This window comes from Capra hircus, chromosome 26 (assembly GCF_001704415.2).
Source record: "Capra hircus breed San Clemente chromosome 26, ASM170441v1, whole genome shotgun sequence".
NCBI classification, from domain to species: Eukaryota; Metazoa; Chordata; class Mammalia; order Artiodactyla; family Bovidae; genus Capra; species Capra hircus.
This window is the reverse complement of record NC_030833.1, coordinates 40,618,073-40,690,161: the sequence shown is the minus strand read 5'-3', so window position 1 is coordinate 40,690,161 and position 72,089 is coordinate 40,618,073. Positions and strand designations below refer to the sequence as shown.

Genomic DNA, 72,089 nt, shown 5'->3' with positions numbered 1-72,089 from the left:
AAAGGCTCAGTCCTGAGAACGTGATGGCATCTGACACTCTCCCAGAACAGAACTGAGGATACAGTATTTTCCCTGTCCTGATGTACATTGACACTAATCCAGCTGTCCTTATGCCTCCTCCGCTTAATGGAGAAAAAGCAGGATGACCAGAGGCGGAGTAAAGAGAAGAATAAAATGTGTATCCAAAAATGGGCACTGGTGAGGAAAAAACACACACACACACACACACAATTTTATGTTTGGGAACATGGTCCACTGTCTAAAACCCTGGAAAACAGAGAAAAACAAACCCAATTCAAGTGATAGATGCTTTAGCTGTTATTAAGCCAGTTTTAATGGGCTGCACTGGTGTGTGTGCAGGGGGAGGGGTGCAGAGAGAGGGAGATGAGAGCTGAGAATAAAGGGAAGAAAGAAAAAAAAATCGGGTCAGTGAGTTTCCAGGCTCTGCAGCAGGGAGGTTTGGCAGCTCTGGCTCCTAAGGAAGCCAGGCCTTGTGATTCATCACAGACCAGATTCCTGCTGACTTCAAAGAGAGATGTTCAGGAGGCGAAGATGCCAGCATCCAGGAGGAAGGCAAGTCTGGCCAAGTAATTGTCATGACCCCTGAAAACGTATGCTACTCATCTAGAGGTGATACTAAATTCTGGTTTGTGTAGCAGTCATCACCCTAGCAAAGAACGGGAAAGAGAACTTAATGGCCTCAAGCTGAGGCATCTGCTGTCCTCCTGCTTTTCTTTCGTGGATGATGACATTGTTGTTTCTCTTAACATGTCTCAAAGCCTGAACTTTGTTGAAGGACAGCATGGATATAATTCTTTTGATCATTTTATTAAAAATCAGGGCAAAATTAAAACCTCGTTCAATCAGAAAAGATTATAGGTGTTTGGCCTTATAATTTGCTAGCCACCTGGTCCTGACTCCACAATCAAGTGACAGGTGAGTCTGTATAGAAACAGCCAAAGCCATTTCCAGTGTCTGCATCTTCACCACATACCTCCTCAAACAGTAGAAAGTGCCTAGGCGACTTCGAGGGTAGACCCTGGCAAGATGGAATAGTAAAAGTTGTACCTCCTACTTTTAAGAAGCTTCCAATCTAATTAAGGAAATTAACAGACAGAAGCTGCAAAACACAGCTGCAAAGTCTGTGGGCTCTGAGCGTGGCCAGATGGGCCCAAAGACTAATCGTGGGCTTGTTTCCACTTGAAATTTGACTTTTTTATTTTGTTCACTGCTTTCAATTTCCTCACCCTTGTGGTCTGGATGAAAATCAAAGAGCTCAGGTTTAGACAAGTGAACAGTTTGAGGTGATAAGTGGAAAATGAGAAGGAATTAAAATAGTGCAATGGGAAGGTAAACCGAAGTGGGAGAAAGGGGGAGAGATCTGAAAGTCATCTGGAAAGAGGGGATGGTCAAAGCTCAGGGCATCTTGGAGAAAGTGAGGGGAGCAAATGCTGAGGAGAGTAGCAGGAGGTCAAGCACAACCAGAGTGAAGATGGCAGGGCAGGAGGGGGCCCAGAAGAGCAGTAGGTGTCTGGTGAACTGAAGGAGATAAGTGTTTCTCAGGCAAGGTGAGTCAAGGTTGACAATTACAATCATTTTGTAAAATCTGTTAAGGCAGGGACCACACCTGTTCAACTCACTGCTATTCCCAGGACTTAGTACAGCCCATGCCACAAAGCAGATACTCATAGATACTCATCTAATTAAGGAGATTGTTGGGATCCAGACAGACTTAAGTTCAAAGCCTCCATTCAAAGAGTAGTAAAGGATGCCTCTCTCTCAATTTGTTTTCTGATTTAGCAATGTATCTGGTGCTAAATAAAGTCAAGTCCATTTTTAAGGCAAAGGTGAAGCAGGTTGGGGTAGTTCAGTTCCACGTTGATATAGATTTATCCGAAATGTGGTTTTATTTTTTTTATGATGATTTTCACAGATTCCAAATATGAAACTCAATATCATTCACTCTTCAAAAGTGGTGAGAAAGTTCTATGTTCTGAAAGGTCACAATAGGTAAAGAAAGTCAGAAAAGGCTAGAGTTTTAAATTCTGCCTTCTATGAGAAGTGGGATTTGGAAGGTCAAAGTGGAGGAAGAGGGTCCTTCCAGATAGGCAGTTGGGATGAGAGGCTGGGGACAGGACATGAGGAGGTTGACTGCCAGGAAGTCAGCGTTAGCAAAGGGCAAAGGCAATGCATCATCAAAGAGGGAGTGGGGTTAGTTGACGAAGGGATAACAGGAGACCTGAGACCTGTGTTCTAACCTAGATCTACCATATACTGGCGTGTGTAACTCAGGCAAATAACCTAAATTCACCAAGCCAACGGTTCTTAATTTGTAAACTGAGGACAAGCTTACATAATGAGATCATGTTAGGATCACATGAGATTGTGCAAAAAGCACTTCCTAGTGGGCTTCCTGGTGGCTCAACTGGTAAAGAATCCACCTGCAATGCAGGAGACCTGAGTTTGATCCCTGGATTGGGAAGATCCCCTGGAGAAAAGAGAGGCTACCCACTCCAGTATTCTGGCCTGGAGAATTCCATGGATTGTGTAGTCCATGGGGTCGCAGAGTCAGACACAACTGAGCAACTTCCACTTTCACAGTGCAGTTAAACTCTTGGCTAAAGCTTAGTAATGTGTCAGTCATTGGGCTGAGAGAGGAAATACTTTTTCTGAAGAAATTGGCCAATGCTTTACCCTTCGTCATTGTGGTTTATGAATTTTCGCTATATTCACAACATGAAAAGTAGATAGGAAATTCTGTTTTGAACGAGGGCTAGAATAGTATCTAAAGAAAAGAAATAAAAGTGAAGAGATGCAATCCTAGGGCGTGGGAAAGCCCCAAGGGAGGGTAAGGGAAGGACATTTTCCAATTCCCATCTAATGTCGCCACTGTTAGTAAGACCACAAAGGAGACGGATCGGGGTGGCAGACATGAGGTCACAGGAAGAGGGGACTAGGAGAAAGGAAAGGTGAGGTGGGGAAAAGACTAAGGAAAAGTTAGGCCAGGTATTTCAGACCCTTCCAGAAAGAGCTCCAGAGCCAGAGAAGACACATCCTAGTCTATGCTCTGGTATATGACAAGGTTTCAGACTGGTGCTATATCAAAAGAAAGCAAGACACAAACTCTCATTCACTAAAAAAGGTAGGAGATGTCAAGATACTGGGCAAAGACAGAGCACAGACTTTAGAGTCAGACAAACCTGAGTTCAGTGGACATGAACTTGAGCAAACTCCAGGAGATGGTGGAGGACAAGGAAGCTTAGCATGCTGCAATCCGGGGGATCACAGAGCCAGCCATGATTTAGCAATTGAACAACAACAGACTTGAGTTCCTTACTTACCTCAGGAACTTGACCAAGGTACCTGTTTATGTGAATAAGAAGTTAGTCTTTCCTCATAGATGCACGTAGGAGAATGAAATGAGATAATATATGTAAAAGGGTCTAATACATAGTGAATGCTCAATTAACTAATCTGTGCTGGTTCAGGAAGAAGGCAGCACATGGTTAAATGCAAGAAACAATTGTTTGGTTCACATCCCAGCCCTACAATTTATTTGTTGTGTGACTAGAGTAAGATTTTTAACCACTTGGGTCCTCACCTTATTGCATCTATATAATGGGTATAAGAAGATCTATCTCTCAGGATTTTTATGGGTATTAAATGACATGATATTCATAGCCCTTAGCATAGTACCTGTCTCATATTAAGTGCTCTAAATAAATGTGTTAGATATTATCATTGAAAGATAATCAAAAGCGGTACATGCACTAAATTTAACATGAAAAAAATTTCTACATGAGAGATCCACTGTGGGTTATTTATTTATTTATTTATTTTGGAGAAGGGGAAAGTAAGACATAAAAGGCAGAGTATGTGCACAGAACTGTAAGATACATGTCCCCACGACAGAAATAAAGAAGGCAGAGATTCACTGAGGGGGGAATTCATGGACATTTATGGTCACGTTATTCTGATTGGCTGAGGGGATCAGCAGGCTTCTGGCCAGTTTTCTTTCCGTTCACGGAAATAAAAGTTCAGTGTGTTTGAAAATGAACTAAGTTTATTCCCCCTTATTTTTCTTGATAGGAAGGATTTATTTATGTAGTCAGAGAAGGCTTGTTTCTGCTAAGTGAAAATTTGGCCTAGGGAGTATAATAATAAGCTAAATGGAAACTGGATAAAAATATGTTTATTATGACATTATTTAATTTGTTGATATCCCTACATTCCCTTCCTAATACCATGAAAGAAATTCTCAAATAACAATACAGTTGGTCAAACTGTTAAAGTGGGGTCAGTTTGTCTGTATCTGTATGAGCTCGATCAACGGCTAGTTTCTCTGAGCTGGTTACCTTGACAACCCAAGGCTCCTCTCCAGATGTGCCATCCGCATCAGGGTTGTGCATATGAGAACTGCAGAGTCTCATGCTTCTCTTCAGACCTACTGCATCAAACCCTGAATTTTAACAGAATCACCAGGTGATTTATCTCTATATTAAGATTTGGAAAGCACTGAGAATGTGGAGTTATGGCCACATAATCTTAATTATTACAGTCATCACTTCAGTTAACATGGACAAGAGCTATGATAATCAGGAGTGAGTGGATATAAACAGCAACATTTCATACTTGATAGATTTGCTCGGTGCAATAAAGAGTTCCCTTAGCTCGTGAAATCTTAGGAAATAAACCTGAAATTTAAGAAACTAAAATGATGAAAGTATGACAGTAATCAACCGGAAACCACGTGCTCAACAGAATCACATAAACTTCCTTAGAGTAGATTCAGCCTGGACTTTAGAGCTTTGCCTCAGCCACTTTATAACCAGGTGACTTTGGGTAAGTTGCTGCAACAAGTTTCTTATATCTGAAACAAGATGCTAACAGAACCTATTTCATGAACCTACAGGATCTACATTAAGTTACGAGGCTTAAAGAGTTAGTATGAATGCAAAGAACACACAAATGACTGTGCCAAGATTAGTTATTATTAAGCATTAGACATTTTAATATTGTTAGATATTATTATGAATAATGCCTTAGGTTTGTTGGATTTCACAGCTCCCTTCACTTTAAACAATTCTTCCCAACTTATTTCCATGGTTTAAATAAACATAAATTTGAAGAAAAATCTTAAAAGAGTACTGATAAGCCCCTTGGATGACTTGGAATTTCCAAGACTTCACAGCCAGGTGAGTAGAAGATGCCTGCTTTGAGTCTTTGCTCATTCCCAGCCTCTCCAAACCCCAGCAGACTCATAACCACTACAACACGGGAAAGACTCTTCTAAAGAACCATCCTTCCCAGAGGGTGGTGTGTGTATAGGAGGACAGGATGCATAGAAATTTAAAACTATTTTAAATAGTTTATCTATGACATTCTCCCTTTTGAGGCATGTCTCATTATGGGTTTGAACAACTTGATCATAATCAATGAAGCACACACAAAGCAAGTTACTAAGATCTTTGTTTTTTGTCAATACCCATTTGATAGACTTGAACCAGCAAATGAACTATGGACACGGCATGAACTGGGTATATAATTTGCATTTGGTTCTTAATGAAACCTTTGGGCCAGCCTAAGTAGTCAAGTCACATATGAAGAGATCTGATCAGAGCCAACAACAGATGATCACGGGATCAAAAAATCTGAGACAATGACTTCTTTTTAATTCTTTTCCAGAAAGTTTAAAATATACCTTCCTTTGTGGAGAAGCCAAGGCGAGGGGCTGCAGGCCATGCTTATGCTCTCCAACCTAGTGAAGAAGGAAAAGCGGCGCAGGTAAGTAAAGGGACACTGATAGTGATAACTTTGGGACCAGCCCATGTATGTTGTCACCCATTAAAAGGTGCTGGCAGTCCAAGAGGTTTTGAGAGCACATTTGCACACTGCAAAAAAAAAAATTAAGTTGCAAAATACAAGACTGGCTTCCAAGCAAAGCATTATGCTGAAAGTGCTTAGGTTTACCAGATGAGAAAATTGAGGCTGAAAGAGGTGAAATATTATGCAAAGCTTCCCACAGCTAGTGAAGGAACTGAACTAGGATTTAAATCCATGAGCCTATTCTCCCCACTCTTCTGTATTAGCTGACGAAGGCCATCTTCAGCAGAAAACCATCTACGTCCCTCTCTTCGTGTGGTCTGTGCTCTAGATTAGCCTGCTGTTCTCCTATCCTCTCTTTTCTAATACCTTACTCTGCATTCTATCTCTAGCTTTACGAGACTCTCTGTAACCCTCCTTTATCTCTCACCCGTCATCTCCCTTGAGCTGTCACTTAGCCTGTTCTAATGAGAAAGGCTTGGGCCTTGGCCCAGGGTTTCCCCCAATCTCATCCCTTTAGCACTAGGTGGGGCTTAAGAGGCAATGACTGCCCCTAACTCCATGCTGCTCTGACATCTCTTGACGTTGATATTACCCAGGTTTGCTGGTCTTTTTTCTGGTGGTCATTTTGGAGGCAGAGAGGAGGGCTAAAGCAGAAAGACTTCCATGCCTTATGTCAACGTTTTCAGTACCCTTACCACTGGTGGTTTGGGAAACATTTTTAGTGGTATGAAGGCAACTATTTTGTTTCAATGGTTATTTTTACAGATACCTTCTATCTTTGGTAATGAATGCTGATTTTCCATTTATGGTTACAATGTAATGTGCTTTTCTTTTTTCTATTTCTATAACATCTTTTTAAACTTATTTTTTAATTGGAGTATAACTGCTTTACAATGTTGTGTTCGTTTCTGCTATACAACAACATGAATCAGCTATATGTACACATAAATCCCCTCCTTCTTGAGTATTCCTCCCACCCCACCCCCATCCCACCCCTCTTGGAGCACCCAACTAAGCTCCCTATGCTACACAGCAACTTCCCAGTAGCTGTCTATTTTACACATGGTAGCATATATATGTCAGTCCCGATCTCCTAATTCATCACACACACATCCACACCCTCGCTGCGTCCAGAAATCCATTCTCTCCATAGTCTTTGTACAGAGAGAAGTAAGTCAGAAAGAGAAAAACGAATACCATGTATTGACATGTATATATGGCAGGTAGAAAAATTGGTACTGATGAGTCTATCTGCAGGGCAGGAATACAATATAATACGTTATTTTTAAAATAAATTACTTAAGAATAATGCAGGTTGACTTTATATTATATATATGTTCGTTGTATATTATATAACTGATATATAACTAAGTTAGATATTATATGCTGCTGCTAAGTCGCTTCAGTCGTGTCCAACTCTGTGCGACCCCACAGACAGCAGGCCACCAGGCTCTGCTGACCCTGGTTATATATTGTATAGAAAGTGAAAGTGAAAGTGAAGTCGTGTCCGACTCTTTGCGACACCGTGGACTGTAGCCCACCAGGCTCCTCCGTCCATGGGATTCTGCAGGCAAGAATACTGGAGTGGGTTGCCATTTCCTTCTCCAGGGGATCTTCCCAACCCAGGGATCGAACCCAGGTCTCCTGCATTGTGGGCAGACGCTTTAACCTCTGAGCCACTAGGGAAGCATATATTATATATATATTAGTTAAATGAAAGTACAAGTGGACCACAGAAATAGCAAAAGGTAGACTGAGGCTTAAGAAATATTGCCTCAAGATAAGCCTTAAATCTCATCTGCCCCAGATTAGCTCTTCTTGAAAAGTGGCCCCTATCTTTTCATGTGTGGTTTGGAACACCGTGGATGGGCCCATTTCTGGTGTGTGGATTCATAGAACATCTGTGCTTTCAGGGCACTCAGGGAAGGAGTGTCCAGCTGGATTACAAAACCAGGACCTACAGAAGAACCGTTTTCTTCAACTACTTGCTGCTCAGAGTGCACTCCGCATCTTAACCACGACAGTCTTTAGGGACTTCCCTGTTGGGTCAGTGGTTAAGAATCCATCTGCCAATGCAGGAGATGAAAGTTAAATCCCTGGGTCGGGAAGATCCCCTGGAGAAAGAAATGGCATCCCACTCCAGTATTCTCGCCTAGGAAATCCCATGGACAGAGGAAACTGGTGGGCTACAGTCCACGGGGTCACAGAGTCAGACACAACTGAGCAACCGAGCATGCACATAAGGAACCTACACGCTTTAGGGGTCCTGAGCCTGCAGGCCGCAAGTACTCAGCACTCTCTGGAATCCCTGTGCCGCGACTGGAGAAGCCTGCGCGCTGCAACAAAGATCCTGTGGGCCGGCCGCAACTGGAGACCTGGCTCTACCGAATCAGTCAATAAACATTAAACAAATGAATGCGCTTTAATCCATTGTCTTTTACAAGTTCTTGCTCAAGAGGTAGGCTGATATATCAGGTTTCAAGGCAGAAGACATTGGGAGATTGAGGAACTTGCTCCATATCCCAGTGGCCAAGCTTTCCAGCCTGTGTCTGCCAGGCTCCAGGTATTTCCCTTGGGCTGTACCTCCAGGTCACAATCACAGTCATACAGGACATAGCACAGGAAAGCCGTTGTAAGCTACTCAAGTTGTCTTTCTTTCCACCTGAACTGTGACCCCAATTAGCAACCTGTCCTGTGAACACACCTCATTTAGGAAGAGTGATGATAAAGTAGTATTTATTGAATGTGCTAGGTGCTTTGTATACATCGTGTCTTTAATCCTGGAAGAATGTTCTCATATAGATGAAAATGTCTAGATTCTCTCTCTCTTTCTTCCATTTCCCAAGAACCCAAATATATTTTTATTCATGAGTCTAAACCTTGTTCAAGTTGCTTCATCATTTGGCTGATGTGGTATCTGGCACCCTCTAGTGACAGAAAGATTCTTTGGTAGAAGTGATGTTCCTAGATCTTCAGCCATCTCTACAGGCTTGTTTAAGACCACCATCCTTACTGAAACTCTAACAGTCTATTCATAACAACTAATTTTGATAACGGAGAATTTCTTATGCTGATTATAAGCTCTGATGACCTACTTGTTAAGGCTCTTTTTAGCTGTAAGACTGTGGCTTAAGCAAACATTGAGACTGTATTGAGCTGGGTAACTGTGGGTAGCCTAACTTCCGATTTCAGCACTAAGTTGATTCCAGACTCAGGCGACACTATCAGGCTTGGCCCTTCGGTGTGGTTTCTTCTCATCATGGGCTGACTCTGCCTTCAGCTCTGGCAGGAGCAACTTCATCAGTTCTCTACCGCAAATATTTCCACTTCAAATACAGTGGAAAAAAGAAAAAGAAGAGCTTGCGCCCCACTGTTTCCTGGAAAGCTCAAGACAGAAAGTGATGAGCTGGTTGCATTAACCACGTGGGGTTCCTTGTCCTCCTCTCCCCTTCTTTACATACACACACAGACTCTGGGATTGGTGTCTCTGCAGCTGTAGTGATTAATCTTATGTGTCACCTTGACTAGGCCACAGGATCCAAAGACTTGGTGTTTCTAGGTGTATTTCTTAGATGGGATTGATATTTAAATCAGGAGACTTTGAGTAAAGCAGTTGCCCTCCATAGGATGGGTGAGCCTCATCCCACCAGTTGAAGGCCCTAAGAAAAGGACTGACCTCTCTTGAAAGACAGGGAATTTTGCCAGCAGATGGCCTTTGCAATTCTTCCTTGGGTCTCCAGCTTGCTAGCCTTCCTGGCACATTTTGGACTTGTCAGCCTACATAATCACATAAAACAATCCCTTACAATACATCTCTCTCTCTCTCTCTCTCTCTCTCTCTCTCTCTCTGTTTATATATAGGTCTAAATAGATATCAGTTCAGTTAAGTTCAGTTGCTCAGTCATGTCCGACTCTTTGCGACCCCATGAATCGCAGCACGCCAGGCCTCCCTGTCCATCACCAACTCCCGGAGTTCACTCAGACTCATGTCCATCGAGTCCGTGATGCCATCTAGCCATCTCATCCTCTGTCGTTCCCTTCTTCTCCTGCCCCCAATCCCTCCCAGCATCCAAGTCTTTTCCAATGAGTCAACTCTTCGCATGAGGTGGCCAAAGTACTGGAGTTTCATCTTCAGCATCATTCCTTCCAAAGAAATCCTGGGGCTGATCTCCTTCAGAATGGACTGGTTGGATCTCCTTGCACTCCAAGGGACTCTCAAGAGTCTTCTCCAACACCACAGTTCAAAAGCATCAATTCTCCGGTGCTCAGCTTTCTTCACAGTCCAACTCTCACAGCCATACATGACCACTGGAAAAACCATAGCCTTGACTAGACGGACCTTAGTCGGCAAAGTAATGTCTCTGCTTTTGAATATGCTATCTAGGTTGGTCATAACTTTTCTTCCAAGGAGTAAGCGTCTTTTAATTTCATGGCTGCGGTCACCATCAGCAGTGATTCTGGAGCCCAAAAAAATAGCTATATATAAATCTTGGTATCTATGGCTAATCTGTATGTATCCTGTTGGCTTTGTTTTTCTAGAGAATCCTAACTAATGCAACCACGTCAATAGCCAATAAGACAGAAGAGGGGCAAAGGCAACTTGGAAGATGTTACCAGGAAGAAGGGGAGAAGGTGTAGCAAAAACAGTCACGAATGTGCACTATAGATGGGGATCATTAAAATCAATTTGCTGCTATTTAGTAAGAGAAATTTTGTTGACAAAAATTTTTAAACATTAGGGGATAAGAAAAAATCTCGGTGGTAAAAGGGTATTGGGGGTTTTCTTCCTCCCAGCTTTTTAAAATAAGTAGATATGTGTTTAAATGTTATTCAGAATGAAATGTTCCATGGCAAGGATTTCTTTAGAGTAGAAGCAGCAGGCTTTAACTTACATGGTGCAGTTTGAGTAAATTCAGGATGGTTGTCCAAAGTGTCTCCCACATCTGGTAGAGTGCCTGAAACTCTATTATTAAAATTGTATTTCTTTGCCCTTGAAGGCCTGTAAAAACGTGTTCTTAAAATTAACTGTTAAAGATGGCTGAACTGTTTCTTCCAGAACACCAGCATTCATAAGGTGTTATTCAGTAGGTGTTCTTCAAAGAACTCCATAAAGACAAAGAAGAGTAGGGAACAGTATAGATCACAGTCCCATCTTAGTCAGAATGCGTATTAGCATACTGAGGGCTCAGAGAAATCTTAGATTAGGAGACCTGTTCAAATAAACCCAGAATTTTCTAAAATCATTTGATCATGTAACACATTTCTTCCCACAAAGTACCTATTACTATTTCATTAAACTTCAGGGTTAGGTGTGTGTGCGGAGTGAGGGAGGTTTGAGGGGAGTTAGAAAGAGCAGTCCCATCACCTCATGGGAAATAGATGGGGAAACAGTGGAAACAGTGTCAGACTTTATATTTTTGGGCTCCAAAATCACTGCAGATGGTGACTGCAGCCAGGAAATTAAAAGATGCTTACTCCTTGGAAGAAAAGTTATGACCAACCTAGATAGCATATTCAAAAGCAGAGACATTACTTTGCCAACTAAGGTCCGTCTAGTCAAGGCTATGGTTTTTCCTGTGGTCATGTATGGATGTAAGAGTTGGACTGTGAAGAAGGCTGAGCGCCGAAGAATTGATGCTTTTGCACTGTGGTGTTGGAGAAGACTTGAGGGTCCCTTGGACTGCAAGGAGATCCAACCAGTCCATTCTGAAGGAGATCGGCCCTGGGATTTCTTTGGAAGGAGTGATGCTAAAGCTGAAACTCCAGTACTTTGGCCACCTCATGCGAAGAGTTGACTCATTGGAAAAGACTCTGATGCTGGGAGGGATTGGGGGCAGGAGGAGAAGGGGACGACAGAGGATGAGATGGCTGGATGGCATCACTGACTCGATGGACGTGAGTCTGAGTGAACTCCGGGAGTTGGTGATGGACAGGGAGGCCTGGCGTGCTGCGATTCATGGGGTCGAAAGAGTCGGACACATCTGAGCGACTAAACTGAACTGAACTGAACTGAGAAAGAGCAGGGACTTAGGAGCAAGAATATCGAAGTTTAACTCCTGAATCTACTATTTACTAACTAATCAAACTGTCAGTGTTGCTTAAACTTTTTCAGCTACAATTTTTTATAAATAAATATAATAATTAGCTACCTCACTGGGCTAAAATGGCAAATATTAGGTAGAAGGGCCCGACTCTTTGCGACCCCATGGACAGTAGCCTGCACCAAGCTCCTCCATCCATGGGATTTTCTAGGCAAGAGTACTGGAGTGGCTTGCCGTTTTTTTCTCCAGGGAATCTTCCTGACCCAGGGATCAAACCCAGGGCTCCCACATTGTAGACAGATGCTTTACAGTCTGAGCCACCAGGGAAATCCAAGAGATGCTGATTTTGTCAGCTGTCTTGCTCTCCTCCCTTGTTATGATTTTTTTTTTAATTTCAATAAACTTCTAATTTCAGAATAGTTTTTTTAGACTTACAGAAAAGTTGCAAAGATAATACAGAGATTCCATACGCCAGCCCGTCTACACCCCTCTCCCCAACCTCCCCGCCATTAACTTCTCTTTGTGTCCGTTTTAGGTTGGGAACTGTAGGAGCAGGACTGGCCAGCTAGGATCTTCTTCATAGCACTAATAATCTGCTGGGCAGTGAAGCAGGGGACAGGTAAGTCCACAGCTGTAAGAAAGGGCCACGAGGGCAGAGCAGCAAACAGGGAGAGTGAAAGCAGTTAGGAGAAAAGCATTTAGCTGCTAACCTTGCGTTGGGAGCCAGGAAGATCTCCCAAACGAAAATGTCTTGAAAACGTCTTCAGAGAAGGATCCGCATGGATGAGGAATGAGGCAGGCAAAGGGAGGGAAAGGAGAGTGTTCCTAATGGGATACAGCCAACAGGGAAGATGGGCAACAGAGCGCAGGTGCAGAGCTTCGCGGAGGATGCGGTTCCCCGCTCACCAACTACTTTCAGATTCACGCTCATGAAGGATGTCATTATACAAACCTCCTGTAAACCTGTTGCAAACCGGACGGATCAACTTTTCCAAAACAATAATGACTTCGAGCTGTTAACCAAAGCACTAAAGTATACTTTTTTTTTTAATAAAGAAAATTGCCCAGGAAATAATGAGTAATAAAGGAGGGGAAGTAATTGTAAGCTTTTAATCATATAGCTGGAGCTGTGTGATTCGTCTTAGGAGTTAGCTTTGTACTCCTCGTGAGAATAAAATAGAGGGTCCTCCCTCTTCGGAATCCCCGCAGCACTGCCACTACAGGCACTAGTCCGGGGTTCCTGCGAGCCTCTAACGTGGCCACCGCGGCACACGGAGCTGAGCCAAGGCTGGGTCTGCTCTGGGAATCGCAGCAGTCAGCCGAGGCTCCTGCTCCGAGCCAGACGCGTGCGCTCTGCACCTTGGTCCTCCCTGAACCCGAGCATGCCAGCAGACTGCGGAAACGCTCCCAACGGGAAATGCCCGTTTGTGCAACAAACGCTGGCTCTTTCCCCGCTCCCCGTTCAACACCCCTTCCACCACCCCACCCCTTCCACCACCCACCCCCAACTCCAGGCGCAGGGTTGCAGAATCAAAGGCGCCCTCCCCCACCCGGGCGTTCCCCAGCTAAGCTTCCTCCTCCAGCCCCCACCCCCTGGCTCCGGCGACGTTACTTTTGGTCTTTTCAAATGAGCTACCAACAGGTGTTCAGACACGCTGCCGGAGAAAGAGGAAAGCGTCCGGAGAGTAACTGTGCGTGAGCGCCCGGGGCGGGCCCGGGAGGGGAGCACTCTCCCAGGCCGGCTGGAGCTCGGGGAGGGGCCAATCGGGGCTCACTACTCGCCGGGTGCGTAACTCGCCTTGGTGCCAGTTGGAAAGGCTCCTTCACTTCGGAGATTGCTCCACAGCCATGTCCGGGATCTGGGTTCACTTGTCACTGGTGAGTCGCCTCTGCCTCGGCGAGGGCCTCTCCCGGCTCGGCCCCTGGGCTGGCGCTCTGGGGGCGGCCGGGGGACGAGCGCGTGGGCGGCGGACTTGGCCGGCCTTTGCCCGGCTAGCTCCGCTTGCCTGCTAGGACTTCTCTTGAGGCGAGGTCTTAGGAAACCCGGCTACTCGTTTTTCTTGGGGCTCGATGCGAAGCTGCGAGCCTTCGAGGCAGGAGGAACATCTCTGGGTGCCCCCTGGGAACGCGGTTTGCGGCGCCGAGGGGGTGGGCGCGGGGGCTGGCCGGCGCCGAGGATGTTCGGGGGTCGCTGCAAGGAGAGCCCCGTCTGGGGCCGGAAAGGGTCTTCTGGACAAGTCCTTGCTTGTCTCGCTAAGGCTGTGCTGTGAACGTGTGCGCCTCGGGGCGGTGAGAACTTGCAGTCTCGAAATGGATAATACAAGTTTTTCCAACACTTCCGAACTTTAGGGAATAAATCAGCCTCGAGGCGGTGGTTACACCAGAGGCTTTGGGAGCGCACCGTTTCTTTCTTGAAAACGTTTTCTTGGGGCTGAATGCGCCTTAAAGAGACTTGTTTACCTTTTTACTGCTACACAGAAAAAGAAACTGTTTTGTTTCCCTTCCGGGAATCCCTCTCCTTGAGAGTGAGTCACTATCTCAGGTTTGCCCCCCGCCCATTTTTTTCCCTCTTTCTCTCTTCCGTTTTTTGTTTTTTTTTTTTTTTTTTTTTTAATCTTTCATGGCTCGCGGGACTCGGGGGCGGGAGGTAACCCTGGCCCCGCTGCTCAGGCGGTGGTACCTGCTGCCACCGCGCACGCGCTGAGCAGCCTGAACTTGGCTTAGAAGCGTAAGCCGCATCCACCTCTTTTGGAGAGTCCCTACCTCAGATATCCCGGCTTGGTGATGGCTGATCGAAGACCTTGGCCTCAAGGGGTTCATTTGAGTTCCGAACTCTCTGAAAACCAGTGGATTCTTATTTGCTGGGCCTCATCGACGTGCCAGGCAGTGTGATAGGAATGTTTATGAGTATGATCTCCGTCAATTCTCGCAGAGCTGCGCAGTATCTCCATCTTACAGATGGCAAAATGGGGTTCAGACAGCTTACGTAAGTCGAATCCAAACAGTAAGAGGCAGGACTGAATTTAAATCCAATTTAGATCCCATTCCAAAGCCTGGGGGGTGGGGGTGGGGGTGTCGACCACACCTATGTCCAGATGACACCAAGAGTGGAAAAGAAAAAAAAAAAATCGATGTCTGGAACTGTCTTGTGGTTGGAAAAAAAAATTCCCCCTGGTCCTTTTGGAAGTAATGTACGATATTTGGGCTCCTTTAGAAATTTTCTTTGAGAAAATTTGAGATTCAGAGTTGGGAAACCATTTATACAACCTCAAATCACATTCTTCCTTATCATGAACCACTGCCTTATTGCAGTCTTGGTTGCTTTGACAACCTCTTAGTTCTAGGAACAACAATTCTAACTAGTATAGCAAAATTATCAAAGCCCAGAGCTACACTTTACTTTTATAATACTATAGCGTCTCTACCAGGGGTGCCTGTTTAAAACACCAAGGAAACTGCTTTTCTGAAAGTATGCACATGTATTCATACACACACATGTGCAAATACAGATTTACATTTATTTGTATATGCATATTATATATCTATTATAATATATGATATATATTAAACATTCATTTATTATTGTTATATGATATAGAACCTCAGAAGTGAATGTTTATTGAATAAAATGTGTTAATATAGATATGTAGAAAGAAAAAAAATCTGATATAACTGCATCACAGACAGTCCTGTTTACGTTTTGTAGTATATCCTCTATTTCCCTTTTCTAATATGACTCTTCAGTTTAGTTACACAGAATCCTGCCCTGCCCCCATCAGGGGCCCAGCATCACACCTCTATTCTTAAAGAAGTTTCCACACCATTATGTCACCTTGTGTGTCTCCAGAAAATGCTTGCTTTTATGATCTAGCACTTAGTGGGGCTTACTTACTAGTCGCAAATGAATTAAACCAGGGCGTGAGTGCTAACTACATGGAACACAAGCAAATTTGGTTCAGTCGTGTCAGTGGACTGGAAAGGGATGGGAGGGAGCGGCCATGCTTGCTTTTTTCCTCTTTCTTCTCTAGTCCTCTCATCTCTAGTGTGATCTATCATCAGCAAATATCCCATCCTTTACCTCTTTCCTTCTTTCTTCCCTCTTGAAGTTAGTTTTCTCTCTCTTAGTTTCTGGGTGTCGTTTGGATACAGAAGGAAAGGCAGTTACTTTAGAAATTTGTGTGAGAAATAGCTGTGAGCACTGCTGCTGCCTCTTTTAATAGCACATAGCTCTGATAGCTTTTGCTTTATGCTATTTAGGTCTATGGTTAGGCAATTACTAGATAGCCGTTTTCCTGTCCTTTATTTCTTGGAGTTTTCGAAATTATGGGCAAGGGAAAGGAGAGGGCAGCTGAAAAAGAAACCGGTGTATTTAAAGTAATCATACAGGAGAGCTTTGAGGAGAAATAAAGGACGGTTGTTTAATTTGTAATTTAATAATTTGTCCATAAACCAGGCTAAGAAGCAAGAAATAGGTTGTAGTGTGTTTCTATTTATTGTTGTTTTTAGCAGATTTTCCTTATCTCATGGTGGACTTGAAAATTCTTTTGAATAAAATATTATGAAATGTAATTTAAAACATTAACAACCAGCATGTAAAAACACACATTGATAAAAGATGGCAAGATTGGGGGGCAAAAATGAAATTGATATGTGAAGATCCTCAGGGCCTTCACCGCTAGCTTCAATTAGATGAATGAAAACTCTTCTATTGTCTATCTCCATAATACAATTACCACCCTTAGTGGCAAAACTAGAGTTTAATTTAGAGAAAGCAATTTTTCTTCCTGCACTGAGTTTATAGAAGGAGAAAAGTGAGATAGAGGCAAAGAGGACTCAAGATTTTGATGTTGTCTCTAAGTAAGTGTCTTTTGAATACTAAACAAGTAATTTACTTCTAAATAGTTCCTAAGAGTGGAAGTGTCAGCATTTCAAAGGAACCTCTCTGAAGGCTGCTAGCACTATACCACAACTGCTAAGGAGTAATCACTTTCTAAGAGATGATCAAAAACCTGAAAAAGGAAATCCCCCACTTGAAAACCCCTAATGAGTTAAGTACATTTTGGTAAATTATCTTGGGTTCCAAAAGTCCCTTAAATGAGCACATGTTTTGTAAGAGGTACTAAAGACTTATTGACTTATGATGAAAAGTAATAATATAAAGGTAATAACATGTATAGCTTGTTACCAAAAAATTATTTGCAGAATCATTATAAGTACCTTAATGGACAGTAGTGTATTCTTTTTGCTATGTCTGTGTATCTATTTACAAAAGTGGGAAAACTGCATTTAATACTTAATAAGTCCTTTCATTTCCCAGAAGACCTTTGCTTTTAAATGAAACGGATAAAATGAGTAAATAAATAAACAAAAATGAAATCAAGTAGTGTATCTTTGCTTTGTATGTAATTGGATCCCTAACACCAATTGAGTATCTTCCATTCAGTCTTAAACAGGAACAAATAATTCAAATGTACTTGCCTACTTTTATTTTCTTTGATGTGAGAGTATGAGTAGTAAGACTCGAATTAGAAAGTTGATTATTGTAAGACTGTTAACTTCACCTTCCTTAGAAGGAAATGGGCTGGTTCTCCTCTTTGATCACAGTTCCCTTCTTGATTTGGAATGAGCTTTGTGCAGCTGAGCCATCCGCATCTATGGACCAGTTAGAAACAGCAGCCATTGCTCTGTTGGACACCTGGCTAGAGACCCACTAAGTGGGGGGTGATAGTAACTTTTGTATGAAATTATGCATTTTGATTAAGGCTAGTCTTATAAATTAGCAGTCTGACTACAAACTCTTTCAGCAGATGTACTCAGCCCAGCAAAGCAAGCAAACCTACTATATGTAGGTATTGTGAAGCTGTGAACTGGGATAAACTTGGGAAATTGGGATAAACTTGGGAAATTAAGATAAACTTTTTTTGAAGTCATTAATGTCAGGCTATCCTATAGTCGAGTGACGCTGCATTGTAGATTTAGTCACTTCCGTGTACTGGGACATCATAAAAATATAACCTGTGAGAAGCGTCAGTACTTATGATTTCTGAGATCAGAGATCTTGGCAAAAAGAGAGAGAGAGAGAGAGAGAGACAGAGAATATGAACTCAGAACATGTGGCATAAGGTTCCCAACCCTTGCTGAGGTTTGAGCTTTGGTTTTTAGCCATCTTCACAAAAGGATCCTTGTCCCTAATGGACTGTTTTTTTCATATGAATGTCTGTCTTAGGCGTGATTTCAAAAATTGGGCTTACATTGCCCCAGACTATGTTTTTGTTTTTTATTATTTATTTATTTGGCTGCACTGGGTCTTAGCTGCAGCATGCAAGGTCTTTATTTGGAGCATGTGGGATCTAGTTCCCTGACCAAGGATCGAACCGAGGATCCAACCCAGGCCCCTTGCGTTGGGAGCGTGGAGTCTTAGCCACTGGACCACAAGGGAAGTCACCACCCCTGACTGTATTATGTCTATGTTGCACTGTCTTGACACATACAGAATATATGTAGGCAGGTACGTATTTTTCATATTAGTTGCCCCATTTAAATGTTGGAGGATTTTGGTTTCTCTTGAAAATGAAAGGTCTGGAGCCACATGCCCCCTGGTCCCCACCCTCCTGGACCAGAAGGCTGCCCCTTGGGTCCAGGTGTGCCTCCATTTTGACAGCCCTGCTTACACTGTGTTGTCTGTTCCACCTGGATGCTTTACTCCTGTGACCCCTCTGGGCATTTGAGAATTCTTGAGCTCTAGTTTAGGACTCGGTAATCCTCCCATTTCCTCCACCAAAGATGACTTCTCTTCCTTTAATATTCCTCTTATTCCTTTTATTTAGGCTTATTTTTAGAAGGGTAATTATGTCTCCATGAAAAGTCAAATTCTGATTGGCAAGTGCAGAGCGCAGAGGCTGTTGGTCTGTAATACTCTGCTCACATGTAAATGTGCTCATCTGCTAACCTCAGATTTCGCTTCCTCCAGCCCTGAAGACCTTCCAGGTCTTCAGCTGGGAGGAGCAGCAAAGTAACCAGGGTTATTAGATACTAAATGACAAGGGTGAGCATACTCACGAGGAGGCCCCATTCTCCGAGATGCTGATTCTGTAGGTCTGTGTTGGGACCGAAGCATTTCTTATTTTTAATGTATCACTGTGTATGTGTGTGCTCAGTTTTGTCCAACTCTTTGTGACCCCATGGACTGTAGCCCACCCAGCTCCTCTGTCCTTGGGATTTCCCAGGCAAGAATACTGGAGTGGTTTGCCTTATCCTTCTACAGGGGATCTTCCTGACCCAGGGATCGAACACGCATCTCTGTGTCTCCTGCAGTTCAGGCGGATTCTTTACCCGCTGAGCTGTTGGGGAAACCATCACTACATGATTCTAATGTTTTTCAGAGTTTTGAGGACAGTTTTTCTAACTCTAGCACAAAACCCCAACTCTAATCCCAAATGGAATTCTCTAGGTTTCCTCATTTTATTTATGACTTGATTCAGTCATTAGTCTAACCAATCAGTTAGTCTCAGTTCGGTTCAGTTCAGTTCAGTCGCTCAGTCGTGTCCGACTCTTTGCGAGCCTATGAACTGCAGCACGCCAGGCCTCCCTGTCCATCACCATCTCCCGGAGTTCACTCAGACTCACGTCCATCAAGTCTGTGATGCCATCCAGCCATCACATCCTGGGTCATCCCCTTCTCCTCCTGCCCCCAATCCCTCCCAGCATCAGAGTCTTTTCCAATGAGTCAACTCTTCTCATGAGGTGGCCAAAATACTGGAGTTTCAGCTTTAGCATCATTCCTTCCAAAGAAATCCTGGGGCTGATCTCCTTCAGAATGGACTGGTTGGATCTCCTTGCAGTCCAAGGGACTCTCAAGAGTCTTCTCCACAGTTCAAATGCATCAATTCTTCAGTGCTCAGCCTTCTTCACAGTCCAACTCTCACATCCATACTTGACCACTGGAAAAACCATAGCCTTGACTAGACTGACCTTAGTCAGCAAAGTAATGTCTCTGCTTTTGAATATGCTATCTAGGTTGGTCAGAACTTTCCTTCCAAGGAGTAAGCGTCTTTTAATTTCATGGCTGCAGTCACCATCTGCAGTGATTTTGGAGCCCAAAAAAATAAAGTCTGACACTGTTTCCACTGTTTCCCTATCTATTTGCCATGAAGTGATGGGACCAGATGCCATGATCTTCATTTTCTGAATGTTGAGCTTTAGGTCAACTTTTTCGCTCTCCTCTTTCACTTTCATCAAGAAGCTTTTGAATTCCTCTTCACTTTCTGCCATAAGGGTGGTGTCATCTGCATATCTGAGGTTATTGATATTTCTCCCAGCAATCTTGATTCCAGCTTGTGCTTCTTCCAGTCCAGCGTTTCTCATGATGTACTCTGCATAGAAGTTAAATAAGCAGGGTGACAATATACAGCCTTGATGTACTCCTTTTCCTATTTGGAACCAGTCTGTTGTTCCATGTCCAGTTCCAACTGTTGCTTCCTGACCTGCATACAGATTTCTCAAGAGGCAGGTGAGGTGCCCTGATATTCCCATCTCTTTCAGAATTTTCCACAGTTTCTTGTGATCCACACAGTCAAAGACTTTGGCATAGTCAATAAAGCAGAAATAGATGTTTTTCTGGAACTCTCTTGCTTTTTCCATGATCCAGCAGATGTTGGCAACTTGATCTCTGGTTCCTCTGCCTTTTCTAAAACCAGCTTGAACGTCAAGGAGTTTATGGTTCACATATTGCTGAAGCCTGGCTTGGAGAATTTTGAGCATTATTTTACTAGCATGTGAGATGAGTGCAATTGTGCGGTAGTTTGAACATTCTTTGGCATTGCCTTTCTTTGGGATTGGAATGAAAACTGACCTTTTCCAGTCCTGTGGCCACTGCTGAGTTTTCCAAATTTGCTGGCATATTGAGTGCAGCACTTTCACAGCATCATCTTTCAGGATTTGAAACAGCTCAATTGGAATTCCATCACCTCCACTAGCTTTGTTCATAGTGATGCTTTCTAAGGCCCACTTGACTTCACATTTCAAGATGTCTGGTTCTAGATTAGTGATCACATCATCATGATTATCTGCGTCGTGAAGATCTTTTTTGTATAGTTCTTCCATGTATTCTTGCCACCTCTTCTTAATATCTTCTGCTTCTCTTAGGTCCATACCATTTCTGTCCTTTATCGAGCCCATCTTTGCATGAAATGTTCCCTTGGTATCTCTAATTTTCTTGAAGAGATCTCTAGTCTTTCCCATTCTGTTGTTTTCCTCTCTTTCTTTGCATTGATCGCTGAAGAAGGCTTTCTTATCTCTTCTTGCTATTCTTTGGAACTCTGCATTTAGATGCCTGTATCTTTCCTTTTCTCCTTTGCTTTTCACTTCTCTTCTTTTCACAGCTATCTGTAAGGCCTCCCCAGACAGCCATTTTGCTCTTTTGCATTTCTTTTCCATGGGGATGGTCTTGATCCCTGTCTCCTGCACAATGTCACAAACTTCATTCCATAGTTCATCAGGCACTCTATCTATCAGATCTAGGCCCTTAAATCTATTTCTCACTTCCACTTACTCTACTGACTACCATCTCTCTCCTGGTCTTCCCAGAAACCAGCTTTAAGAAAGAATGAAGACCTTACTGGAATAAGATTAGCTTGTGTGTGTTTTTATTTACACACAAAAAATAAGAGTGAATGAAATCTTCGCTTATCTCTTTAATACTGAAAAGTTTCTGTGTTTAGAACATTTAGAATACTTGTTTTTATTTCACTTTCTCAATAATGCACCTACTACAAAATACCATCACTATTACTATTATCTCACTTTCTATACAAATATATTAGAGATGCATTGAACAGTCAGACATGTTGGACTATTAATGGTGTTTTAGAAGTTCTTTTTCCTAAAGTGGTGATCAGTAACTAAAAGTCTGAAAAGGGAATGACCAGTATTCCTCTGGTGTTACAGTTATGTCCTGGACAGTAGGGGCCAGTGAGATTTCAACTTCCTAGCGGAGGTCTGTAAGACTGGGAAGTTCAGGTTCCTCCTGGCCCCGGAGGATTCCAGTTCTCAAGACCGTTTTCGGCCTCTCGTCTGTTTAGCACAGTGATGGTTGAAGATGGGAAATCCTAATGCCTAGCTGCAAGGGATGCCCAAATGTTGTGCACCATGGACCTCCCTCAAATCCAGACTCTGAGGGAATCAAGAGACAGTGGTGTGGGCCGATAGGTACTCATTTCCTGTGGCTGCGGTAACTGGGTGGCTTAAACAACAGAAATGTATTTTCTCTCAGTTCTGGAGGCTAGACGTCTGAGATCAAGATGTCGCCAAGTTCGGCTCCTTCTGAAGACCGCGAGGTGACGATCTGTCCCGTGCTCCTCTCCTTGGCTTGTGAATGCCATTCCCCCTGTCTCCTCTTATCCTCTTCCCCTTGTCCCTGTCTGCGCCCAAATTTCCTCCTCTAAGAGGGACACCAGTCGTATTGGATTAGGGTGCACCCAATGACCTCATTTTAATTTCCTCTCTAAAGACTTGTCTCTAAATATGCTGACATTCTGGGTTACTGGGGTTAAGTCTTCAACAGAAGAATTTGGAGGTGAGGGAGAGACCACTCGGCCCATAAGAGTCTGACTCTCTTGATCCAGCTGTATGACATGGTCCAGGCACCCGACCGCCAGTTTGGGGCATAGCTTCTTCTAACAGATGAAGGGCTTGGGTTCTAAAACTCTTCCCAATGATTACTGGAGAGCTTGTAGTCTGTCTGAAGTATGTGCTCAGTATCAAAAATTCTCACTGACCATTCTAAGCATCTGTCTTCTTATTCTTGTCATTTGAAGGACTGCCATTTTTCACCTTCAGACACCTTTTTTTTTCTCCTCTACTTTTAAAAATTCTTTTCCTGTTGTTTTGAACTTCACTGAGAACAGAAAAAAAGGTGATTTTTTTTTTTTTAAACTTCCTTTTCAAACCCTGGCTCATCTCTTAGGGCTAATTGCCACACTGATTCTTTGAAGTAACCCTAACGGGATTCTCAGTTTCTTGTAGTAGTTTGCTTAATTCAGTCACTGTGAGGCTACTCTATTCGTAATTGCCATGTTAGATCTTGAGTGTTTACAATTCCTGGGAAAGCATGGTGAGCTTGTCAAAGGGGAGTGATACGCTTCAAGGGTGGTCATCGATTTCTGGATCTTGCCCTCCCTGCTTTGTTTCCTCTATGTAGTAACGGAGTTGGCTATGAAAAGTGATCCATCATATGATGCAATTAATTAATATCCATCATATGATGCAATTAATTAATATAAAGTCAACTGTCATCTGATACAAGGGACAGACTCTCATGTCAGCCTGTTTTTGAGAGTTTCAAAGGGAGCAAATGCAAAGATCAATGGTAGGCTAGGAGGACTCCTGGTTCCTAGCTATTCACTGCAAATCCCTGCCCCTACAAGGGACTCACAGTGCCTTTGATGGCTGTGCTCAGAAACTCAGCACCCAGATGGGAGGAAGGGAAACCCAAACTCCTATTCAAGATGCAGATCAGGGCTAGGAAGTTTCCTCTTCCCTGCCAGCCAGAATCCCAGCCTGGATAGCCCTGCCGCAGTTTTCCCAAGCTAGAGGGCTTGGGATGGACTTCTGGTTTTCAGAAAGTTCCTGCTAACTTCCTCTACCCTCAACACACATTTGCTTTGAAGGTTCATCGTAAAATTAACACTCAGGCATCTTTCCCACAATTGTCTGGAAACAGACTGCATTGTTTGCACGCATAAATGGAGAAAGCAATTAGGAAACTGATTTATAAACCAGAACCAGAGTCCAGATTTGCGCCAGAGGTGCCGAGTCTTCCCTTAGCCCATCCTAACGGGGGTTATCCAATGAGTCATTTCACATACTCTGTTCAGCTTCCTCAGCTATAAAATAAGAAAGTAATAATTCCTCATGTCTAGGTTTATTGTGGCGACCATGAGGTGATATATATAAATGAACTTTGTAAAACGCCAGGCAAATGTCAAGGAAGAATAGGTAAATAACTCTAGGGTTTGGTTTCCTGACAACACTTTCATGAATGATTCAGAGGGACTCTACCCATTCGACCTAATGACATCTTGGTCATAATAGTCTCCTCACTTAGGATGCTAGATCTGAATTGCCACTTCATTGTCAGAACTCTCAAGATTCTGAATTTAAGAGACTGTAATATTTTTACGTGCCATTTCTCAAAATGAATTTCACCAGGTTTTTGACTTTATGCTGTTAAAGCATCTACTGGGCATGCTAAATAACAAATCTTACCTTTCTTCATCATTTCATAAGAAATTTTCTGATTGCAGAAAATATTAAAACCTTGTAAATAAGGAAAGACTCAAGAAGATCCACTTTTTAAATCTATGTGGAAGTTGAGCAGGTGGTTACATGGTCCCTTTCTGCTGCGATGTTTCAGGATTCTACAAGATTGCAGCATCTGTGGTCGTGACTGGCTGGCTGATCCCACTGTACTGTGTCTTTAATAGCCAACATGTTAATTACCTGTGTGGTTCAGCAGACATTGATCTTCATCTCTGTTAATAGCTAACTGTTAATAATATTTTTGCTGAGGACCTCAGGTATGTCCCCATTTGGACTAAGCCAGGTTCCTCTGGGTGTGACTTGCCTGGAAAGCCCTTTTCAGCTAATCATCTACTTGCAACAAGTCAGTTTTCTTATTCAGTGGCCTTCACAGACAGCTCTTCCTGAAAGAGCACTGCCTCACACCTCAAATTCTCCATGCCCCCTAAGATTGCCTTATTCCTTTAAATTGTCCTCATTCCTCCTGGTTATGTTGCCTGTTTCTCTGTTTCTTCATCATTTCCCTCCATGTGATGCCTAATATTATTTGTCTACATGACTGGACCATGGCACCCAGATATTTGTTCAAACAGTACTCTGGATATTTCTGTGAAGGTTTTGCTTGCTTTGTACGAGCTGAACATTTAAAGTGCTAAACTTTGAGTAAATTAGATACCTTCTGTAATGTGTGTGGGTCTCATTCAATCAGTTGAAGGCCTTAGTAGGACGAAGACTGAGACCCCCTAAGGAAGAAAGAATTCTGCCAGACTGCCTTTGAACTTCAGCTGCTACTCTCCTCTGACTCTCCAACATACTGACCTACCCCATCAGCAGAATCTGGACTTGCCAAGCCTTTACAGTTGTGTGAGCCAATCCCTGAAAATCAGTCAGTCTCTCTTTCTTCATACACATACACACACACTCACTCACTCACACTCAGTACTGGGCCTGTTTTTCTTGAGAAGTCTGACTAATAACTTCATTTACATATAAATGCTATAAGAACTGAGTCTTTATCTGTACACTGCTCTGTTCCCAGAGTCGGTCTGGCGCAAAGCAGGCACTCAACTGGAGAAGGAAATGGCAGCCCACTCCAGTATTTTTGCCTGGGAAATCCCATGGACAGAGGATCCTGGTAGGCTACAGTCCATGGGGTCACAAACAATTGGACATGGCTGAGTGACTAAACAGCAACAGAGGTACTCAGCAAAGTATTTGCTCATTTAAATAATTAATGTATCAGCTAAGATTATTCCCAGCAAAATCTAAAACTGAGGTCCTTTTGACTTTTTAATCTTTGTTATGATGGTTAATTTTATTCCTTTTTTCCCCATTTGGTTATCATTTTCCTTAGAATATCTGCTTTTCAAATCTTTAACTAATTTTCTGGCCTTTTCAGCTTTTTTGAAAAACAATTTTTGAGCATTCTGATCATTTAGTTCTTTGTGGGTTTCCTGCCTTGTCACAATTAAAAAACCCCAGTTTCTGCCAGGAAAGTTTAGGTTAAATCTTTGCATACTGCAAACTTGAGCTAATATAAAAACTTTAAAAAATGCAAGCTGTGTGGAAACTGCTTACATCGTATCATGTAACAGTTAGAATATGCTCTTTAGACCCATCTTTCTTTTTTCAATACTTGACATAATTCTTTGATGCTGAAGTAAGTAGGAAATGTTTCCAGAAATTGAGCTCTCTAAAGCTGGTGTGATCAAATATGAGGTGAGTTCGGTGCCGGTGTCTGCTTCATGGCCAATGATATTTATGTCTTTCACTGTTTACTCCAAGATTCACATTTCTCAAATTCTGAATGTATTTTGGACAGTGATTTTTGATATCCAGTCAAAAACTTCAACACTAAAACGAAATGTATTAGCAAGTACATTTCTTTCAGACAGTTCCAGAAAGTTGAGTATATGCGCAGTGTTTTTAGAAATAACACTAATATAACAATTCATAAATATAAAATGTGCTGCTCCTCTGAGCACTCGATCATTTAAACCAGGAATTGTGGACCTGCTCATAATATTGTCACATGATTACTGAATGAAATTAGCATACCAAGGAAGATGGGCCCTATAACTGTAGGGTACACACACACACACACACACACACACACACACACACTGCTGTGTATCAACCTTGAGCACCTTTGAGTTGTCAGTTTTGACTAGTCCAATTTTGACTCAAATCTCTTTGAGTTTAAATGTGCGGCATTTTGTTCAGTTTCTGGTGAGATGAGAAACCAGAATTGAAAGAGGAGAGCAAGTAGTATCTCTCTGTTAATTCCCTCTTTCCAGGCCTTGAGGTGGCTGACAACAGAAAGAAATTGCTCCTACTCAGTTTGGTTGCTTCGATTCAGTTTCCCATTATCTGTTGTAGAAGGGGCTTACTGATTTCTTCTAGCAGAGACTTGTACCTTTGTGCAAGAATTTCCATCTGCTGGCAATGTCTGGAATGTTATATGGTTAGTATATTTAATTCCTGACTGTCACATTGAGCAAAGTTTGTGATAGAATAAGGATCCTAAAACATGGGTGATTTTCATTTGAAAGCCCTTCCCATCTTAACAGTGAATGCTTTGGTGTGATTTCAATCACATTATTTCCTAAAGTGTCCAGTTCAGTTACTGTTCATTAGCTATTGATTCTATGATTTAGAAGAGGGACTAATATTAACAGATTGATCTTCTGTAGAGAAGGTAAGAATTGATTGGGGAACTGTCATCTTGAAAAGAGAAATTGATACTGACAAATATCTTTAGTTCAGAGCTGCTTTAGAAAAAGACCATAGATTCAAATGTGTTTTAAAAAGTAAAAGTCAGGCAAATATAATGTTAAAAAATTCCCAAATGATAAATATATTACAAATGACACACCCCTGTGCAAGCCTGCTTTTGGAAACTTAAAATTCATCTTCGATTATAATCAGTGTTACGCATCTCTGTATTCACAGGACCTGGCACAGAGTAGGTGCTAAAGAAATGTCTGTTGGGTTGAAAAGGCAGTGGTTTGATAGTGAAGCCAGCACACTGAGGCATAATTCCTCTGATCTGTTTACCAGCTCCAGTTATTCTTTAAATAGAATCTTGACATAGAAAAAGTAAGCTACATTTTATGGTGAATTGGGTGTAGCAGGAAAAACACTGTAATATGAGGAAGGTGACTTGGACAAGACCTAGCTCTCTGCTTTTTGCTCATGAGTGACCCTGGATAAGTCAGGTATTTTCTTGATATTTTGGTGTGACTTTTTCTCCTGGAGTCTGGGTGTTAGTAATGGATTTTTGTTTTTTTATTTATTTTTAAAATGCTTTTCTTCCGTTCTTTCTTTGACTGGGCTGGGTCTTAGTTGCAGCATGTGAGTCTTTGTTGCAGCACACAGACTCTCTCTCTAGTCTTAGCTCGTGGGCTCCAGAGCTTGTGGGCTTCAGTAGTTGTACACGGGCTTAGTTGCTCCATGGGATCTTAGTTTCTCCAACCAGGGATCAAATCCGTGTCTTCTGCATTGCAAGGTGGATTCTTAAGCACTGGACTACCAGGGAAGTCCCTGGAAATGCATTTTTAAATCAGCCATCTCAGAAGGAAAAGATGGCAACCTCCTTCATCCGTCCTTCCTTGGAGGTCCCATGGTATCTTGTGACTTAGAGGGGAATGCAGGCTTTGGTGACAAAGGGGGAAGGGCTAAAAGGGAAGATTTGGGGACTCCTGTGACAGTGATGTATACACAAAGAATATTTAGTTCCCTTAACCCAGAAGATGTCATGAAGTAGAAAAAATAATGTATGCCATGAAAAATGTGATAAATGACCTTGAGGGAAAAAACCCTCAGAACTAGTAGTTTAAAAAATTTTGATGCTTAGCAATGAATTTACGTATTCCACACAGAATGAAAGATTATTTAAATTTGTGTTTAGAAAGACAAACAATAAATGTTTAGAAAACCTGAGAAAGGATCAAACAGACATTAACCCCAAATGTTTCTATACATTTTAGGAGCTTATTTTTCTGAGGAACTCAAGCCTACAACTGACTAAGATAAGTTTGACAGTGTCCCTTATGGATTTTGTCTCCCAAACAAAGGAACCAATATTGAAAGAAGTTCATTTTTCCTGAATAAAAGTGAAGAACATCCTGTTGGATTTATTGTGAAAGCCACCAGGCTCTTCTGTCCATGATTCTCCAGGCAAGAATACTGGAGTGGGTTGCCATTTCCTTCTCCAGCAGATCTTCCCCACCCGGGGATTGAACTTGAGTCTTCTGCACTGTTGGGCAGATTATTTACTGTCTGAGCCACCTGTTAGTGCTGGTTAACCAGGAAGGATTTCATCAGCACTGAAGATTCTGTCACTATATATAAAAAAGGAAGAAACAGAACATGCTGTAAGCTAAGTACCGGGTTTGGCAGAAATTACCACTTTTTATCCTCACAGCGCTTCAAAGCAGAAAGTACTGTTCTCACTTACAGATCAGGACCTTGAGGATCACCGAGGTTATCTAACTTGCCTAAAGTCAGTGTCGACAGCAGAGCTAGGATTCAAACCACAGTTGTTTAGAAGTTTCATGTTTTTTCCCAGTCTGCTGTGTTGTCCCTTGAGCTACCATCCGTGATGCTGTGTCTCAGGTGGTTTGGAGAACCCGAGGTTTGGACTGTTATGCGGTTGACCTGCTCCTTTTTTGGAGATGGGTCAGTGGAAGGATGGAGCCTACGTCGATCTGCGTGCAGCAAATAAAACACAGCCGTTTGGCGTGAGGTAACACCTTTTCTCCAAGTTGCTTAGTTCAGAAGTCAGTAAAATTCTGTGCATGCTTTTCTTTTACAGATATTTATCTCTGTTTCTGGACCACTGTCTAAAGGTGAAAATGCCCACATGGCTGGTGTCAACTCTGAAGGGCTGAGATTGAATAAGAATATTACTGAAGCAAGTTCCTGCCAAGAAGGCCTATATCGTGAGCATCTGTTCTGCTGTCAGCCTTGTCCTCCTGGTACGTTACACACACGCAAACAAAAGCAATCCAGTAATCAGAGTGAAAGTCGGGGTGAGGAGTAGCATGTGGTCATAAGGAAGAGAGTGTTTTTATAGCATTCACTCCTGCATTATGGCATGACTGAAAAGAAAAAAAACTATGACATGATTTCCCAAGACTAGCTTAATTTTTCAATGTTTTTACTTTTTAATTGAAGGATAATTGCTTTACAGAATTTTGTTGTTTTCTGCCAAACATCAACACGAATCAGCCATAGGTGTACATATGTCCCCTGCCTCTTGAATCTCCTCCCCATCCCACCCCTCTAGGTTGTCACAGAGCCCCTGTTTGAGTTCCCTGAGACACACAGCGAATTCCTGTTGGCTGTCCATTTCACAAGGGAATGTAAGTTTCCACGTTACTCTCTCCATACATCTCACCTTCTCCCCCACTCCCCCCATGTCGTAAATCTGTTCTCTATGTCTGTTTCTCCATTGCTGTCTTGCTAATAAATTCATCAGTACCATCTTTCTAGATTCCATATATATGCATTAGTATATGTTATTTATCTTTCTCTTTTTGACTTACTTCACTCTGTATAATAGGCTCTAGGTTCATCCACTTCATTAGAACTGACTCAAATGTGTTCCTTTTTATGGCTGAGTAATATTTCATTGTGTATATATACTACAACGTCTTCATTCATTCATCTGTCGATGGACATCTACGTTGCTTCCATGTTCTAGCTGTCGTAAATAGTGCTGCAATGAACACTGGAGTACATGTGTCTTTTTCAACTTTGGTTTCCTCAGGGTATATGCCTAGGAGTGGGACTGCTGGGTCATATGGTGGTTTCATTCCTCCAAGACTAGCTTATTTTATCTTTATCACACTGGTTTGATGTGAGCATGAGTAAATAAAATTTGTAAATGACGTGTACCTCAGAAGTGAGAGGATTTATTTGTTTAGCTCCATTTTTCAATAGCCAAAAGAGACTAATTTGTAGATATTAAAACTTACCACATCAGAACTGGTTAGAATGTATCATAATAATTGTGGAGCTCTAAAAGCAAGAAACTTCTACCCTTAAGAGATAAGTCTCAACACTTCCCTTCAACCAGAAAGTCTCTAAGAAAAATGTTTGTCCTAGCACTGAAGCCTGAAAAATATATTTGCATTTTGCAACCGAATAACTAGATGAGCTAGAAAAGCAACAGATAAAAACCAACCATTTTTTAAAATCAGTATTGAAAACCAATTTCAAAACGGAAATCCTCTGAACACTAGCCAATTAAAAGCTAAGCAAAATGCAATTGTGCAGACTATTATTATCAACACGGAGTAGAGTTGACTACTATGTTATACAGATAAGCATTTCCCAGCTGCATCATGAAGGAAGACAGGAAGATAGAGGAAAACAGCACATGGGCATATATAGTAGATTAATAGAACCATAAAGGATGGTAGTAGGTTTCATGTTTGGCTTTCTAGGCCTCTAGTACTTAAGCTGCTAAACAGATGTGGGTCCTGTTTATGAAAAGATTCTAACAGTCTTACTTGGCCTTCTCTCCAGGTTTTAACAACCCTTATGGAAAATCTGTCATAATCCAACCCATTTATATTTAAGCCTGTTTATATTTAGTCTTCTCCAAATGAGAATAAAGAATGGCTTCCTGGCTTTTTGTAATCTGTTGGTAAAGAATCCGCCTGCAGGGCGGGATACCTGGGTTTGATCCCTGTGTTGGAAAGATCCCCTGGAGAGGAGAAGGCAATGGTACCCTACTCCAGTACTCTTCCCTGGAAAATCCCATGGACAGAGGAGCCTGGTAGACTACAGTCCATGGGGTCGCGAAGAGTTAGACATGACTGAGCGACTTCATGCTCACTCACAAACACCATCTATTTGTCTTATGAATTGAGATCTTTACTCATATTTTTAAACCCTAAAATGCAAATTAAAATAAAGATAATATGGTTTGCATATCAAGTTGTTAAGGACTTTTGTTGGCTTGCTTTTTTTGTTTTGCTTTCTTTTATTTTCATTTTCAAAGTGATCTCAGTCATAGTGAGTTTGCTTATCTCATAAGCAAACTATGTCACTCTTGGAATGTCAATTGTTAAAACATTTTAAGAAAGAAATTCAGATATGTGGGTCAAAAAATTGAAAATCTACTGATACTATAATAGATTTGTAGAAAAATGTCTGAAGAAAATAGTAAAAAATAAAAGAAATATATGCATAACATTTCACTGTGATATCCAATGATGTGAGATTAAGTAAATTTCAAACTATTCGAAGACTGGAATACTATGTATCAATCAAAATCATGTTTTCTGATAAATTCTTGATATAAACCTCAATGTATATAAATTTCCTTAAGAGATTTCTAACTGATCTGCTGGCTGGATTAACTGATTCTCTCTGCTCCATCTCTAAAACATCCTGGATGGTGTCCAATATGTACTAAACATCTTCCCACTTCTATTCCTTTTTGAAAAAAAATTGAAGCTTATCAATATCCAAATTGCTTCCAAAATTTTTTGCGTTGGTAATATATAATTTAACATTACATAAATCAGTAAACAAATACACATAAAAAACATTTAATTTCTATTAAAATTATTTTTTAATTCTTTGAAGAATTTCAGTAAAGTCAAGTTACTAAAAAAATTATTAATGAACTAGGTGGAGGCAAAATACATGGGAAAAATAATGAAACTATGAAAGCCTTTCATACAGATTACTGAAGTCTTTAACTTTGCTTTCCATCAAAAAGAAAGGAAGAAGGAAAAAGAAAAAAAATCGTGAGTGATACATTTTGGATGTGACTTAAGTGAGAAAGAAGCTGGAATTCTAATAACTTGTTTCTATATCACAAGAGTGGCAAATAATTATACAGTTATACTTCATAAACTGAATTATTTATATATTAATTAATATATATAATATATATAATATATATTTATATATATAATTAATATTATATATTAATTATTTTCTGTGATCCCCTATGTGAATTGACATTCTTTTAATCAAAAAAGTCCTTATCACATCACCATATTCAATAAGAAGGATTCTATGGTACGTTGCATATATATATATATGTTTATATATATATATATATATGCACACACACATACATATTCACATAGGTATGTATGCATACATATACTCACATGTATATATGTGTATTTATGTGTGTAGGAATGCACAAAAATAATATCTCAGAGTGGTTGATATCTAGATGCTTTTTACACTTTCCTAAAATTTATACAGTGAGCATATGTAGTAGTATACTCAGAAACAAATATATTTTAAAATATTATTTTCAAGAAAACAACTTCTTTTTTAATATTTTGATAAATTTAGGTTTTATACATTGGAAGAAAGAAAGAACTTGTGCTATTATGTCTCTGTCATGCCATAGGCATTCTGCAAGGTAATTCATTAAAGAGGTCAGTCCATTTAGAAAGCAGTATTATTCTACTGGCAAGCAATTAAAGTTGTACTTTGACTTGGTTTTCTTAAACATACTGCTGCAATGATATAGAACCCTGATGCCCTGTATTTAAATTTGGTTCTGAGTTTCCACGATTTATTTTTTATATTGACATATCATTGCCTTTGTTTACTAAAGTATTGTATATGTTTAAATTTCATGACTTGTTTATGTATTGAGTAGTATTTTGTTTTATCAAAAGGAATGCTGTGAAAAGAAATTATTAAGAAAGTCATGTTCCTAGGAAAGATAGTATACATAATTTTTGCTGTTCATGCGAATAGGGCAGATCAAACTTTAAAGTGCATACCAGCTCTCTTCAGGAAACATCCTGGAAGATATTACTGGACACTTTGCTAACATCCCATTGGCCAAAATTTAATTACATACCCATGCAAAGGATGCTGGGAGATGTAGTCTTGACTCAGGGCAGCCATGTCTCCTAGTAAATATTCTCTTCTTATGAGAGAAGGAAAAATGGATATTAGGTGAATCAGGGATCTCTGCAACATTGACTGATCTTTTACAAAGTTCTAAATTAAGAAAAATGTAAAGACATTGTAATGTGTTAAACTGTGTAGTAATCACCATTTGCAGTTAGGTTTTTGGCACCATAGTGGGCATACCAAGTAAATAGCTCCCCAGTAAAGCGATCCCAGGAAGGCAAACTGACTTCTGAGAGAGAATTATGGGACGTTGTTAAAAAGGAAAGGGAAAGCAAGTGAAGAATCATGCTCTGGTACACACATTCTCTGGTGCAGCAGATAAGCCACTGGGACTGAGATGAAGGCAGATAAATAGGACAGAGCCCCTGATCTGTTTTATCAGAGCCCCTGAAAAGTTTTGTTGTATTAATAGTTTGTAATATGGTAGCTGAAATCTTTACCAAGTAGATATTCAATTGTGTTTCATAGTTTAAGTTCTGGCATCAGACACTGCTTTCAGATCCTCCATCTGACACTTACAGGATGACCACCGTATTCTGGTTTGCCTGAGACTTCCCCAATTTTAGCACTAAGTCTCACATCCTGGGCAAACAGGGATGATTGGTCCTCCTAGCTATTTACAAGCTTCATGTCCTTGGGCAAGATACTTGATTTCTTTGAGTCTGGTTCTTTAACTGTGAAATGGAAGTAGTAATAGTTCTGACCTTTTGTGATTATTGTGAACAATTATGTGTTAATAGTGTGTAGCAGAGTGCTTGGCTCAGTAAGTGTTACTATTATCATTTATTGTTACCACTGTAAGAAGTATAACAGGTTCATATACATTTGAATGGGTGGTTCATTTGAATGGATCTGATGAGTTCATATACATTTTATCTGCATTCTTCTGGATGGAACTACATGCTATATTGGAATAAGTGAAACTGAGAATTTGTGATGGTCTTCTAACATATTTCTCATGAAGGACAATGAGCTACTGTAACTGAGGAATTTTCTTTTAAAATTTAACATAAATCTCAAATGTTCCTTCTCTCACTTTCTCTGTATACTAATCCACTAATCTTTTGTTGTTGCTGCCATGGAATCCAAAATGAGAATATTTTCTGAACAGTCATGTAAAGTAATTGTCTGAAATGTTAGAATAAATTAGAGTAGCATTGTCATATATACATCCTGGTTCTGGGCCCTAGGTTGAAAGAGCTGAAGTCACCTAGTGGAATTTTAAGTGGACAGATAAGCCAGCAACCAGGACAATCCCACCTTTACTTAAAATGGCTCCCCTGTTCTCATCTAGAGCCTGTCTACACCAAGTATGGTTTATAAGCCAGCAAAATCCGCATTAGCCAGGAGTTTGTTAGGAATGCAGAGTGTCAGGCCCTGCCCTAGACCTACTCAATCAGACCAATGCCAAAACCCTCACTTAGAAATTCTGATTTAATTCCTCTGAGATGGGACCTGAGTGAGAGAGTGAGTGAAAGTCGCTCAGTGGTGTACGACTCTTTGCAACCCCATGGACTAGCCCACCAGGCTCTTCTGTCCATGGGATTCTCCAGGCAATAATACTGGAGTGGGTTGCCGTTTTCTCCTCCAGGCGATCTTCCTGAGCCAGGGATTGAACCTGTGTCTCTTACATCTCCTGCATTGGCAGGCGGATTCTTATGTATACATAAAGCTGAATTGCTTTGTTGTACAGAAGAAACTAACACAACGTTGTAAAGCAATTATACCCCAATAATAATTTTTTTAAAAAACTAAGAAAAAGACAAAAAAAAAAGAATGTTATGAAGTTATTAAGAAAGTCATATACCTGAGAAAAACAGAATAAATTATGTTTGCTGTTCATACGAGGGGGGCAGATTAGATTTTGCCTATTCTTTTTATTTAGTTATAACAAGTTTAGTCACTACTTAGGCCTTTCTCTTAAACTTCCCTTTATACTTTCTCTTTCATCTTTCTCTGTTCCCTTGCTGTTCCCTTTATATTTTCTCTTCTTTCTCTGTTCCTTTGCTATAACTTAGCTTCCCCCACAGCAGTTATCACCACTTGCCATCCAGTATTTGTTTGTGCATGGCCTGCTTCTACTTTGAAAATGTGAAGTCTTTGGAGACCAGGGACTTGTCTTTCAAGGGTATCTCCAGCCCCTAGAAAGTGCCTGGCACACAACAGGTATTAATAAACACTTCTTAAGGAAATGAATTTTCCAGAAGACAGTGTTGTATGAAAAAGAAAGTAAAAGTCTCTCAGTCATGTCCGACTCTTTGCAACCCCATGGACTATACAGTCCATGGAATTCTCCAGGCCAGAATACTGGAGTGGATGGCCTTTCCGTTCTCCAGGGGATCTTCCCGACCCAGGAATTGAACCAGGGTCTCCTGCATTGCAGGCAGATTCTTTACCAACTAAGCTATCAGGGAAGGCCATTGTTGTATAATACTTACTAATAGCAATCCAATGATTCATTTTATTTTTAAAGTAAAGGAAAGCAAACATGAATATGATTTACAATTTTGTGTATTAAGACAGCAAGCCTGGTAATAAAGTTCATGCCTACACATCATAACATACTCTGTCACTCAGTGGCAAAGGAATAGAAAGAAAGAGGAGTAAAAAGGAAACTATGAGCACTTACTGGGCAGGCCCCTTGCAGTTCTTTTAGCTGTGCAAATGAAGTGTGATTATCTCCATCACATGCATGAAGAAATTCGGCTCAGAGAGATTAAGCATCTTGTTAAAGATATTATTGATATTATTTTTAAAAATGTAGCCAGAGTCTTTAGAACTTCAGATGTTCTTTTCCTTAAACAATACTATTCTTACCAGGATTTGTGGACTTTGGAAAGTGAAATGAGAAGTCAGAGCAAGAATTGGGTCATCTCAGTGGCCAGTGGCAGTCATCTCTTAATATGAATATATACTTAGCAACCTTCTTCCCTCCTCCCCCAAAGCTGGTAAAGGCATCTCTTCCAGTGCTTTTGGTCATTCTGACCTCTTTTTCATATGTTCCTATTGCTAATCATCCTATAGAAGTAGGCATAGGAACTTCCCTGGTGGGCCGGTGGTTAGAAATCTGCCTGCCAATGCAAGGAACGTGAGTTTGATCCCTGGTCCAGGAAGATTCCGCAAGCTATTGGGCAGCTAAGGCCCTGTGCCACAACTACTGAAGCCGGAGTGCCCTAGAGCCTGTGCACTACCACAGGAGAAGCCACCGCGGTGAGAGGCCTGCACGCCACAGACTGAGAGCAGCACCTCCTCGCTGCAGCCAGGGAGAGCCCGCGTGCAGCAGCGAAGATCCAGCACAGCCAAAAGTCAATCAATCAATCAATCAATGTTTTTTTTAAAATGAAGTAGGCATCAGTTCAGTTCAGTTCAGTTCAGTCACTCAGTCATGTCCAGCTCTTTGCGACCCCATGAATCTCAGCACACCAGGCTTCCCTGTCCATCACCAACTCCCGGAGTTCACTCAAACTTACGTCCATCAAGTCGGTGATGCCATCCAGCCGTCTCATCCTCTGTCATCCTCTTCTCCTCCTGCCCCCAATTCCTCCCAGCATCAGAGTCTTTTCCAATGAGTCAACTCTTCGCATGAGGAAGCCAAAGTACTGGAGTTTCAGCTTTAACATCAGTCCTTCCAGTGAACACCCAGGACTGATCTTTAGGATGGACTGGTTGGATCTCCTTGCAGTCCAAGGGACTCTCAAGAGTCTTCTTCAACACCACACTTCAAAAGCATCAATTCTTCGGCACTCAGCCTTCTTCACAGTCCAACTCTCACATCCATACATGACCACAGGAAAAACCATAGCTTTGACTAGATGGACCTTTGTTGGCAAAGTAATGTCTCTGCGTTTGAATATGCTATCTAGGTTGGTCATAACTTTCTTTCCAAGGAGTAAGCGTCTTAATTTCATGGCTGCAGTCACCATTTGTAGTGATTTTGGAGCCCAAAAAATAAAGTCTGACACTGTTTCCACTGTTTCCCCATCTATTTCCCATGAAGTGATGGGACCAGATGCCATGATCTTCATTTTCTGAATGTTGAGCTTTAAGCCAACTTTTTCACTCTCCACTTTCACTTTCATCAAGAGGCTTTTTAGTTCCTCTTCACTTTCTGCCATAAGGGTGGTGTCATCTGCGTATCTGAAGTTATTGATATTTCTTCCGGCAATCTTGATTCCAGCTTGTGCTTCTTCCAGCCCAGCATTTCTCATGATGAACTCTGCATAGAAGTTAAATAAGCAGAGTGATAATATACAGCCTTGATGTACTCCTTTTCCTATTTGGAACCAGTCTGTTGTTCCATGTCCAATTCCAACTGTTGCTTCCTGACCTGCATATAGGTTTCTCAAGAGGCAGGTCAGGTGGTCTGGTATTCCCATCTCTTTCAGAATTTTCCACAGTTTCTTGTGATCCACACAGTCGAAGGCTTTGGCATAGTCAATAAAGCAGAAATAGATGTTTTTCTGAAACTCTCTTGCTTTTTCCATGATCCAGCAGATGAAGGCAATTTGATCTCTGGCTCTCCGTAACTTTTTTAGCTTTTGCCTTGGGAGAAATTCTGTCTCTTGATAATGATTTTTCAACAGCCTTAACGTCAACCCACTCCAGTACTCTTGCTTAGAAAATCCCATGGATGGAGGAGCTTGGTGCAGGCTACAGCCCACGGGGTCGCAGAGTCGGGCACGACTGAGCCACTTCATCTCCACTACTATATTTATATTTCATTAGCTTAGCCCTTCCACTCCCGTTTCAGCAGTGTTTTATTATCATCCCTGCAGACTTCACTTGCTGTTGCATGACCACCTTGTGTTTAAACGCTTGCTCCATTTTCTCCCCATGGGCAGGCAAACGTAAAAACGGTGAATGCAAACGCGATGGAGATATGCCAGAATGTGTGCTCTGCTCGGAGGGGAACGAGTACACAGACAAGAGCCATCATTCTGATAAATGCATAAGGTGCAGCGTCTGTGATGAAGAACATGGTAAGTGTCTTACAAAAACATTCAAAAGGGACAAATCATGGTATTGCATGTAGCACCATGTATAATACAGTCAGAAACTGGGACCTACGCTGGTGCTATGTCAGCATCCAGGAGGGAGAGGGTGTGGCTGATGGGGATGAAGCAGGATCAGGCACTGAGGGAATGACTGGTCTAGACATTTATGGGTCAAGTCTAGGCAGTTCTTCCCGATGTCAGAGAATGACTAAATGCAAGCATGCTGAACAGGACCCATCAGCTCTAACCAGAATTGAGGGGACTTTTTTTCCTGTCTTGATTTATGCTTGTAAAATGGCTTTTGTTCTTAGCCAAAAAGATCTCAGAAGCCTGCAGAGGCAAGGACAGAGAAAGCCAAGAGGTGGGTGGACTGCTCCCCCTTTCTCTGAGGATCTGGCTTGTCCTGATAATTACTGTTGAGGACCTGAATTTTCATGGATATTCCAGTCTATCTTGAGGGTTTAGATTAAAATAAAGCAGAAGTACTCCCAGTTTTGTTAAGAAGAACATCAAGAACTCTCTGGACATAAAGCTTTTCTTGCCCCTGTGCAGGCTCTAAAGCAATGTTTCTCAACCCTGACTGTATAGTAGAATCAAACAGTAAGCTATGAAAATTGCCAACATTTAGGTCCAATTTCAAGGGCTTCCTAGTGGCTCAGATGATAAAGAATTTGCCTGCAATGCAGGAGACTCCGCTTTGATCCCTGGGCCAAGAATATTCCCTGGAGAAAAGAATGGTTACCCACTACAGTATTGTTGCCTGGAGAATTCCTTGGACAAAGGAGCCTGGCAGGCTACAGTCCATGGGGTCACAAAGAGCTGGACACCACTGAGTGACTTTGACTCACTCTCTCACTCAGGTCCCATCTCAGAGCGATTAAATCAGAATCTCTAACTGAGGGTTTTGGCATTGGTCTGATTGAGTAGGTCTGGGGCAGGGCCTGACACTCTGCATTTCTAACAAGCTCCTGGGTGAGGCTGATGTTGCTGATCTATAAGCCACACTTTGAGTAGCCAGGCTCTAGACGAGAGCAGGGGAGCCGTTTAAGTACAAGTGCGATTGTGTAGGTTGCTGGATTGTCTGTCTGCTTAAAACACTGCTAGATGATTTCAGCTCTTTCAGCCTGGGGTTATCTATTTGGCATTTAAGCACTAGTTATGTTACTAACGGTTTGATGGTTTGGCTGCTGATGTCAGCGCTGGATCTCAAAAACCCATGCTGTTCCTGCCCATCCTTTTCATTGTTCATTCATCACATTGGTGTTCTAGGGCTAGAAGTGGAACACAACTGTACTCGGACCCGGAATACCAAGTGCAGATGCAAATCGAACTTTTTTTGTAACAGTTCTCCATGCGAACACTGTAACCCTTGCACCACGTAAGTTTTACTCTTTCTCTGGTTAAAACAGTAGATAAATCTTGAGAGAAAATGATTTCCTGAAAGGGAAGCAACACTGGCTGAGAGTGAAGAATTTGGGTTTTAATCTTGCTTTGACTCCAAGAAACTAAACAACCATTTTTTTCACCCAAACATCCTGTGTCTAAACATTTATTGAACACTTCCTGCGTGCTTGATTCCGTGCTGGCTGCTCAAGCCATTGATGTATGCAGACACATGCCTGGTCTTGAAGATCTAAGGCTAGAGGCAGAGAGTGTCAAGAAAGATGATGGTTATTATGTCCAGACCATATGGTAAGACTTGTGTTCCAGATTTTGAGTTATATAGGAAGACCTTTCAACTCTGGGGGATGGGTAAAGATATGACACATGGCTTGAGTCTTGAAAAAAGGTGTAAACAGATAGAAAGGACATTTCAGGCAGGGGAACAGCAACTGCAACAGGCAAAAGGAAGCTCTGGAGAACAAAGGACCTGGCTGGAGTTTAGGAAAGACTGAGAAGGAACCAGGTCAGATCATGAAGGACCTGTCTTTCATGCTAAAGTGCTTGATTTCAACCCAAGGATAGGACACCTGATTGTAGGTTTCCCTTTCTTCCGATTAATCGGGTGATTTTGAACAGATCGCTTAACCTCTCTGCACTTTGGTTTCCTCACTCATTTTGTTGTTGTTCAGTCGCTAAGTCGTGTCCGACTGTTTGCGACCCCATGGACTGCAGCATGCCAGGCTTCCCTGTCCTCTACTATCTCCCAGAGCTTGTTCAAACTCATGTCCATTCTAACCATCTCATCCTCTGTCGCCCTTTTCTCCTCCTGCCCTCAATCTTTCCCAGCATCAGGGTCCTTTCCAATGAGTTGGCTGTTTGTATCAGGTAGCCAAACTGTTGAAGCTTCATTTTCAGTATCAGTCCTTCCAATGAATATTCAGGGTTGATTTTCTTTAAGATTGACTGGTTTGATCTCCTTGCTGTCCAAGGGACTCTCAAGAGTCTTATCCAGCACCAGAGCTCAAAAGCATCAATTCTTCAGCACTCATCCTTCTTTATGGTCCAAATCTCACATCCATACATAACTAATGGAAAATCCATAGCTTTGACTATATGGTCCTTTGTCAGCAAAGTATTGTCTCTGCTTCTTAATACATTGTCTAGGTTTGTCATAGCTTTTCTTCCAAGGAGCAGGTGTCTTTTAATTTCATGGCTGCAGTCACCATCCACAGTGATTTTGGGGCCCAAGGAAATAAAGTCTGTTACTTTCCATTTTTTTCCCCATCTATTTGCCATGAAGTAATGGGACTGGATGCCATGATCTTAGTTTTTTGAATGTGGATGCAAATAATACTCACTTGTCTTATCAACATAATTTCTGTGACAATCAGATTGGGTAGTATGTGCTGTAAAAATTTGTCCAAGCTCACCTTGTTAGGGAATGGGCAGAACCAGGTTATAATTCAGACAGTTTGTCAGTATTTGGCTGTCTGAAGAAAATCCTACAGGGACTTCTTGAGTGCCCTAATCACTAGTTGATATAAAAGAGGAGGCCTGTAGGGGCTAGCTATGTAGACTCCATAAGCAACAGCGTGGGCAGTGGGCTATTGTCTGACCATTTAATTGCTCCATGACTGTTTTGAAATTGCTTTGGGCAATTTATGATTTTAAGTTTATTTGCTAATTAAACTTTATTTTTATATCTATTCCATCTTTTTTCTCATATGTTGATATTTTAATGCCTATTTTTTTAACTTCGAGGTATTTTTAACCCATAGTCATTCTTTAGGATATTTTTCATCCAAACATCCAAATTATGTCATGAATTTGCACCTAGTAGATGCTAAAAAACACTAAGATCGTGTCCTCCGATCCCATTAGGCATGTGTGCCTAGTCACTCAGTCATGTCTGACTCTTTTCGACCCTATGGACTGTAGCCCACCAGGCTTCTCTGTCCATGGGATTCTCCAGGCAAGAATACTGGATTGGGTTGCCATTTCCTTCTCCAATCTGGTCCTATCACTTCATGGCAAATAGATGGGGAAAAAATGGAAACAGTGACAGACTTTATTTTCTCGGACTCCAAAAATCACTGTGGATGGTGATTGCAGCCATGAAATTAAAAGACACTTGCTCCTTAGGAAAAAAGCTATGACAAACCTAGACAGTGTATTAAAAAATAGAGACATTACTGATAAAGGACCGTATAGTCAAAGCTATGGTTTTTCCATTAGTTATGTATGGATATGAGAGTTGGACCATAAAGAAGGCTGAGTGCCAAAGAATAGATGCTTTCGAACTGTGGTATTGGAGAAGACTTTTGAGAGCCCCTTAGACAGCAAGGAGATCAAACCAGTCAATCCTAAAGGAAATCAACCCTGAATATTCATTGGAAGGACTGATGCTGTAGCTGAAGCTCTGATACTTCGGCCACCTGATGTGAAGCGCCACCTCATTCCAAAAGACCCTGATGCTGGGAAAGATTGATTGCAGGAGGAGACAGGGATGACAGAGGATTAGATGGTTGGTTGGCATCACCGACTCAATGGACATGAGTTTGAGCAAACTCTGGGAGATGGTGAAGGACAGGGAAGCCTAGCGTGCTGCAGTCTATGGGATCACAAAGAGTCAGACACAACTGAATTGACTGTACAACAACAACAAAATGCTGATCTAGAAATATTTGAGGGAATATGTTTGCCAGAGATGCAAAAATGGATAAAATGTCCCTGGATTTATAGTTTGTTGTTGAAAATGATCAAGGAATCAGTCCATCAGAATATTTGAATTCCTTCTGTATTTTTTTCTAGGTGTGAACATGGAATCATTGAGAAATGCACACCAACTAGCAACGCCAAATGCAAAGGTTATTATTTCTTTTTATGATTATATTCTCCTTTCTCCCAAACTCACTGTAAAATATGAAGAAAAGGCAATCCATTTTGACTCTATGAGTACTTTGTTTCCATCTTTTTTTTAAAAATAATATTAAGAATTATGTACTTTCATATGCCATGTACAATGTTCCTATCTACAGGATCCAGATCTCACGCAAACAGTTTATGGGCCCTCCTGATCCTCCTCCTCATCCTAATATTTCTAATAATATACAAAGGTAAGCTCTTACTTCATTCAAATGGCAGGTTGAAGTGACTTGGGAAGTCATTGTTCACAAGAATTCCCTTCTATCTTCTACTTGTAAGAAAGCTCCTACCAGGTAGCAACTCTGGTATAGAGTTAAATTCCTACTTCTAAACGCACCCCTGAGAGCTGATAAGAATAGATGATATTATCCTTCAGCTACTGTTTTTGAGCAACCATTCTGGGGCACTCATTCGGTATTCCCATCCTCCCCATGAACAAGGGTATTTTCATTTACACAGCAGCCAAGTTGGCCAAGAATTGGAAGTGGTCCTTCACTCTACATTGAGATCATCCCTGCACAAAGAGAAAGCCAAGAGCAAAGGGATTGCAGCAGACACTTGATAAATTCATCCCTCTCTGGGCCTCTTCTCCCTTATCCAGACCCCATGGTTTTTGATTATTTATCCACTTTAAAGACTGTGGCATACCTTTCATGCAAGCGTTACTTAGTAAAATCATCAGGTAAACCAAAATTTGGAATACTTGTAATTACCCTGGGCTTCCCAGGCGGCTCAGTGGTAAAGAATTTGTTTGCCAATGCAGAAGACACGGGTTTGATCCCTGGGTCAGGAAGATTCCCTGGAGAAGGAAATGGCAACCCACTCTGGTATTCTTGCCTGGGAAACCCCAAAGACAGAGGAGCCTGGTGGGCTACAGTCCATGGGGTCACAAAAGAGTCGGACACAACTTAGCAACTAAAGCAACAACAATAATTATTCTAGAAAACTCCCATTAGATCATTCATACAACACATGGCAGAGCCAACTTTTGATAACACTGATGCATCCAATTTTTCCTTTCCGTTGAAACAAATCGCTGTTTCTCCAGGTCAGCTGAAGATAAAAGAGCCTTGAGAGGTTTAGCTGAAAATATAAACTCAACGTTTAAACACTTTAAATCTGCTTTAAATGCCACTTCACAGCAAACTGAAGTCAGCTTTCTGTAATCTATGGCTTCTGTGCCCTGCTGTAGCCATGCTACCCAGCTTCAAGCCAGCAAGACAGAGTGTTGATGGCCACAGAGTAAGTCAAAAGCCAGCTTCAGGCTAGTGTGTGGTACCTGGATGGCTCCATTAAGATGTGGCTTGGCAGGACATTCCTGACGGTCCTTCTGGTGCTGAGGGTGTAGGTTCGACCCCTGGTTGGGGAGCTAAGATCCTACATGCCTTATGGCTTCAGGCTAGTGTGTGGTACCTGGATGGCTCCATTAAGATGTGGCATGGCAGGACATTCCTGACGGTCCTTCTGGTGCTGAGGGTGTAGGTTCGATCCCTGGTTGGGGAGCTAAGATCCTACATGCCTTATGGCTTCAGGCTAGTGTGTGGTACCTGGATGGCTCCATTAAGATGTGGCATAGCAGGACACTCCTGATGGTCCTTCCGGTGCTGAGGGTGTAGGTTCGATCCCTGGTTGGGGAGCTAAGATCCTGCATGCCTTATGGCCAGAAAACCAAACATTAAACAGAAGCAATGCTGCAGCAAATTCAGTGCGTGCGTTAGTTGCTCAGTCGTGTCCAAATCTTTGTGACCCCATGTACTGTAGCCCACCAGGCTCCTCTGTCCATGAGGTTCTCCAGGCAAGAATACTAGAGTAGGTTGCCATTCTCTTCTCCAGGGGATCTTCCTAACCCAGGGATCGAACCCAGTATCCCTCAATGCAGGCAGCTTCTTTACCATCTGAGCCACCAAGGAAGCGTTAACAAACTCAATAAAAGACTTTAAAAATGGTCCACATAGAAAAAAAATTTTTTTTAATTTTAAAGAAAGATGTGGCATGTCTCTGTACCACTTGATTCAATGGGATGGAATTTTCAAAATCAGGACAAATCTGCCTCTTTCGGTGCTTGGTTGCTATAAATTTTAGTGAATGAATTTCTCCTTTATTCTCATGCTTCTCTTAGTATGAAACTGTTCCGTCATGCTTCCTACAAGGCTGAGACCTGAGTCTTATAGATATTTCTTGGATTTTTCAGTGGTGAGAAGTCGACGCAGGAATGAAAAGAATGGTAATTGCGTCTCTGCAGCCTCAAATGATGTAAGTGTTGAAATGTGCACAGCTATCCTAAAAAAATAGCCATTCAGTTTTTTACTTGTTACTTTTAAAAAATTAATTAATTTATTTTAATTGGAGGCTAATTACAATGTTGTGGTGGTTTTTGCAATACATTGACCTGAATCAGCCATGGGTGTACATGTGTCCCCCTACTTGTTACTTTTTAAAAAGCAAACCTTTATGGTGCTTGTGTGTGCATGGATTAGAGGGGCATCAAAAATGAATTAAGACATGGTGCCCAGTTTATAAGAAACTTCTGGACAAATAGCATACAAATAAATTCTTATTAATAAGTTCTCACTTACACAAAAGTAGCTGACAAAAGGATGTGGCCAAGCCTCCATGGTGGTATTATTCATGAACAGAAATGCAGAGAGATATCCTTTACCAGAGCATGGATTCAACATACCCAAGCAAAGAGATTACTCTGAAAGCCCACACTAAAGGCACAACTCAGCTCTCTCCAGTCACTTGTTACCTTATCGGTCACCATATCTTTTTCTAACATAGAATCAAAGCCTGTCACATCGCTAAAAAAAGGAGTTCCCTGGTGGCCTAGTGGCTTTCAATGCCGTAGCCTGGGTTCAGTCCCTGTCAGGGAACTGAGATCCTGCAAGCCATGCTCAAAGGAGAAAAAGAAAAAAAACAGCCAAAGGTACACTGGGGAGAGTAACCAGCTTACCTGATGAATATTGATTTTTCTCATTTGAGGCCAGTGGGATTTAGGGTTCTTTAAATCACTATAGTACAAAATCATTTCAACTTAAACTATGTTCTTGTGTCAAAAATTCAAATCATTACAGTAAAGAAAATGTTAGAATGATGTTTACTATGTTTATTTTCATGTGCCTGTACAAAGAATAATCTCAGCACATTTCACAAATCCCTCAGGTTTCTTGCCTCTGTAAAAAATGAACCAGTATTCCCTTCATGTCTGGTTAGGCTGGGATGTTTCAGAATAAAAATTTGAATGGTTGAAGAATCCTCCTTAGTCATTTAGTCTAATTTTATACATCAAGTAAGTGTACTTCCTTGAATATTAAGGAAGAATTAGAAGATTGTATTTAGAGTATTCTAAATATATTTTTATTTCCCTCTCTCCTTCCCTCTGTTGTTGTTGTTTTTTCTCCCCAGGAAGGGAGGCAACTGAATTTAACAGGTAAGATTTTTATCATTTTGTTTGCTAGAGATGGCTTCCTTGGGAGTAACAGGCTAATTTTGCAGTTAAAATAATGTTGTGAATTTCAGTGACACATTATGGGTTCTTGCTATTCCTTGAGGCTGCGTTTCTTCCTGCTCACAAGGGTTTATTAGGCAGTGTGTTTAAATGTATAACTAATGCTCATTATTAAAAATAAGTCAGGTAACATAAGATGCTGTATTCTTAAAGCTTTGTTTTCCTTCACAAGCAGTTGGGTATAGTATAGAAGAACTCTGCCTAAACCCCTAGGTAATCTGAATTGTAGACTTAGTTGTATACTTACTCTTGGTGTATCCTAGTTCCAGTGAGTCAGTGATAAGATGACTGACTTAAGGGTCGTAAACCCTTGGCCTGCCTTTTAGATTTGTGGATCATTGATCATCAGACCCATGATGGCATTAGAAATGAGCTTTTCCAGCCCTGTTATTATATAGATGAGAAAAGAAGACGCAGAGATGTTCTGTATCTCGCCCAGGGTATAGAGCAAATTACTGGGGACATAGGAGGAGCTGGGATAAGAACTCAAGGTTGTTTCTGTTTTTATTTTTCCCCAATTGGCTCTTTAGATCTCTAGGACTTACCCATATTCTTAAGTACAGTAAGAAGAGAAATAACTGTGGTTTTTCAAAAGTGGGAATTTTGTTTAGAAAAACAAATTTTCAGAGACTGTTCTCTATTTTTTAGATGTTGACTTGGGTAAATATATCCCTAGTATTGCTGAACTAATGAGAATAACTGAAGTTAAAGAATTTGTTCGGAAGAATGGTATGGAGGAAGCCAAAATAGATGATATCATGCATGACAATCTCCATGAAACAGCTGAACAGAAGGTCCAACTGCTCCGCAAGTGGTATCAAAGTCACGGGAAGAAAAATGCATATTGTACGTTGACTAAAAATCTCCCAAAAGCTCTTGCAGAGAAGATTTGTGACATACTCATGAAGGACATTACTAATGAACGTGAAAATGCAAACTTGCAAAATGAAAGTGAAAACTTGGTTTAAAGTGAAAAACAACTAACTCAGTTCTGAGACTATACTAAATATTCTAAATATGTTCAAATAAGTTCTGAGTAGCTATAGATATTGCTTGGCTTGGCTTTTTACTGGATGTGTTTTCTTTTTTTCATTGATTAGATTTGTAGAGCTAATATATTTGCTCAAAGCTATTTGTAGGGCTAATAGCTTTGAGCATTTTGTGATTCTGCCTTCAAGGGTTTTTAAAGTCTAGTTGGGGAGATGAATGCTGGTGAGAGTAAATACCCATGTTCATCTTCTTGCCTGTTGTGTTAAAAAGCATGTTAAAAAGTGTGTAAAAAAGCGTGTATTCAAAGATTGAGATCATGCTCAAGTGTGTAACATATGATTCTGTCAGTGTGAATGTAATTAATGTATGTGAACACAAATGCCTATCCACAGGTTGACCCCATTCCACGAATTAGTAGATGTGATCATTGTTGCCATGTAACAGTCAACTGCCTCTAAATTACTTCCCCAGCTCCACTGATAATTCTAGAGATTTTGCCATATTTATAAATTTTGTTTACACCTTTGAGAGGAGTATATTCAGGGAAAACTTGCACATATCCTCTGAATGTAAAATTTAATAAGGTTCTACCTCAGAGATCTTTGCACAAATTATTGGCCTTTCATAGTGAAATATTTCCATTTTGGATTCACATAGAAAATGCAGACTCAATTATAATGCTTGACTATTTTATATTTGTCACTTTGGATCAAATAACCCACTTCTTTCTCAGGTGTCAAACATTTTGATCAGGAAAGAATTACTAGATCACTGTCATCTCTCTATTTTCACCTTCCTTGATGTGCATCTTGGTAGACTGTGTATCCCCAGACTTGAAAGGACTTTCTAAGAAACACTGAATGATTCATGAAAAACTGGGGCTGCCCTTAGAAACATCTAGCTTGGTTTGGAGAGATCAGCTGCTCTTATGGAAGGTAGCTTTGTGGCATATCGTGAACCCATGTCCATCACCAAAGCTGATAAGATAGATTCTTATTTTGTTCCATCCCCCACAAAGTGCTCAGTAACTTGCCATGTGTTCTCTGTTGGTGTAAAGTCAGCTTATACACAGCAGAAGTGAAATCATACTGCTGCTGCTGCTGCTGCTGCTGCTAAGTCGCTTCAGTCATGTCCGACTCTGTGCGACCCCATGGACTACAGCCCACCAGGCTCCCCCATCCCTGGGATTCTCCAGGCAAGAACACTGGAGCGGGTTGCCATTTCCTTCTCCAAGGCATGAAAGTGAAAAGTGAAAGTGAAGTTGCTCAGTCGTGTCCGACTTGGTGATCCTATGGACTACAGGGCTCCTCCGTCCATGGGATTTTCCAGGCAAGAGTACTGGAGTGGGGGGCCATTGTCTTCTCCAGAAATCGTACTAGGTGTTAAGAATTGCTTCTGTTGTTTTCTGTAGCTTCTTAGACAAGCCCCTCTCCCCACTATCACTTCCTTGCTTTTACATTTAAACACTTTTGAAAGTTTGTATTAACTGTGAATGTTAATAAATATTATTTATATTTATATAGTTGTAATTAGAAGATAGTTTTAAGCTGAAACAGATGCTCAGAACTACCTAAAGAGTTTCCATTGATGGCAGATGTTTTTCCCTTATAGAAATATAAGGAAATAGAAAATGTAAGTAAAAATATTTTATTAAAATCATGTTTTTGATATTTCTGGTTATCTCTTTTTTGGTGGGACCTTGCTTTTTATTTTCCTTGTTTCTGTTTATTACTAACTGTAACCTGTTCATTAATCTTTCATCCATTCTCTGATCTCTCAGGAGGTATTTCCTTTTTAAAGGCTTTTAGTGGTTAAATCATTTCCTCCATAGTCTGCTACTCTAAGAATATATCTCCTAAACAACACATAATTACTCGTTATGTGAGGCCTTATCATGACAGGATTATATATTAGGCACTAGAAGTGTTGTATACTGACCCATGTAGATGAAATCTAGAAAAATGGTGCGGATGAACGCATTTACAGAGCAGGAATAGAGACGCAGACGTAGAGGGCAGACATGTAGACAGAGGCAGGGAAAGGAGGGTGAGACAAATCGGAGAGTAGCATTGATATGTATACGGTGCGTGCATGCTGCGTCGCTTCAGTCTCGTCCGACTCTTTGCAACCCTGTGGACTCTAGTCTTTCAGGCTCCTCTGTCCATGAATTCTTCAGGCAAGAATACTGGAGTGGGTTGCCATTTCCTCCTCCAGGGGATCTTCCCAACCCAGGGAGCGAAGCTGCATTTCTTATGTCTCTTGCACTGACAGGCAGGTTCTTTACCACTAGCACTACCTGAGGAGTATCCTATATTACAGTACCATGTGTAAAACAGATAGCCGGTGGGAGCCTGCTCTATGGCACAGGTAGCTCAGCTGAGTGCTCTGAGATGACCTAGATGGGTGGGAAGGAGGCTCACGAGGGAGGGGATGTATGTGTATGTTAAACTGATTTACTTTGTTATATAGAAGAAACTAACACAACACTGTAAAACAATTATATTTCAATAATAAAATTTCTTTAAAATATGTATAACTGGAAATATATAAGAAAAAGAAAAAAGTAAGTAGTTCAAAAAGGATTGGTTTTATCTGTAAGAAAGCTAAATGGGGATTTTGAAATATTCCTTCCTGCATACTTTTTATTTCTGGCTCCATAATGACCACTGGACTATCTCTCTTTTTTAAAATGTAATTTTAATGATACATTTTGTTTAGCCCATTATTTCCCAAGTGTTATCATTTCAACATCTAAGCAGTGTAAAAACTATTAATGAGATCATTTGCATTCTTTCTTTTTTTCCTAGTAAAGCCTTCAAAATCTGGTTTGTATTTTAGTTACAGTTTTAAGCACATCTCAGTTTAGACTGGCTGCATTTCAAAGATTCAACAGCTGGTGGCTAGTGGCTATGGTATTGATAGTTCAGGTCTCTATCTTTATTAGGGCAGGTCTGCAAATTTAACTCTATGGCTACTACTAAAGTCCAGTACTTTCAGGGGGTTCTCTTCACTCTGGTTGGTTGGAGTGTCAACATCGCCCACCCCCATGTCACTGCTGGGAATTGTTCTGCTTACAGCACCCATAGCTGTTCTTTGCTGGCTCTCAGAGTCTTATCTCTGCACACAGTAACAGCCAAAGATTTCAAAGAGTCTCTGCACAGATTTCTGGAACTCTTTTTCTGTGTAACTTCCTTCTTTTCAGTACTCTGTTCTGAAAAGTCTGGCAGCCTCAGCCTCCTAAATACCACCCTCTGCCCTTCAACTTCATAAGAAGACTATTCTCTGCTTAGAGTTCCTCCTGTACCAGGGTCTGAAAAGAGCCTGTGGGCAGAAGGTCTGAGTGATCATAGGGGTCACCTCATTAGTTTTTATCCTCTAAGGGACAATCTGTTCTCTCTGTTATCTGGTTTTCTAGTTCTAGACAGCAGTGGGGCAACTAGTTCATCTTCCTGGCCAGAAGCAGAAGTCCTATGGCCACATCTCAGTATATTGTACTTCACTTTATTGCATTTTACAGATGTTGTGATTTTTCCCAACAGGTTTTGTGGCAACCCTGCATCGAGCAAGGCTATTGGCATCATATTTTTCTAACAGCATTTGCTCACTTTGTGCTCATTTTGGTAATTCTTGCAGAATCAATACCTTGGACTTTCTCATGATGATTATATTTACTATGGTGATCTGTGATTAGAATCAGATCCCATACCAACCAGAGAAGCTCAGAGGGCTCAAACCTTGTGTGCACCAGGACCCAGAGACCCCACAGAGACTGAGACTGAACTGTTTTGGGGTGCCTCCTGAGGAGGTTCGGGTCAGAAGTGGCCTGCCGCAGGGGCAGGGGCTCTGGGCACAGTAGACCTGGGTACGGCATAAGCCCTCTTGGAGGAGGTCGCCATTAACCCCACCACAGAGCCAAGAGAACTTACACCGGACTGGGGAAACAGACTCTGGGAGGGCACAAAGAGAACCTTGTGTGCATCAGGACCCAGGATAAAGGAGCAGTGACCCCACGAGAGACTGACCCAGACTTGCCCATGAGTGTCCATGTGTCTCTGGCAGAAGTGTGGGCCAGCAGTGGCCTACTGCAGAGTCGGAGACACTGAGTGTAGCAGTGTGTGCATGGGATCTTTTGAAGGCGGTCACCATTATCTTCATTACCTCCACCATAGTTTGGCCTCAGGTCAAATAACAGGGAGGGAACACAGCCCCACCCTTCAACAAAAAATTGGATTAAAGATTTACTGAGCATGGCCCCACCCATTGGAGCAAGACCCTTTCCCCCTCAGTCAGTCTCTCCCATCAGGAAGCTCCCATAAGCCATTTATCCTTCTCCATCAGAGGGCAGACAGACTGAAAACCACAATCCAAGAAAACTAACCAGTCTGATCACATGGACCACAGCCTGTCTAACTCAATGAAACTATGAATGATGCCATGTAGGGCCACCCAAGATGGACTGGTCATGGTGGAGAGTTCTGACAAAACGTGGTCCACTGGAGAAGGGAATGGCAAACCACTTCAGCATTCTTGCCTTGAGAACCCCACGAACAGTATGAAAAGGCAAAAAGATAGGACACTGAAAGATGAACTCCCCAGGTCAGTAGGTGCCCAATATGCTACTGGAGATCAGTGGAGAACTAACCACAGAAGGAATGAAGGGATGGAGCCAAAGCAAACAAATCACGGAGTTGTGGATGTGATGGTGATGCAAGTAAAGTCCAATGCTGTAAAGAGCAATACTACATAGGAACCTGGAATGTTAGGTCCATGAATCAAGGCAAATTGGAAGTGGTCAAATCGGAGATGGCAAGAGTGAAAGTCGATACTCTAGGAAGCAGCTAACTAAAATGGACTGGAATGGGTGAATTTAACTCAGAGGACCATTATGTCTACTACCGTGGGCAAGAATCCCTTGGGAGAAATGGAGTAGCCATCATAGTCAACAAAAAAGTCCAAAATGCAGTACTTGGATGCAATCACAAAAATGACAGAATGATCTCTGTTCATTTACAAGGCAAACCATTCAATATCACAGTAATCCAAGACTATGCCCTGACCAGTAATGCTGAAGAAGTTGAAGTTGAATCGTTCTATGAAGACTTACAAGACCTTCTAGAACTAACACCCAAAAAAGATGTCCTTTTCATTATAGGGGACTGGAATGCAAAAGTAGGAAGTCAAGAGATACCTGGAGTAACAGGCAAATTTGGCCTTGGAGTACAGAATGAAGCAGGGCAAAGACTAATAGCGTTTTGCCAAGAGAACCCACTGGTCATAGCAAGCACCCTCTTCCAACAACACAAGAGAAGTCTCTACACATGGAGATCGCCAGACGGTCAATACCAAAATCAGATTGATTATACTGTTTGCAGCCAAAGATGGAGAAGCTCTATATAGTCAGCAAAAACAAGACCAGGAGCTGACTGTGGCTCAGATCATGAACTCCTTATTGCCAAATTCAGACTTAAGTTAAAGAAAGTAGGGAAAACCAATAGACCATTCAGGTATGATCTAAATCAAATCGATTACGACTATACAGTGGAAGTGAGAAATAGATTCAAGGGATTCGATCTGATAGACAGAGTGCCTGAAGAGCTATGGATGGAGGTTCATGACATTGTATAGAAGGCAGTGATCAAGACCATCCCCGAGAAAAAGAAATGCAAAAAGGCAAATGGTTGTCAAAGGAGGCCTTACAAACAGCTATGAAAAAAACAGAAGACAAAGACAAAGAGAAAAGGAAAGATATAAGCATCTGAATGCAGAGTTCCAAAGAATAGCAAGGAGAGATAAGAAAGCCTTCCTTGGTGATAAATGCAAAGAAATAGAGGAAAGCAATAGAATGGGAAAAACTAGAGATCTCTTCAAGAAAATGAGAAATACCAAGGGAACTTTTCATGCAAAGATGAGCACAGAAAGGACAGAAATGGTATGGACCTAACAGAAGCAGAAGATATTAAGAAGAGGTGGCAGGAATACATAGAAGAGCTGTACAAAAAAGATCTTCACAACCCAGATAATCACAATGGTGTGATCACTCACCTAGAGCCAGACATCCTGGAATGCAAAGTCAAGTGGGCCTTAGGAAGCATCACAATGAACAAAGCTAGTGGAGGTGATGGAATTCCAGTGGAGCTATTTCAAATCCTGGAAGATGATGCTGTGAAAGTGCTGCACTCAATATGCCAACAAATTTGGAAGACTCATCAGAGGCCACAGAACTGGAAAAGGACAGTTTTCATTCCAATCCCAAAGAAAGGCAATGCCAAAGAATGCTCAAACTACCGCACAATTGCACTCATCTCACACACTAGCAAAGTAATGCTCAAAATTCTCCAAGCCAGACTTCAACAGTACGTGAACTGTGAACTTCCAGTTGTTCAAGCTGGTTTTAGAAAAGACAGAGGAACCAGAGATCAAATTGCCAACATCTGCTGGATCACAGAAAAAGCAAGAGAGTTCCAGAAAAACATCTATTTCTGCTTTATTGACTATGCCAAAGCCTTTGACTGTGTGGATCACAAGAAACTGTGGAAAATTCTGAAAGAGATGGGAATAACAGACCACCTGACCTACCTCTTGAGAAATCTGTGTGCAGGTCAGGAAGCAACAGTTAGAACTGGACATGGAGCAGCAGACTGGTTCCAAATAGGGAAAGGAGTACGTCAAGGCTGTATATTGTCACCCTGCTTATTTAACTCATATGCAGAGTACATCATGAGAAAGGCTGGACTGGATGAAGCACAACCTGGAATCAAGACTTCCAGGAGAATATCAATAACCTCAGTTATGCAGATGACACCTTATGGCAGGAAGTGAAGAAGAACCAAAGAGCTTCTTGATGAAAGTGAAAGAGGAGAGTGAAAAATTTGGCTCAAAACTCAGCATTCAGAAAACGAAGATCATGGCATCTGGTCCCATCACTTCATGGCAAATAGATGGGAAAACAGTGATCAACTTTATTCTTTGGGGCTCCAGAATCACTACAGATGGTGACAGCATGAAATTAAAAAATGCTTGCACCTTGGAAGAAAAGTTATGACCAACCTAGACAGCTTATTAAAAAGCAGAGACATTACTTTGCCAACAAAGGTCTGTCTAGTCAAACTATGGTTTTTCCAGTAGTCATGTATGATTGTGAGAGTTGGACTACAAAGAAAGCTGAGCACCAAAGAATTGATGCTTTTGAAGTGTGGTGTTGGAGAAGACTCTTGAGAGTCCCTTGGACAGCAAGGAGATCCAACCAGTCCATCCTAAAGGAAATCAGGTCTGAATATTCATTGGAAGGACTGATGCTGAAGCTGAAACTCGAATTCTTAGGCACCTCATGTGAAGAACTGACTCATTTAAAAAGATCCTGATGCTGGGAAAGTTTGAAGGCAGGAGAAGAAGGGGACGACAGAGGATGAGATGGTTGGATGGCATTACCGATTCAATAGACATGAGTTTGAGTAAACTCCAGGAGTTGGTGATGGACAGGGAGGCCTGGTGTGCTGCAGTCCATGGGGTCACAAAGAGTTGGACACGACTGAGCGTGTGAACTGAACTGAACTGTGATCAGTGATCTCTGATGTTGTGAAGAGTGAAAGTGAAAGGGTTAGTTGCTCAGTCATATCCAACTCTTTGCGACCCCATAGACTGTAAAGCCTGCCAGGCTTCTCTGTCCATGGAATTTTCCAGGCAAGAATACTACAGAATATGTTGCCATTCCCTTTTCCAGGGGATCTTCCTGACTCAGGGATTGAACTTGGGTCTCCTTCATTGCAGGTGTTCCCTGATAGCTCAGTTAGTAAAGAATCTGCCTGAAATGCAGGAGACCTGGGTCCGATTCCTGGGTCGGGAAGATCCTCTGGAGAAGGAAATTGCAACCCACTCCAGCATTCTTGCCTGGAGGATCTCATGGGCAAAGGAGCCTAGCAGGCTACAGTTCATGGGTTCGCAAAAGTCAGACATGACTTAGCAACTAAACCACTACCACTCCTGCACTGCAAGCAGATTCTTTACCATCTGAGCCATCTGCTGCCCATATATATATAACTTGCTGAAGGTTCAGATGATGGTTAGCATTTTTTAGCAATAAAACATTTTAAAATTAGTGTCTGTAAATTTTTTAGACACAATGCTAATGCAGACCAAGTAGACTAAAGTATAGTATAAACATAGCTTTTACATGTCCATAATTGGTGCAACTTGCCTTTATTTTTTTGCAATATTTGCTTTATTGCAGTAATCTAAAACAGAGTCCACAATATCTCTGAGGTATGCCTTGTACTTTGCAAGGTGAACTTGAGTCATAGAATACCCTGTACCCTCTCTGGCGAGCTCCAATCCAAGAATTTCAGGTTCCTTTGGGAGGACGAGGGAAGTTGAGAAGGTCTTTGGACTTGGTGGCATGGCTCTTTCCCTCATAGTTTCACTTGAGTGTGACTGTTCCTAATAGTTAAAACCGTGTTCCAGAGTCTGAGGTGGCCCCTGGTCCAAGATCACCCTTACTGTGGTGAACGTGATCTGGTCTTGGTGGCAGACATCATGGGGAAGAGCATCACCTGTGAGCTGGAAGGAAAAGGCCATTTAGAGAAGCAGTGAGACCTGCTTACACAAACAGCTTGGTCTTCCTCATTGGCATGCACACAGAGCTCTCCTAACTCTGATTAGATCAGAAACTTTTAGCGATCGAATCAGTTTCTGCACAGCTGTCTAGATAAGTTATAGCATCAATAAAATTTAAAATTTTTTCCATACTTACTCCTGAAAGGTATTTTATCTGAGTACAGAATTTTATGTTAGGATACTTGCAATTTTCCCTCATTTCTTTGAAAATGTTAATCTACTGTCTTCTTACATTTATTGCTGCAGAAGGAATGTCTACTGTTGGTCTAAATATCATTCCTTCAAAGATAATATTTATTTTTTAACTCTGATAAGTTTTAAACTATCCCCTACCTTTTCCTTGGTATTCTGCTATTTCACTATAATGAGCTTCAGTGAAGATTTAGTTTTACTTAACCTATGTAATAAGCGTAGAATTTTTATCAGAAAGATAGGGCTGTAGTTTTTGTTCTGTCTGGAAAATTCTCAGCTATTTTCTCCTTCACAAGAGTTTCTTTTGAAACTCTTAGTATTATCTGGTGAACTTTTTTGCATATCTAACTTTTACTTTTTTATTTGTAATATACTTGTCTCTAAATGTTGCAGTTGGGGGAAATTCCTCATCATTCTCTTTAAATTATTTTTTTCTTACTAATCAGGTTGGAGTATTCTATCTACTTAGGTATGTATTTTATTCTCTACATTTTTCATTCTTAACATTTCTAAGTGCTTCTTTCACATTTTCTCTTGTAGTTATCTCATTTATGCTTGTTTTTCATTGGCAATGTATTCGAGTTTAATAGATTTTACTCCACCATCGATCTCCTTGTAGAGAAGAGGATCTTATAGTTATTTTAAAGTCTTATTTAGAATTGCTTTGTTAACTTTCACTGAAGCAATTTCATACTGATTTTGAAGTGTGGCTCTTCTGGAAGCATTTTCTTCTCGTATTTTTGAGCTCCGTAATGGATCCGCCCCACCCCACCCCACCCCCCCTGCCGCCCTTTTCTCTGCAGTCTCATCTGTCTAGTAGTTCTGTGGCTTCTTTTATCAGGGCTTCCAGAGGCCTCAGTTCTGAGACTGGATTTATAGATGTGTTATGCAACTCACAGTCCTTGGTGACATTAGAGCGTCACATTTTCAGACAGAGGAGCCTGGTGTGCAGCAGTCCATGGGGTCACAAAGAGTCGGACACAGCTTAGCGACTGAACAACAACAGTACTCAGTCACGCGTCTAGGGGCAGCTTGGCTCAGCTCCATGTCGTGTAGCTATTGTACCTAGGACTTCCTAGCTCTCAAACTCCACAACTGCATAGAAGCCATAGTCCTGGGCCATGTTTGGCAGAAGTTCTGTTTAGCTTTCTTTCACCAGTCAGAAAGCTCTGCCTCATTCCCCGATTTTAAGAAGAGAGACTGGCTCTTGTCCTCGGCCTCAAGTGGGGCATATTTATTGTTGACTAAACCCATGAACAAACCCTACTTTCTTTCCAGGCATTGATCTCACAAGGCTTTGGCTTGTGTCCAGGTCATTAATTATCTTGCAGTTGTTTTCCATTCTTCTAGCAAGGAAGGGTTTCTTATTCTTTAGCCTGGCTGTGCCTTTTCGTTTTCCTTTTAAAGTGTGTTGTGGATCATTGCTATTTGTTCAGGTTGGGAGGGCGTGGCCCTCCAGAAGGTGCTTACAATTCTAGTTTAACCCTAAGGCCCCAATTTTGTCATTAGGTGATCAGAAACAATGTTTTGTTTTACATTTTTAAGCTACAACTAACACTCAAGTTGTTTTCAGTTACACAGAGTCCTTTCATAAGAATAGAAGAACAGGGACTACAGGATTTCCCAAGTGGACCTGAGTTTTATTATTGTGATATGTCTAGAGACCTACAGATCTGGGATTAAATGTTTATTTTCTCCATAAGGGCAGAAATGCATATTTTAATGTCTTTGAGACTTAGTTTCCTCATCTATAAAATGGGAAAATTGATTCAGTATTTTGGAGTTTTATGATGAATAAATTAAACATGTATGAAGTATATGCCATGGTGCCTGACTCTATACCTTGGCAGATAGTAATTAAAAAAAAATCCAACTGAGATGCATAAGCAAAATGTAAATTGACTGGCATATTTTACTAGCAGTTCAGAGATAGGGTGGGTTTAGAGGTTAAAGCGTCTGCCTGGAATGCGGGAGACCCAGGTTCGATCCCTGGGTTGGGAAGATCCCCTGGAGAAGGAAATGGCAACCCACGCCCGTACTCTTGCCTGGAGAATCCCATGGAGGGAGGAGCCTGGTAGGCTATAGTCCATGGGGTCGCAAAGAGTCAGACACGACTGAGCGGCTGGTCCCATTAAGCACTAATCTATTCCAGTGCCTCCAGTCATGATTTCCCATGATGCTCTTGGATTTACCATCTTCATATCGATCTACTTGTCAGACTGAGAGCAACAATCTCCTTGGACCTATCTGTGTATCACAACATCCAGGAAGGACAACAGTTATGTAAGGGGGCAAGACGTTCTGGTTGGCTAAATCCATGTGGCGCAATCTTGAGCCTGGGGTAGGATCAGGTTTCCCTGAATTACCAAAGATGTAGTTGGGAGGAGGACCCTTGCTAAGAGGGTAAAAGGGGGGTTCTCAGTAGGAGTGCTAGGATGTTTTGGGTACCCAACTCAAACTGACAATAGAAAAATACAGTATCAGGTTGGCCAAAAAGGTCGTTTGGGTTTTCCATAAAATGCTACGAACTTTCTGGCCAACCCAATACATTACAGGACAGAAAGTCCAAAGGCATGACTCAGTGATATCATGAAGACTGCTTGGACCAGCTCAGTTCAGTTCAGTCGCTCAGTCATGTCCGACTCTTTGCGAGCCCATGAATCGCAGCACGCCAGGCCTCCCTGTCCCTCACCATCTCCCGGAGTTCACTCAGACTCGCGTCCATCAAGTCAGTGATGCCATCTAGCCATCTCATCCTGGGTCGTCCCCTTCTCCTCCTGCGCCCAATCCCTCCCAGCATCAGAGTCCTTTCCAATGAGTCAACTCTTGCATGAGGTGGCCAAAGTACTGGAGTTTCAGCTTCAGCATCATTCCTTCCAAAGAAATCCCAGGGCTGGTCTCCTTCAGAATGGACTGGTTGGATCTCCTTGCAGTCCAAGGGACTCTCAAGAGTCTTCTCCAACACCACAGTTCAAAAGCATCAATTCTTTGGCGCTCAGCCTTCTTCACAGTCCAACTCTCACATCCATACATGACCACAGGAAAAACCATAGCCTATACAGTCAACAAAAACAAGACCGGGTGCTGACTGTGGCTCAGATCATGAACTCCTTATTGCCAAATTCAGACTTAAATTGAAGAAAGTAGGGGAAAACCACTAGACCATTCAGGTATGACCTAAATCAAATCCCTTATGATTATACAGTGGAAGTGAGAAATAGATTTAAAGGGTCTAGATCTGATAGATAGAGTGCCTGATGAACTATGGAATGAGGTTCATGACATTGTACAGGAGACAGGGATCAAGACCATCCCATGGAAAAGAAATGCAAAAAAGCAAAATGGCTGTCTGGTGAGGCCTTACGAATAGCTGTGAAAAGAAGAGAGGTGAAAAGCAAAGGAGAAAAGGAAAGATATAAGCATCTGAATGCAGAGTTCCAAGAGAATAGCAAGAAGAGATAAGAAAGCCTTCTTCAGTGCAATCAATGCAAAGAAATAGAGGAAAACAACAGAATGGGAAAGACTAGAGATCTCTTCAAGAAAATTAGAGATACCAAGGGAACATTTCATGCAAAGATGGGCTCGATAAAGGACAGAAATGGTATGGATCTAACAGAAGCAGAAGATATTAAGAAGAGATGGCAAGAATACACAAAAGAACTGTACAAAAAAGATCTTCATGACCCAGATAATCATGATGATGTGACTCACTAATCTAGAGCCAGACATCTTGGAATGTGAAGTCAAGTGGGCCTTAGAAAGCATCACTACGAACAAAACTAGTGGAGGTGATGGAATTCCAGTTGAGCTGTTTCAAATCCTGAAAGATGATGCTGTGAAAGTGCTGCACTCAATATGTCAGCAAGTTTGGAAAACTCAGCAGTGGCCGCAGGACTGGAAAAGGTCAGTTTTCATTCTAATCCCAAAGAAAGGCAATGCCAAAGAATGCTTAGACTACCACACAGTTGCACTCATCTCACATGCTAGTAAAGCAATGCTCAAAATTCTCCAAGCCAGACTTCAGCAATACGTGAACCGTGCATTTCCTGATGTTCAAACTGGTTTTAGAAAAGGCAGAGGAACCAGAGAATCAATTTGCCAACATCCTGCTGGATCATGGAAAAAGCAAGAGAGTTCCAGAAAAACATCTATTTCTGCTTTATTGATTATACCAAAGCCTTTGACTGTGTGGATCACAATAAACTGTGGAAAATTCTGAAAGAGATGGGAATACCAGATCACCTAACCTGCCTCTTGAGAAATCTGTATGCAGGTCATGAAGCAACAGTTAGATCTGGACATGGAACAACAGACTGGTTCCAAATAGGAAAAGGAGTACGTCAAGGCTGTATATTGTCACCCTGCTTATTTAACTTCTATGCAGAGTACATCATGAGAAACGCTGGACTGGAAGAAACACGAGCTGGAATCAAGATTGCCGGGAGAAATATCAATAACCTCAGATATGCAGATGACACCACCCTTATGGCAGAAAGCGAAGAGGAGCTAAAAGAGCCTTTTGATGAAAGTGAAAGAGGAGAGGTAAAAAGTTGGCTTAAAGCTCAACATTCAGAAAACGAAGATCATGGCATCTGGTCCCATCACTTCATGGGCAAATAGATGGGGAAACAGTGGAAACAGTGTCAGACTTTATTCTTTTGGGGCTCCAAAATCACTGCAGATGGTGACTGCAGCCATGAAATTAAAAGATGCTTACTCCTTGGAAGAAAAGTTATGACCAACCTAGATAGGATATTCAAAAGCAGGGACATTACTTTGCCGACTAAGGTCCATCTAGTCAAGGCTGTATAGAGCTTCTCCATCTTTGGCTGCAAAGAATATTATCAATCTGATTTCGGTGTTGACCATCTGATGATGTCCATGTGTAGAGTCTTCTCTTGTGTTGTTGGAAGAGGGTGTTTGCTATGACCAGTGCATTTTCTTGGCAAAATTCTGTTAGTATTTGCCCTGCTTCATTCTGCATTCCAAGGCCAAATTTGCCTGTTACTCCAAGTGTTTCTTGACTTCCTACTTTTGCATTCCAGTCCCCTATAATGAAAAGAACATCTTTGTTGGGTGTTAGTTCTAAAAGATCTTGTAGGTCTTCATAAAACTGTTCAATAAGTGTGGGCAGCTGCGAGCCGTCTCACTAAGCACGGCTGAGAGGAGCTACCCCACGTCCGAGGTCAGGGGCAGCGGCCTAGAGTGCCAGCCTGCGACAGTGCAGGAACGGCCGAGAGGAGCTACCCTGCGTCCAAGGTCATGGGCTGCGACCAAGAGGAGCTACCCTGCATCCGAGGTCAGTGGCGGTGGCCGGGAAGAGACACCCCGCGTCTTAGGTCAGGGGCAGCCAGGAGAATCCACCTCGCGCCTGAGGCCAGGGGCGGTGACCTTGAGTAGCCATCCCGAGCCAGAGGCCAGGGGCGGCATCTGGGAGGAGCCACCCACACCCGAGGCCAGGGCTGGCGGCCGGGAGGAGCAACCCGAGGAGCTGTGGCTGCGCAGGCGCAGGAAGGCCTAGAGGAGCTATCCCACATTGAAGGTCAGGAATGGTGGCGCTAAGGAGATACCCCTCCTCCAAGGTAAGGAGCAGCAGCTGTGCTTTGCTGGAGCAGCCGTGAAGAGATACCCCATGCCAAGGTAAGAGAAACCCAAGTAAGATGGTAGTGTTGCAAGAGGGCATCAGAGGGCAGACACACTGAAACCATACTCACAGAAAACTAGTCAATATTATCACACTAGGACCACAGCCTTGTCTAACTCAATGAAACCAAGCCATGCCTGCAGGGCAATCCAAGACGGGCGGGTCATGGTGGAGAGGCCTGACAGAATGTGGCCCACTGGAGAAGGGAATGGCAAGCCACTTCAGTATTCTTGCCTTGAGAACCCCATGAACAATATGAAAAGGCAAAATGATAGGATACTGAAAGAGGAACTCCCCAGGTCATTAGGTGCCCAATATGCTACTGGAGATCAGTGGAGAAATAACTCCAGAAAGAATGAAGGAAAGGAGCCAAAGCAAAAATAATACCCAGCTGTGGATGTGACTGGTGATAGAAGCAAGATCTGATGCTGTAAAGAGCAATATTGCATAGGAACCTGGAATGTCAGGTCCATGAATCAAGGCAAATTGGAAGTGGTCAAACAAGAGATGGCAAGGGTGAATGTTGATATTTTAGGAATCAGTGAACTAAAATGGACTGGAATGGGTGAATTAACTCAGATGACCATTATATCTACTACTGCGGGCAGGAATCCCTCAGAAGAGATGGAGTAGCCATCATGGTCAACAAAAGAGTTCGAAATGCAGTACTTGGATGCAATCTCAAAAACGACAGAATGATCTCTGTTCATCTCCAAGGCAAACCATTCAATATCACAGTTATCCAAGTCTATGGACCAGCTCACAAGAATTAATTGTTTAATACTCAGGAATTTTGTAAGCCAACTGTTAAACTGCTGGCAGCTTTGTATTACTGTGGAGGGGAGTAATATAAAGCTTCTTAAGTAGAAGAGATCAGTCTACTATGAAACCCAGTGAATATCAGGAGACTTGCAAGTTTTGCTTAAAAGTCCTACATTTAATTTCTAGCCACCATTGCCTCTGTCTGGTAACGCTTGCACTGATAAAGATAGGATCAAGCTAAAGAGTGGGACACGTCTGAGAGACTAAGCAGAGCAGAGAGAAGCTCTGTCTTATCCTCTTCCATGAGCATGTTTGAAGGGGACTTTCCTGGTGGTCCAGTGGTTGAGAGTCTGTGCTCCCAATGTAGGGAGCCCAGGTTCAACCCCTGGTCAGGGAGTTAGATCCCACATGCCACAATGAAGAGTTTGCATGCTGCAATGAAGTTTGAAGACCCCACATGCCACAACTCAAGACCTGGCACAGTCAAATAAATGAATAAAATAGTGTTTAAAAAATGCTTGAAGAGAGGGGTTAGCTTTCTGACACCAACAGTAATCTTTTTTAAAAAATTTTTAATGAGAGGGGACTAATCTAGTGGTAACATTAACCGCCTTGTGAGACATCTGCAGCCATCAACCGTCAGCTCCTATTGGAGACACAAACTCAGAAACAGAGAGACTGGGTGCTGCCAGTGGCCACCGAACCAAGAAGGGAGAGCCTTTCCTTTCCTTCCTCTGACCTCATTTTCTAGGCTTTCTCCTCTTCCCCTTCTTCTCTAGCAACAACTTGAAAGCGCCTCTCTCTTGCCTCTCCCTCCTCCCCATCCTTCTTCTTTCCCTCCATCTCACGCTTTTGCTGTGTTTTTTCCCTTCACTTCTCTCACTTTCACATTGGATTCATCAGGAAAGTTGTGTAACCATAACAAAAAATATTGTTTAATTAAAAACAGAGACTAAGAGTCTAGAGATTCAGGATATGTTAGCCCCAGAAAACATTTTCATTAATGTACCTTACTGTGTATATGGCATTAATAATCTTGTGGTATCTGCCCTCCTAGACGAGTAAGCTAACTTCAGCTACGAGGGAAAAAAATCTCAACTACAAAATTAAAGATCGAAGGACTGGTCCACTGGTCCTTCAAATGCATCTATGGTGAGTGAGGATGGCTCAGAACATATCCATCATTGAAAGGAGCGTCAAGGTCTGCAAGAGAAAATGATCAGTAAAATAACAAGGTTACACTTTGCTTTCAGGTGGCCAGAAGATGGCAGTGTTTCTCCTAGTACTAACTGCCCGGCTTGTATAAAAGACAAGCCTACTGAACCAAAGCAGTCATTTTGTGTTTTAATTCTTTTTTTCTTTTTTTTTTTAATTTTCCTAGTGTCCCTGTGTACAGGCACAGCACAGATTGGAGTAGTAGGTCAAGGACTCAATCTGAAATCCGATAAATCCAAGTTCAGATTCTAGTTCTGCCGCTAACTAACTTACAATCTTGAGTTTAACATCTCCAAGTTTCCGTTTCCTCACCTATAAAATGACAGACACATCTGGCTTGCCCTTCTTATGATGGAGAAGAACAAGAAGAAAATACATGGGCAAGTGTAATCAATTATAATGCACTGTGGAACAGGTTCTTAACCATTAATGTGCATAGAATCACCTGAGAAAATTCTTTAAATGCATATTCCCCAGGTCTTTCTCCCAGAGATATTCAGTAAGTACAGGGCTGTGCCTGGAAAGGTGCATATTACCAAGCATCTTTGATAAATAGTCACAATGCTGAAGGCTCTTGGACCACAATTTAAGAAACTGCATTATGCAAATATATACCAATAGAAAGAGAGATTAAGGCACAGAAGTTATTAACTTCATTTGTAATAACACTAATTATTTTCTGTTTTGAATAAAAGTTTTACAAAATCTCCTTTACTCATCAGTTCAGTCGCTCAGTCATGTCTTTGTCTCAGCACACCAGGCCTCCCTGTCCATCACCAACTCCCGGAGTTCACTCAGACTCACGTCCATCGAGTCAGTGATGCCATCCAGCCATCTCATCCTCTGTCGTCCCCTTCTCCTCCTGCCCCCAATCCCTCCCAGCATCAGAGAATTGTATTTTGTTCATCCTTTGGTGTTCACAGCAAATATTTAGAAATATTTACTGTGTGGTAATCAGATCTGGGGAAGGGGGAAGATCCCCTGGAAGAGGGCATGACAACCCACTCCAGTATTCTTGCCTGGAGAATTCCATGGACAAAGGAGCCTGGCAGGCTACAGTTCACAGGGTCACAAAGAGTCAGACATGACTGAAGTGACTTAGCACACATACGATCAGATCTAGGACAGTCTATAAAGCATCCTTGAAGGTTTTACCTCATTTACGGGTATATTAGGAGAACATGGCTTGGCAGACTCAACAGAATCATCTTGAGCTCTGCCCCTGGACTCCCATGGGCTGCTCTTTGCTTACGATTAAGTGACCCAGTGCCTTCTGATAATGGCTTCACCCTGCAGAAAGAGGTAGATGTGCAATGAAGTTTAGCAATGAAGTTTCAGGAATCTCCTTAAGTTCTCCGTCACTGTGGCTATCATAGACCTCCAGGACTTTCCGACCAGTACTGGCAGGATTTTCACAGTATCAAAGCAAAGATCTGGCCCCCTTACTCTTCAGAGGGTGCTCCTCCACTGCGTTGTTGCCCCAGCAGAGAGGGTCCAGTTCAAAGCGTGCACAAGCGTTATGCAGTCTGGCCCCTGGGGAGTGGGGCTGGAGTAGAATAGCTCGATGTGACAACCCCAGCACCTGGACGTTAGTATTTCTACTCTCATCTTAGGCAACAGGAGACAACAAAGCTTCCCAAAGGGGCTGCAGAAACTTGCTTTGCTGGGACTATGTTCAGACCTCACACTAAGATGGCAAGGAAGGTGCTTAAATGGAATCACAGAATTTTTAGTCTGAGAAAATCCCTGTTGAACTATTCTTTTTGAGCCAGGCACCATTTTAAATCTTTCACTAAAATGTTAATAAAATATCCAAAGACTACGACTTGTGGAGCTAAGATTCTAGCAGCAGGAGACACACTACATGGTAAATGGACTTGATTGCAGTTGATCTTTGTAAAGACCATTTGTTGAATTGGTGGAAACCTGAATCAATAAATGAGAGGTGATCTCAATGCAGCACTTCCTTTTTTTATTTCGGTGGTTTTACTCATCCAGCTCTTGCTCTTAGCAGTTGCTTAGGAAAAAAGATTGAATACAGAGATGTGAGGATCATGGAAGAACTGTAAATCTGATAAAAATGTAGCATAGCAAATAAAGGAATGTGATACTGTTTTTCGCTTGACCTAAAATGTGACTCATTAATGCAGCACTTTTTGCACCCCATCCTGCCAAGTCCTTCTTGTGCAAAGCACACTCTGCCTTTGGGCATTTTCCTGACTCCACTACATTTTCTAGGGATGAACTATGCCTCACACCTTAGTCATCTTTTCACTGAGAAAGGACTTTCTTAAGAACATCAAATTTGGAAAGTCCCTTTCTGCACCCCTCTTTTTTTGTTTTCAACTGAGATGAAATTCACATAAGATTATCCACTTGAAAGTGTACAGTTCAGTGGCATTTAGTATATTCACAAAGTTGTGCAATCGCCATCTCTCTCCAGTTCCAAAACATTTCCATCATTCCTAAAGAAAACCCAGTATCCATGTAGGGGTCATTTCTCCCCCTCCCCAACTCCAGCCCCTGGAAACCACCAATTTGCTTTCTGTCTCTAAGGGTTTAACTCTTCTGGACATTTCATATAAATGAAATCACATAATATGTGGTCTTTTGTGTCTGCTTTCTCTCATGGAACTGTATGTCTGAGAATATTCAAGTGAAGTGGCAGATTTTAATTCTGCAAGGAAAAAAAGGAAATGCAATACCTGCCAGTTCTTATCTGACAGTTATAATCAAAGATTTTTCTGATTTCTTCAGCTTCAGGTGACACATACAGTGCTTGTCAGATTTGTATTTCCTGGGGCAAGTTTTCTTTGGGTAAAGATACATAATAACACCTGAAACTAACACAGCATTGTAGATCAACTATACTCCAATAAAAAATAAAAAAAAGATCCAGAATACACATGGCAACAATAATAGGTCCTTGCATAGTCTTTCCTCAGTTTCTGCCCTGATTGTCAATAAAAGAAAGCATTTCAATAGAGGTTTAGTGAGATTGTTTCCTGTAAGATGTGAAGCTGGAGGGTCTCAGATGTGAGAGATTTGTTCGAGGTAGTCTTACTTTTTTCATTATAGAGAAATAGTTCTGGTCCTGAGTATTCATTGGAAGGACTGATGCTGAAGCTAAAGCTCCAGTACTTTGGCCACCGGATGCAAAGAACTGACTCATTGGAAAAGACCCTGACGCTGGGAAAGACTGAAGGCAGGAGGAGAAGGGGACGACAGAGGACAAGGTGGTTGGATGGCATCACTGACTTGATGGCCATGAGTCTGAGCAAACTCCTGGAGTTAGCAATGGACAGGGAGGCCTGGCGTGCTCCAGTCCATGGGGTTCCAAAGAGTCAGACATGACTGAGCGACTGAACTGACTGACTGATTACTGGTTCACTCAAGAATCCTTTTAAATTTTAATTCCATCAACGCATTTTATTCCCAGACTTTGAGGTAGGTATTATTATCCCCGTTTTAAGGATGAAGAAACCAAGGCTTTAAGAAGATAAAGCTTTATACATACTTATACATCTTTCAGCTGACAACTCAGACTGAGTTTTCACATTCTAGAGAAAGTTCTAAAATAATGAGCAGTGTCATTTGCAGGAACTCTTAGTCATACCTACATCTCACTGGAAGCCTAATGAACTTTCATGGAAAACCAACATGGGTCTGACATGAGATTTAGAGTTAGATGAAGAGGTGCCTGCTCTCACCTTGAGAAGACTCTCTCAGTTAACACTCAATAAAGATGACCAGACCAGGCGCAGACTTTGCCAGTATCCTCTATGCCTCATACTGCTCCTCACAAACTCTGTGTACGTTCCCTAGTCTGTGTTTTGTTTTTTTAATTGGAGGATAATTGCTTTACAGTGTTATGTCGGCATCTGCCACAAACAAGGTGAATCAGCCCTAAATAAACAAACATATATATATATATATCCCTCCTTCTTGAGCATCCCTGCCCCCTCTCATACCTTACTTCTCTTGGTCATCAACCCTATTCTGTTTCAAGTCCACAAAATGTATCAGTTCCTAATGAGAGCTATAGTAGCATTTTTGTTTCTATAGGATGCTTTCAAGACTGTGCTTGACAAAATGTTTGAAATGGCAGCTAACTGACCTTACAACACACACACAGACTTTTAATGTTAAACTTTGTTAATTCAAGAAACATATGTTATATACTTAGCACTCAGTTTAATGCTGGGGACATAGCAATGAATGAGATAGACATTGTTCTTACCTCGCTAGTAAGAACTTATTTCATAGTGGAATTATATAGCAGAAAACATCTCCAGTAATTAACTAAATAATTTCTTCTCTAATAAGAAATATCAAGAAAAAGTACAGGTGATATGAACTTGTTTAACAGGGGAAACTATTCTAGACTGGGATGAGGGTAGAAGACTAGAAAAGAGCTTCTCAAGGACATAATATCAAACTGTATTCTTCCATATCTAAATGTATCTCTAATGGATATGAACAGATATTCATGAAAAATTAAAATGTAATTATCTCCAAACAGTGAGCATTGGAATTATGTAGAATTATTCTTTTCAACACACACACACACACACACACACACACACATATATGAAACGAGTTATTTTTAAGGTATTTCCTATGTAAAGTACATACACATTTATTGAAAGTTAGATTTAAAAACAATCAAATGAAAAACAGATAATCTCTGCTGATTTTTTATCCTTGACTCTGCGATTTTTACTAAATAAGGAGCTATTTGATATCCATAGAGGCACTTAGGAACTGTCAGATGTTTTGTTTTTCCAAGAATTGGATTGCAAAATACCTATTACAAACTCAAATAATGATAGTGTCTGCTGAACCCTAATGGAAGCCATCCCACGAGGCTAGTCTTTCTGCAACACCAGGCAGAGAACCTCCTTTGTGATGTGCTCACTCAGGTCAGAGCACCTTTGCTGGATGAGTATGTCAAGGAGGCTCCTGGGCAGTTTCCATGCTGTCTTGAGGGAAAGGCAAGCCAAGCATGTAAAAGCACTTTCTGAGTATACTTCGGCTGCATCCTCTTACTCCTGCAAATAACCCAGAACGTCAGGCAGGACATGACTGCGGCCATTAAACCTCTGTGGTAGTGAGTGCACATGAATCACCTTGTGGGGTAAGTTTAAAGCGTAGAGTATGTTCTCATATGCAGATTCTAATGCACACGGGTAACAGCTGAATTCCTAACATGGTTCTCCATGAGTGAATTCTGGTGATGATCCCCTGAGAGATACAGACCTAGAGAACCTGTAGATGTGCTTCCAGGAGCCTTGAGTCCTCTGGAATTATGTATTAAATTGAGCTTGCATGTAAATTTTTCTAGGAAACGGCCCATCCTTCTCATCAGCTTTTCTAAAATCCAGGTTGGAAATGAATTACAAATCACCTCCTTGAAGAGTATTGATTGACGTGTGCTTCTTGAGGGCTAGGTGCTCATTGGACACTTCATTTCCACAAAAGCTGGTGAACTAAGTAATTTACAAATGATAAAACTGAAGCTCAGAGAAGTTAAATAGTTCCTCCACCTGCCACTTCAACAGCCCTGAATGAATTCATCTATTTAAAGTGTACAGTTCAGGAGACTTCCCTGGTGGCTCAGTGGTAAAGCATCTGCCTGCCAATGCAGGGCACACAGGTTCCATCGCTGAGCCAGGAAGATCTCACATGCCCCAGAGCAACCAAGCGCATGCATCACAACTACTGAGCCTGTGCTCTAGATCCAGGGAACACCAACTACTGAAGCCGTGCAGTAAGAGAAGCCCCATGCTCTGCAATAAGAGAAGCCCCGGAAGTGAGAAGTCTGCACGCCTGAACTAGAGAGTAGTCCTCCCCTCCACAACTAGAGAAACGCCCATGCAGCAATGAAGAACCAGCATAGCCCAAAAGTAATTTAAAAATTAAGCGTACAGTTCAATGGTTTTTGGTATATTCAAGGAATTGTGCAGCCATCACTATAATCTAAATTTATAACATTTTCATCACCTCGCCAAAAAACTCATACTCATTAGCAATGAGTCCCCATGTCTAACCCTGCTGCTACTGCTAAGTCGCTTCAGTCGTGTCCAACTCTGTGCGACCCCACAGACAGCAGCCCATCAGGCTCCCCATCCCTGCGATTCTCCAGGCAAAGAATACTGGAGTGAGTTGCCATTTTCTTTTCCAATGCATGAAAGTGAAAAGTGGAAGTGAAGTCACTCAGTCGTGCCCGACTCTTAGCGACCCAATGGACTGCAGCCCACCAGGCTCCTCTGTTCATGGGATTTTCCAGGCAAGAGTACTGGAGTGGGGTGCCATTGCCTTCTCCGATGTCCAACCCTAGGTAGGCACTAATCTACTTTCTATCCCTATATCCTGGACATTGGCTATCAATGCAGTCATGCAATATGTTGCCTTTTGTGATTGGCTTTTTTCCACTTAGCATAATATTTTCAAGTTTCATCCATGTTATACCATGTACAGTACTTCATTCCCTTTTGTGGATAAACACTGAATACAATTACATTGTATAGATATATCACATTTTATGTATCAGTTGATGGATATTTGGGTGGCTTACACTTCTTGGCTATTACAAATAATGCTGTTTTGCACATTCATGTACTAGTTTTTGTGTGGACATATGTTTTCGTTTCTCTTGCGTATATATCTAGAAATAGGTAGACTTGCTGGATCCTATGTTAACTCTAGGGCTTACATTTTGATGAACTGTCCAACTTTTCTGGGAAGTGACTACACCACTTTACATTTCCAGTAGCAAGCAATGTGGGTTCCAGTTTCTCCACATTCTCTTAATACTTGTTACTGTCTTTTTGATGATATTCATCTCATAGGATGCGAAATGATATTGCATTGTACTTTTGATTTTCAACTCCATAATGACTAACGATGTCTATCAAAATTTAGAGCCTATTGGTTATTTGTACAAATATGGAGATATGACTATTCATATCGATTATCCACTTTTGACTTGTCTTTTTATTATTGAATTATTAATGGTCTTTATAAATTATAAACTTCAGTCACTTATCAGATACATGATTTGCAATATTTCTCCTATTCTTTGGGCTTTCTTATCATTTGCAGTCCAAAAATTTTTAATTTTAATACAGTCCACTTTATGTATTTTCTTATCTTGTCACTTGTGCTTTTGGTATTATATCTAAGAGCCCCTGGTTTAACCCAAGGTTACAAAGATTTATTCTTATATTTTCCACTAATGATTTCATAGTTTTGTACCTTTAGGTTTATGTCTATTTTGAGATAATTTTGTTATATGGTGTGTGATAGGAGCCCGGCTTGATTTATCGGTATGTGGATATGCCCAGTTGTCCCAGAACCATTTGTTGTTCTTTCCCCATTGAGGCACCTTGGCACCCTTGTCAAAAATCAATTGACAATAAATGTAAGGGTTTATTTACGAACTCTTAATTCTATTCTGTCAATCTATATATCTATCCTTATGGCAGTACCACACTGTCTTGATTACAGTATGTTTTGAAACAGGAAAAATATGAGTGCTCTTGCTTTATTCTTTTTGCCAAAGCAAATATTGCTTTGGCTTTTGAGGTCTCTTGCATTTCCATATACGTTTTAGGATCAGTTTTGTACATTTGTGAAAAAAAAAATCCATGTAACAGCAAGCCACATTTTATACTTTATCTTCCTCTTCTTTCTTGATATATGTTAAACTCAGAATGTATATGTTATTGGTAGACATATATGCTATTCAATATGCTGTGTTATTGAATAATGTTTCCATATTCATTTTTAACCAGACTGTCATCAAACATAAATCTAATTATGGCTGTCAGAGAAGGAAAAACAAAATATCTGTATTATGGTCTTTCAAAGCTATGGGAGCTTAATAATTTACAAAGTGTTGTGCTTCAAAGGCGTTCATATTGTTGATGACTCATTATTATATAGCTAGCAGTTAAGCTTACATGCTTAAAGTCTAACATTTGAGATTAAAAACAGCAGATTTATTGTTAAATTTTAATGATTTATTTCTGAATGATGAGATGGGGATTGCATTCTGCTTTCAGGGAGCACTTTTTCATAAATAATATATCATAGTGAGAAAAGTATGTCCACCAATGAGAATTCATATTGTACATAACTGAGACTCTTTTTTTTTTCTTCTAAACAATATTTTTCAGCATTCCAAAGGGACCCAGAGTCCTATGATTTTGAAAAATTACACAACAGGAAGGTTAAGGAGAAAGAATGCATATAAAATATTTTTTTGGAGTAATGGAGTGTCTTGTTTATTAAATTCATTCAAGCAGTGCTAATGGAATGCATACCTTCTGTGGCAATAAGACAACCAGGGTCTCAACTTCATGATGTCGATGGTCAAGTGCAGGAGACTTTCCTCCAAGTCTGCCCATTTAGTATTGTGGCCAAGAAATTCCTTTCAAATTGTTCTGCATTTCTAGCAGTGTGGACTTGGCCAACACATGAACCTCTCTGGATATTAATTTCCTCACATGTAAAATGTCTACAAGGTTATAATGATTAGATGATCTGAACAGAGCATCTGGTGTGCAGCAGTGACATCGTGAAGAAGAATAGGTTATGTATGGGGCACACGTCTTATACACCCTCTCAGCTTCCTTCAACTCCACAGGTCTCCCAGGACCCCAGCTACTACTCCACTTTGTCAAGTACAGTCCCCTAAACTCTGCTTGTCCCTGTCGCTCTGCTGTCTAAGCCATCCAGTAATGCATGCTGAGTGTGTTGACTCAAACTTGACTACCGGTCCTGTTGGTGTT

At 41.5% G+C, this 72,089-nt stretch overlaps 1 protein-coding gene across 2 annotated transcripts; it reads left to right on the top strand.

Annotated features, from left to right (window-relative positions):
• On the top strand, positions 13,470-48,389 carry FAS (Fas cell surface death receptor). Of its 2 annotated transcripts, XM_018041093.1 has the most exons (10): positions 13,470-13,745; positions 28,154-28,540; positions 28,981-29,143; positions 37,913-38,050; positions 39,335-39,443; positions 42,260-42,315; positions 42,487-42,564; positions 44,565-44,626; positions 45,779-45,803; positions 46,530-48,389. In XM_018041093.1, exons 3-10 carry the CDS (start codon positions 29,029-29,031, stop codon positions 46,847-46,849), a joined length of 903 nt encoding a protein of 300 aa, XP_017896582.1. In that variant the 5' UTR covers positions 13,470-13,745; positions 28,154-28,540; positions 28,981-29,028; the 3' UTR covers positions 46,850-48,389.

What these genes read in the sequence shown, in the direction of transcription:
- FAS (XM_018041093.1), top strand. Translation starts at nt 29,029, where the DNA reads ATGGCTGGTGTCAACTCTGAAGGGCTGAGATTGAATAAGAATATTACT. An exon ending in CTGTCAGCCTTGTCCTCCTG is followed by an intron (nt 29,144 to 37,912) that starts GTACGTTACACA and finishes CCCCATGGGCAG; the next exon opens with GCAAACGTAAAAACGGTGAA. An exon ending in TAGCAACGCCAAATGCAAAG is followed by an intron (nt 42,316 to 42,486) that starts GTTATTATTTCT and finishes TCCTATCTACAG; the next exon opens with GATCCAGATCTCACGCAAAC.